Source organism: Cajanus cajan, chromosome 2, assembly GCF_000230855.2.
Source record: "Cajanus cajan strain Asha chromosome 2, NIPB_CcT2T_4, whole genome shotgun sequence".
Taxonomy (NCBI): domain Eukaryota; kingdom Viridiplantae; phylum Streptophyta; class Magnoliopsida; order Fabales; family Fabaceae; genus Cajanus; species Cajanus cajan.
In genome coordinates, this window is record NC_138518.1 from 8,024,868 (window position 1) to 8,096,956 (window position 72,089).

General features: G+C 31.4%; 4 protein-coding genes across 4 annotated transcripts; 2 read left to right on the forward strand and 2 right to left on the reverse strand.

Moving 5' to 3' along the window:
* Positions 1 to 8,890: 8,890 nt before the first annotated feature.
* Positions 8,891 to 19,157, forward strand: LOC109804735 (alpha-1,4 glucan phosphorylase L isozyme, chloroplastic/amyloplastic). Its single transcript, XM_020366568.3, has 15 exons — positions 8,891 to 9,284; positions 11,031 to 11,260; positions 11,345 to 11,446; positions 11,837 to 12,013; positions 12,133 to 12,408; positions 12,765 to 13,036; positions 13,175 to 13,292; positions 13,374 to 13,799; positions 14,186 to 14,338; positions 15,018 to 15,146; positions 16,105 to 16,341; positions 16,824 to 16,900; positions 17,815 to 18,001; positions 18,246 to 18,446; positions 18,798 to 19,157. The coding sequence occupies exons 1-15, from the start codon at positions 9,074 to 9,076 to the stop codon at positions 18,924 to 18,926; spliced, it is 2,925 nt and encodes a 974-aa protein (XP_020222157.2). The 5' UTR covers positions 8,891 to 9,073; the 3' UTR covers positions 18,927 to 19,157.
* Positions 19,158 to 24,834: 5,677 nt separating this feature from the next.
* Positions 24,835 to 27,952, reverse strand: LOC109805126 (UDP-glucose 6-dehydrogenase 1). The gene is made up of 2 exons (XM_020367110.3): positions 27,770 to 27,952; positions 24,835 to 26,510 (listed from the first exon to the last, which is right to left on the reverse strand). The coding sequence occupies exon 2, from the start codon at positions 26,490 to 26,492 to the stop codon at positions 25,050 to 25,052; it is 1,443 nt and encodes a 480-aa protein (XP_020222699.1). The 5' UTR covers positions 26,493 to 26,510; positions 27,770 to 27,952; the 3' UTR covers positions 24,835 to 25,049.
* A 25,929-nt stretch (positions 27,953 to 53,881) lies between these two features.
* On the forward strand, positions 53,882 to 56,999 carry LOC109804904 (microtubule-destabilizing protein 60). The gene is made up of 8 exons (XM_083067877.1): positions 53,882 to 54,947; positions 55,270 to 55,312; positions 55,417 to 55,515; positions 55,612 to 55,731; positions 55,928 to 56,026; positions 56,247 to 56,306; positions 56,415 to 56,509; positions 56,645 to 56,999. The coding sequence occupies exons 1-8, from the start codon at positions 54,070 to 54,072 to the stop codon at positions 56,760 to 56,762; spliced, it is 1,512 nt and encodes a 503-aa protein (XP_082924003.1). The 5' UTR covers positions 53,882 to 54,069; the 3' UTR covers positions 56,763 to 56,999.
* Positions 57,000 to 60,342: 3,343 nt separating this feature from the next.
* LOC109805071 (small ribosomal subunit protein eS19z) lies at positions 60,343 to 62,314 on the reverse strand. Its single transcript, XM_020367020.3, has 4 exons — positions 62,153 to 62,314; positions 61,233 to 61,323; positions 60,910 to 61,093; positions 60,343 to 60,651 (listed from the first exon to the last, which is right to left on the reverse strand). The coding sequence occupies exons 1-4, from the start codon at positions 62,234 to 62,236 to the stop codon at positions 60,579 to 60,581; spliced, it is 432 nt and encodes a 143-aa protein (XP_020222609.1). The 5' UTR covers positions 62,237 to 62,314; the 3' UTR covers positions 60,343 to 60,578.
* Between the last annotated feature and the right edge of the window lie 9,775 nt (positions 62,315 to 72,089).

Consider the following 72,089-nt stretch of genomic DNA (forward strand, 5'->3'; position numbering starts at 1 on the left):
GATTTAGGCGATTTAAGTTATTTTTGGTTTAGATCTAGATCTAAAACTAATCTTCAAATCTGATCCATATCCATTAAAACAAAATTCATAATCATGAAGAATGGAAAATGGATCTAGAACGAAGAAGACAAAGAAAATTCGTTAGGTAAAAAGATCATAAACTCGAATTTTATCGTAGTTCTTGAAACCTAGAATCGATTAATGAACTAGGTGCACATCTTCATCAAGACACTGAAATTCCTTTGTGTATAAAAATGTAAAGAGAAAATCCCAAGAGAAAAAAGAGAGAGAAGAGAAAATTTAGAGAAACTTGTAAAGGAAGCAACTCTAAAATATGAAAAATTAGTGTAAAATATACTTAACAAGTTTCACAATAACTATTAATAGAGAAATATGTCTAATCAGAATATTTATAAGACTCGACCCACTAAATCAATTAATTACATCCTAAACAAATCCTAACATTACATTTAAAAAAAAAAATATTATGCAGGGCTACAACTTTGCAACACACTTTTGGGTCACTTAACATCTGAATTGACCTTTTCTCCCAACAGAGAAGTTGTAGAACCCTCTCTTAACTTTCTAAGGATACCAAGAATGCCTAAATTTGATGCCAGGAGCTCTATATATGGTCTGCACAAGAAATAATGTCAAAATAGAAAAAATTTAAAAATTAACTAGAATTTACAACTAAGACCAAAATGACTCACTAGAATAAATCAAAATTAATATATCATATTATGATATTAATAAAAGTCAAATAAACCAAAAATAATACTTAGAAAGATATACAAAAATTGATCTATCAATGCTCACTTGTCAGTTGTTGAATTATCATTCAAGTTGTTACTAGCTAGTATCATGGGTTAGTCATATTGATAGGATATTTTCTCTTTTTGTGATTGATTCATTATATCCACAACAGATATGTATGTATATATATATATGTGTGTGTGTGTGTGTATATATATATATGTATGTATATATATATGTGTGTGTATATATATATATATATGAATGTTTTATTAAGTTCTATTAACACATTCAAAAGATTACATGTTATATCTGCTGTTGATGTAAGTCAACATTTCTATTGGCAAATAGGGATTTTCCAAGTACATGCCCAAGTATTTATTACTTCTTGGGTTGTAATTTCTTTCTTATTAGTTTCATCCATTTTAGTTATTCAAAATCTGCAAACCATTCCCACTTTTGCAAATAGGCTTCTTAAAATTTGTTATCTTTGGCTTTTAAAATCGGTTATGAATAACTGATTTTAAAAGCTTTGCATCATTCTAACACAAACATGACCCTTCTCGCTCGTTCATTTGCTCCCTCCACCTCCCAACACAAGTTGTCACCTCATGCAATTTAGAGTCCCCATAACATATTGTTTGTTGAGATTTTAGTTTATGGCAGGCAAACATTCAAATAGATTGAGTGGATAACACATACATTAACGATACAAATCATTGTCTAGTTCACATAATTGTCAAGTTACAATATATAACAATCTTAAGAAGAAAATAAACTATGAAACTAAGCTATACTAAACTAAAACAGTCCTAGACAAAGAAGAAAAATGTGGCCAAGAAGTCATACCCAGCAATCCTGTGCATGGAAGCCATATGCACAGGCAGTGAGTGCTTGTGAAAGTGAAAGTATGATTTTTCCAACCCCTTTAAGTGAGATTGGCCTCTTCTATTTATAGATTTTGTTTGAGGAGCGGCTTCATGGTAAAGTCCATCGTGGTCAGCATAACTACTCTCCCACTACGCAGTTTGAGTAACTTCTCCTAATGCTTTTAACTGTGAGTAACCGCTTGTCACACGTTTCTTTGTTCGACTCTCTAAATAGCTCTTCAGGGGCGATCAGTGCTTGTCTATTTGGTAACTACCATGAGACTCTGACGTAACTTCTTAAATGTTCATAGTCATTGGTAACCTCCCCCTCCATCTTCTGATCTTCGAGTAGTTCTCGACTATGTGCATTTCTTCAACTCACTCAAATTTTTTTTTTATATTTTTGGGAGGCGTCTTTTGTCATGGTTACCTTTCTATCTTTGTACTTTTCAAGTGATTCTTATAAATATTAGCTCGAACAATCCCAACACATATATACAAAGGAAGAATTCAATGAAGTATTGTTGAGCCTACCGCATGGGTCTAAGCCCAATAAGGTTAGTATAAATAATGTCAAGTTAGGAGACAGAAGGTACATTTTTAGCATTTATTACAACATTAATTATCTGAAATTGTTTGGAACTAAAGATTGACTTGAGTATCGAAACACTTTTTATAGGTACCTCCTTTTCTCCTTGAATAGATAAGTTCTAGAACCAGCCACCCTAGGAAGAACAAAGACTTTTCGAATAGAGACTCAAAGTGATATGATTATTGATGTGCCCTTGTGCTGGTAGAGTAATGGTTCCAGAATTTGTGTTATCTATTCTTTTAACTAATTGATGTCACTCCTTAGTTCCTCATTACATTATTCTATCTCATCCATGATCCTAGGCAAGGAATGTGTCTTATAAAGATGTCGATGAAACATTTATATATATATATATATAATACTCTTGGTGCATAGAAGACTTCACGAGTATAAAAGAAAAAGAAAAAAGAAACAAAATTTTGGAAAAATTATTTTTGTGTTCAATATTGGAGGCGGTTCCCCTTGTATAGGTACCAGAGGCAATACTCCTTAGGTCATTAAGTGGTTGAAAGTTAGTTTGATGGAATATTCATTCCTCAATAGATAAATAAAGTTTCATTTACCAATAATACATGATATGACCTACATTTTGAAACAATGACCAATCATCTCAAAATAAAATGTGGCTGATAATTATCTAAAAAAGAATTCTCCCCTCAATACATTATGTCTAAAACAAATTTCATATCAAGCGAAATGTGATATCATTTATTTCACTTCTAATTTTGAAATACATCATTTGTTCATAATGGATTATAAGAATTGCATTGTTGCACTTTACATGAGACTCGTAGTTAAACTCTGACAATATTTCACGAGCTTAAAGATCTTCTAAGAAAGCTTCATTTCAGGATTTAAGTTGATTTCTTCTTTTGCTTCATGGACATGTGATTTCAAGTTTGTTGTTTTTTTTTTTTTTTTACACAATTAGACATATCTTTACATGTCTTTATTCCTTCCTTTATCTTTTTGTGATAGTGCACAAAAATCGAATGAAACTTCTTAACATCATATTTTAATTTGTCTCACTCTAACGTCAACTTGTTAATTTCTTTAAAGCATCACTCTTCATTTTGATTTTCCACCATGTACAAGTAAGAGATGTCTTTAGCCAAATTCCACCATTTGTTTGCTTTCAGGTATGTCTTAATTAGGTCTTCTTGCACATGTTCTATTTTTTTTTCTTAAGCAAGATCATTTGTCTCCAAACCCTTTTTTTCTTCATGGATCTTGACCATTTCCCTTCCCTCTCATTGCATCAATTTTGTCTTGCATATCCTTAGAAGGGTTTCTATATCTTTTTCCTACATTTTCATTACTTTTTTTTATATGAACTGAACTTTCATAAGCATCAACACACTCGTCTTTTTGGTGTTTGATTTTCATGTTTTCTTTTGATATTGTCTCTTAAGAATCTCTATTTTGAATTTGCATGCATTTTCTTCTCTTGTTCATTTGGGCATTCATAATTTATAATTGAGAAATCAAAGAAACTTATGTTTGGATGCATTCATAGGATTGGACCTCTTCATGTGTGACTTCTTTACGAGTCAGATTGGGAAATCTTTGACCTTTCTCCATTCTTAATATTCCAAAGAGACTATCACACGAGGCTTTCCAAACTTTGTCTCCCCTTTCCTTCTAACATTTCCTCAAAAAACTTTAACTTCTGCCATAAGTACTCCTAATTCTCCACTCTAAGGCAAGACTCAAGTCCATTAAAGTTGTCTTAGAGCTATAGTCAAGGTGTATGTTACACATCCTCTTGGTCCCGTCAATGGAACATTAAAGAAAATTATACTTCTAGATGGTACCTAGAACATACCTATGGAAAATGTTTTGCTTCAAATATTGAGAAATCCTTTATCCATTTCGCAACTTCTTGTTTCTTCACTATTATACGATGAAAACTTCTTAAAGGATATGACATGTAACCCACATGATTGGATGCATGTAAATGAGTTATGACTCAAACCTTAAACATGCAATAAATGATTACAACATCATAACACCCTATTTTCTTTTCATGGCATACTTCCGTAGAAATGAAATTATCTACTATAATAGTTGGAATGAGATTCACTATGTGTTTCATAGATAAAGAACACGTCTATAGTTTTACTTGATCAATCATACTCAGGTGAATAAGAAAAATATCAACTTATAAATAAGTAGTGTTAGAGTCTAATTAAAGTATTCCCAATTTCTTTTTTTAGCCATAGTTGTCAAGTGATGTTTTAGTAAGTTCTTATTCCACCCTTGATTTGAGTCCTTACTTCAAAATTCTACTTAGTCAAAGTTTGATTGAAGTAGTGTTAGAGTCTGATTGAAGTATTCCCAATTTCTTTTTTTAGCTAAAGTTGTCAAGTGATGTTCTAGTAAGTTCTTATTCCACTCTTGGATTGCTTCCTTACTTCCAAATTTTGCTTAATTTATTAGTAAGATAATCAACCTAATTATCTTCCTTCCTACTATATAGTTCCCTTTATTGAGATAAACCTCAACCTTTTCTTTGATGGGTAACTTTACCATCATATCATATTTCTCTATCGTAGGAACCAAAATCTAAATGAAGCAACTCGAAATGTCTAAGATTTAAATTCCTAAATTGAACTAGACCACTTAGTATCAAGGTTTCCACTAAGATCAACAATAAATCTAAAATAAAATCATATTTCTCTCAAAATTCAAGCAAACTGCCTTGTTCATCTTTCAACAAATCTCACCCACTTTTTGAGATTGCCTTTTAACACAATAATTCTGATACTCTTATTGAACCCTAATGCATTGCTAGTATGATTTTGAATCATCTTCATATTAAACACTAATAAATACTTTCCATTGATAATAAGAAAAAATTACATGAGACATAGTTAATTGAGAATCATGCAATGTAATATGCTTTTAATATGGATGAACCTTTTTTTTCCTTTTTTTTTTCTTTCAAAATGCGTACATTAATTTTTATTTTTATGCCAGAAAGAAAACTTAGGCTCTAAAATGGTATTAGATGCATAAGACAAATGCATAGTGCATAAACATATTAATGTGTTTCTATGGTAAATGTTAGGATGAATATGTACATAAGAAGGGAAAAGAAAGGTATTTTTCCTATGTGACCTATTAAGATAAACTTAGGGTAGAAAATTTCTAAGGTCATAATCCAAATTTTGGAGGTCACTAAGTCCACATATTAGTACAAGTTTTGTAACTGGATTTAGATTCCTAAAGATTTATGGGTCCCTAGGTTTCCTTTATCATATATGTAAAGATCTAGTCCATGAATCAATCATAAGTATGGATAATACCTTTTCGATATGACTAACCCATGATATTAGTAACAACCTAAGTGATAACTCAACATCTGTCAAGTGAGCATTAAACCTCTCAATAATAATCATCAAGACACCTTTTACTATTAAACTCGGGTATAGAACCTAAAGTGTGTGTGAAGTATAAGTGGTAGTGGAGTGTTTGTGGGAAACATACAAACATGTAACCCTAACAACTATCCAAATATGCAAAAGGAACAAATCACATAAATACGCACCAAAAAAACTTCTAATCAATGGCAAAACCAAACAAAATCATATTTGCAATTGAATAACACAAAAAAAATACAGGTAAAATGAATATTTATAAGTTATAATTTTTTGTAATTATTATGTAAGGTGTTACTCTCAAATGTCCTCAATGGAGTTGTCATCTATCACAATCAATTTTAGTTATTGATTTTTCCTCTTAGGCAATCAAGATAGTACTTTATTTTTGCATTTTTAAAGTTCTATTTTTCACTTTCAACTCTATTGTTCGTTAAACCCTAATTTTTCATCCAACCATTATTATCTACATTCAATGCAAGGTATGAATTAATGTTTTAAATTACATTTGTCTTTACAATTTTTTTTTTTGTAATTTATTGAATATTACTTATGCACAATATGAAAAGAATAGCTGGTTGGGTTTTTTTTTGCAAGTTAAATGTGTTAGTAATGTATATAGAATAGTGAGGAAGATAGAGGATAGAGGTATTATATTGAATTTAACTTTTTTTTTCTTCATAATTTCAAAAAAAAAATTCTAGATGTTTGTTTTAGTGTTTCAAAAAGTAATTTTTTGAAACACTAATGTTGTGCCTTTTGAAAGTGTGAAAGAGGAAGAAGTGCTTGGAAAAAAAACACATATCGAACTCAATACCTTCGCCATTATCGAACAACCCCCACACTCCTACAATGTCGTTGCATGCAAGTTCTACAGGTCAAGTGTGTATGAAAATTGAAAGAGGAGAATGAAAGAGTAATAGTGTGAAAGCTTGTGTATGAAAATTGAAAGAGGAGAATGAAAGAGTAATAGTGTGAAAGCTAAAAGGGAAGGGAAAAAAGGTTAATATGAAAATTGAAATAATTAAAACTATCTAGTGAAATGGGTGAGGGTGAAAGTGAGGAGAAGGTAAGAGGGTACATGTGAAAAATGAAGGTGGGAGGGAAAGAGGCGCTTGAAAAAGAAAGAGAAAATGTTAAATTAAATGATTGAGACGAAAATTTTAAAAATTAGAAAAAAATATTAAAGATATTTTAAGAATTTACCTTTTTAAAAAAGATGGCGGCATATTTATATATTAAAAAAAGAGAGTAGAGAGATGTATATATTAATTAGATTAGATACCATAATAGTTGAATCCGATCCAATTACATCCCTAGTAGGTACATGAAATCAAAGACCATCATGAGTAGTAGCATAGTTCGCCTTGAAGGTTTGAAAAAAGGACAATTGTCATAAGTTCATCATTGATAGGACCTTAAAAAAAATACAACTCTAATTTTTCAAACAAAAAAATTACCCTTTTAATGTCAATTTTTTTAATAATGTTTTTTCTCTTGTTCTTTTTTAATTAATCGACTACAAATAATAAATTTTTAACAAATTAAACATTTAGTTTTTTTTTCCAAAAATATTAAAGAAACTTTAATCATTTTCTAATTTTTTTGTGTATTATTTTTTTGGTGTATCATTTTCTAAATTTGTGATAACAAATACAATTTTATATATATATATAAAATATATAATTTAAAAGATGATTATACTTTTTATATATTGAATTATAAGAAACTCTTATGATAAATTGTATCTTTTGTTTTTTTAGGTGATAAACACTATAATAATTTTAGATAACACATTTTATTGTTGATAAAAAATAATATAAGAGTTTATTGAAAAAAAAATCAATGTTTTTAAATATTTATTAAAATCTTGTTTACATTATGTAAAAAAATGTATTATTAATATTAAAAAATTACACATTATTTTTATTAATATAATACATATTTAAATTTAAAAATATTTATATAAGAAATCTCTAAACTTACAAAATGTCATGACCGCCCTGACAGAACATGCAATGATTAAGAAGTGTGTATCTTTTCTTCCGTAGCGAGTCGCAAATTCATGTCCAAGAAAAACCCAACTTCGATTTTTCGATCAAATATAAGTGACCTTTGCTCTAATACAAGATAGAACAATATTAGACCCATCCATTACAATCAAAAATAAAATTACTCAGATTTGTCACACTAATTTAGAAAACATATTTGAGCTAAATTAGAAATAAATCCTTTAAGCTTCAGTACCAAGAAAATTTACGACACTTCAAAGTCCAGCCAAAAAATAAGAATCGATCGAATCCTAAACCAACTTAAAGACGCAAATGGATTTCCTAAATATCTAAAAGAGAAACACATGCCTTTCAAAATAAAAATGAAACACAATTTCATTTTGGAATGGCTTAAAAAGCCAAGCGGTGCATCATCTATATCAAAACCACAAACACTCAATACATGTTTAAACGGTGGATTTGTTAGTCTCTAGTTTTTAGGGATAAGGGGTAGCTTATTATATAATTAAAATCCAATAAAAATTGTAGATAGTTACAAATAAATCAAATTAATATAACTAGACATGCAAACCTTTTTTTACAACAAGAATCAAATGTAGTACAAAATAATTATAAGAAACTAAATTAAAAAAAAAAAAATGGACGGGCCAAATAGACGTTGGATAAAAATAATGATGTGGCAATGTTTGTTTCGTGGAGAGACCCCATGCACGTGAGGCAATTACTTCTTACAAATGGACGATCCAAATTTGGAGACAAGAAGTTCAGAAAATAATAATAATAGAGTTTACCCTTGGATGTGCGATACAAAATATCTACACATTATTATAGTCCCTTGAAACTTAAAAGTGCCGCAATGATGTGACTTCAACGCTCTAACTAAATCCATCCATAACTCCACATTAAAATACTTTCTTATGCATATCTTTTTAAATTAAGTTAATTACTTATAAATTATTATAATAAAATTTTAACAATAACATAATATAATTAAAAGATATAATTAATTGTCAATATAAAAAAATTTTACATTCATAATATATAGATAATTATTTTTTTAAAATTATATTAATAATTATGAAAATTATTAGAAATAAAATTTACGGTCAATTTTTATTGCAATTATCTTTATAATTTTGTTGTGGGTGTAATTAGCAAAATAACATGGAGACGTAGTATGATGACGTGGCAAGTGCAGAGCGCGGCACGCAGCAGTCTGAAGGGGCATTCGGTGAGGTGGAGGACAGAGGATAAAATGGAGATTGAAAGAGCGAAAAGCTCGTGAATCGGTGACACATCCGTATCTAGACACAGTACAGTAAAGCACCATCTCCATTATAGTCTACGACACACACAACGCACACAAAGACCCAACCAAGCTCGTGATCAAGATAAGAAACAACCCTCTCACTCTCACTCTCACTCTCACTCGGAGAAGAGAGAGATTGCGATTACATTCACACAATGCCTTCCACAATGCGCTTCTCTGCCACCTCAACCGCCGCCGGCCCGCTTCCTCGCCGGAGCTCCGTCGCCGGCTTCATCGCCGTCGCCTCCAGATCCTCCGCCAAATCGAGGCTCAGGTTCATCGGGAGGAACGCCAACTTGAGCCTCCGGAGGAGCTCTTTCGCCGCTGTCAAGTGCGTCTTGCAGGATCCCCTCGCTCAACAACAAGGTCTCAACCTTTCCGCTCCCTCTCTCTCTCTCTGCTCTTTCATTGCTACCGTTATGTTCTATTGTTGATTCTTTGGTTTGCTTTCAGCTCTTCGCGCTTCGTTTTCGGCATTGAAATCAACTTCGAATTAGCCACGTTTAATTTCGACGGAATTTTAGCACTGTCAACTTCTTAAAGGTTTAACATGAGAGAATGAGTTTAGGAGTTAAATTGGAGAGTGTTAACCTATAATAGGAAAACTAAATTGTGATCCTCAAAAACCAGGGGCCTTTTTGCAGCATGCACCCCCTCTCCCTCTCTCCATACACAGACACTATAAATAATATATATATATATATACATTTTATTTTATTTTTTTGATCGTTAAGATTAATTTTTTTTATAAATAATGTTGATTATCCACCTGTGATTGGTTGACCAAGATTTACATAAGTGAGAGTGTGGAGGAGCGAGTCTCGATCATATAATTCAAATCGATGGTTAAGATTAAAATTAATTAAAATAATTTTGATCAACCATTTATAATTGTATGACCAACATTAATACATATATATGTGTGTGTAAATTATAACTCTGGACTTGAGAAAATACTATGAAGAATAAATGGAAATAAACTAGTACTCAATCTCATCGGTGCTAATATACACCCACAGAAAATAAGTTTCACTGTATAAGTGTTAAAATACTCACAACTTGGATTTCTTAAATTTCTCCCAAAGATATAGGTTGTTAAAATGCTTTTTTTTTTTCCTAGAAAATAAGTGGAAGTGTGTGTGTATAAACTATAAAGTGGGGAAACTAATTTTACATTTTAAGAGTAAGAGTAACTTGTGACCATTCAATCTTACAGTGGTAGTCAAGACTAAAAGCTATTAAAAGGTCACATGATCAAATTAAAATCTCTAAAATAAAAATTTCCCTCTCATTTGATATTTGTGTGTGGTATAATATGCATACTCCTGCCTTGTGCTTGTTAAAATTGAAAAAGGACTGAGATTCAATATTTTCTTGGTAACATGTCTGTAAAGCACACTTATGATATCTCAATTTTCAACCATCAAAGTTCTTATCAAATGGATGCATTTCAAGTGGTTTTGATTTAACAATTGCAGAAGAAGTTTGTGGGTTTTAGTTATTTATTTTCCCCCCCTTTTTTGTTATAAATATAATGGTTGAAAATCATCCTATTAAGCTGGCTAATTGCTGCTTTGAGTCATGATATGTTATTCAGCAGTTTATGGGTTTCGATCCTTTTTTTGTGCTGACATGGTGACACTAATAAATGGTTTATCTCTGGAGATGTATACTAGGTCAGGAGGAACTCGTTAATCTGTTGTTTGGATGAAATGAAAGAAAATGAAGGAGGGGAGAAAATTTTGAAATTTGAAATGAAGGGAAAGCTTGCAAAGATAATTCTGTTCCTTGAATTTTCTCTGGTTTGCACTTTTTCTTTATTTTCTCTTAAACCAAAGAGGTAGAATTTTCAAATTTCCAAAATTTTCTTTCTCCTTAGTTTCTCTTCCTCCATCCAAACATATAGTAACTAAAAATTATCTGGAGCTAACAATTAATATTTTGTTATCTTCTTTTTGGGAGTAGAATAAGGAAGGGAGCTTTCAACAGAAATTATTCCCCCATCCCACCCCACCCCACCCCACCGGCTTTTTAACAAGTTACTAACAGTTATCCTTGTGCAACAACTTCATTATGACCTAATTAATCATTTTTGTTTATTGCTTGTTTTAGAACCTACAACCTCTCTCACGCCAGATGCTTCGTCTATTGCCTCAAGTATTAAATACCATGCAGAGTTCACTCCATTGTTTTCTCCAGAGAATTTTAATCTACCACAGGCATTTTTTGCAACTGCACAAAGTGTTCGGGATGCTCTCATAATAAACTGGAATGCTACCTATGATTACTATGAAAAGCTGAATGTTAAGCAGGCATATTACCTTTCAATGGAATTTTTGCAGGTTGGGTGCTACCATAATTATTTGAATAGCTTGGAATATCTCTGACATATAATGTTTGTGACCATTTATTATTCTGTCTTGCAGGGTCGAGCATTATTAAATGCAATAGGCAATCTAGAGCTAACTGGTCCCTATGCTGAGGCTTTGAGCAAGCTCGGGTATAAATTAGAAAATGTGGCATGCCAGGTGTGACATTCCCTACTGTATCTCTTTCTCATTTTAATTCTAAAATGTGGCATGTTTCACTGCTCTCTTAGTTTACTGTTTATATAACCAGAAGCCCACAAGTCAACATGGAATGACCTCTTCAAATAAACTAACTGATGCACTTTTCAAAATGAATGTTAGTTAAAAAAGGACCAATTAAGTTTTTATTTTTTGAATATAGCATATTTGCAACGGAGAAAATTAAGTGATGTGCTTCAGATTCTTATCAAGTTCCTTTTTCTACATTTTTTTTTTCCAAATGTTGCTAGTTATTTTACTGAGCACATACAGCAACAAGAGTAATCTAAATCAAAATTTATATTTGGCTGCACTTTCCTAGAGTAATGCATTTTGTTTGGCCAATGATAGGAACCAGATGCTGCACTTGGAAATGGTGGTCTTGGGCGTCTTGCTTCATGTTTCTTGGACTCTTTGGCAACCTTGAACTATCCAGCATGGGGTTATGGATTGAGATATAAGTATGGCTTATTTAAACAGCGAATAACCAAAGATGGGCAGGAGGAAGTTGCTGAAGATTGGCTTGAGGTATGTTTTATTATTTATTGACAAGTGCTAATAGACTTAAAAATCAAAATTATAATGTTTGCACTTGGTCTTTCAGTTCTGTTAATATTTCTTTCTTTGCTTGTGATTTTCTCTAACAGATGGGTAGTCCCTGGGAGATTGTTAGAAATGATGTTTCATATCCTGTAAAGTTCTATGGCAAGGTTGTTTCAGGGTCAGATGGTAAAAAACATTGGATTGGAGGAGAAGATATAAAAGCTGTTGCACATGATGTTCCTATACCAGGATATAAAACTAAAACTACAATCAACTTAAGACTTTGGTCTACAAAAGCGGCATCAGAAGAATTTGATTTATATGCTTTTAATGCTGGAAGGCACACTGAAGCATCTGAGGCTCTAGCAAATGCTGAAAAGGTTTGGATGATATAGCTAATGTAAACTCCTCTATAAATAGTAAAAGATCCTATGAATGGACCAATTGGTAATGGTGTTAGAAAAAGTATATAGAAAATAATTATTACAAAAATCAATCCTCTTCAGACTTTTGAGTGTAATGTGTATGTTTTCATATTTTGTCTTTTAAGTGTCTTTCTATAGTGACCTATGTGAGTTTGTACTTTGGTGTCCATGTCCAGTGTTAATGATGTCGAAAATGTTTGAGTTACTGTTGATAATAAGGAGGCTTTCTGATTAATTTCAATTTTGTCACAAGCAAAATGCAAGTTAATAAAAGGACATATTGCATGGTATTTTTTTTTTCCAAAATGCAGATATGCTATATACTATACCCTGGGGATGAATCAATAGAGGGCAAGATCCTTCGTCTCAAGCAACAATATACTTTATGTTCTGCTTCTCTTCAAGACATCATTGCTCGATTTGAGAGAAGATCAGGAGCAAATGTGAATTGGGAAGAGTTTCCTGAAAAAGTTGCAGTGCAGATGAATGATACTCACCCTACATTGTGCATCCCAGAGCTGATGAGAATCTTATTAGATGTAAAGGGTTTAAGTTGGAAGGATGCCTGGAATATTACACAAAGGTATTCTGTCTTATTTATTTTACTTTTTAAGTTTTTTTTTTTTGTGGGATAGAGAGGTGTCTGGCGATTTCTTTTTATCCGTTAATACATGATCTGAGTTGGTTGATGGAATTTATACTGTCTGCGACTGTGATCTAGGTCTGTAGCATATACAAACCACACTGTTCTTCCAGAGGCATTAGAGAAATGGAGCTTAGATCTTATGCAGAAACTGCTTCCACGGCATATTGAGATAATAGAAATGATTGATGAGGAGGTAATACTAAAATATATGCGCATAAACTCTTTTCTTTCACGGTCCGTGCATTGAGTTGTTGCTGATATTCATGCTTTACAGTTGATTCGGACCATAATCACAGAATATGGCACAGCAGACTCAGACTTGCTGGAGAATAAATTGAAGGAAATGAGAATACTTGAAAATGTTGAATTGCCTGCAGAATTTGCAGATATACTGGTTAAATCCAAAGTGGACACTGATATTCCTAGTGAAGAGCTGCAAAATTCTGAACAAGTAGAAGAACAAGAACAAGAACAAGAAGAAAAAGATGATGATGAATTGGAAGAAGCTATTGCTAAAAAGAATGGAACAGATGAAAGTTCCATTGAGGATAAGAAAGAGAAGTTGCCTGAGCCAGTACCAGAACCACCAAAATTGGTTCGTATGGCCAATCTCTGTGTTGTAGGTGGTCATGCAGTGAATGGGGTTGCCGAGATACATAGTGAAATTGTAAAAGATGAAGTTTTCAATGCATTTTATAAGGTAAATAATTCCTTGGTCAATGTGACGTAATGCTTCAATTTGGTATTCTTTGTAAATACATATCTGCAACGATAGCTTTTTCCCAGTTGAAATCACCAAATAGCACATACCAGTCAACACTTATCTATGACCAATGGGAGGAACAATTTATTCTTGGAAAAAGGGGCATAATAGCCATATAAAATATGGATATTTCTACATTTTTCCTGTTTCAAAGTATTTCCTCCATGCATGCTGCTATTAAAAGTTAAAAAAAAATTCTGAGATTTTTTATGATATGCATGTAGTATATGTGCCTTTGATAGCGCTTCAGGCTTTTCTTTAAATTATGACAAGATCAAGGGAAATTGTTTATAGCATTGACCTCTATGCCACGGTTCTTGTAGTTGTGGCCTGAGAAATTCCAAAACAAAACAAATGGTGTAACACCGAGGAGATGGATCAGTTTCTGTAATCCAGATTTGAGTAAAATAATAACCGAGTGGGTAGGCACAGACGATTGGGTCCTAAATACCGAAAAATTGGCCGAGCTACAGAAGGTAGATACTAGTTACCATTATCTAATTTGTTGTTATCCTAGTCTTAAATTTTTTTGTTCATAAAATTGATAAGGGATTTTCATTATTTTATTTTATTTTATTTTATGTTTATTCCTTTTTTTGAATGTCAAGTTTTTCTGCTCAGCACCAATTATACTACTAGATAGCCTAATGCTTCTCAGAAACAAATGATCTACGATTATGGAATTTTATAATTCTCAATACAAGTTTTCCCAAAGTAACCAACTATAATAAGAATTATAATTGCTTCCATCTATCCTATAAAATGTAACTATCTTGCATTTACTGATCTCCTTCAACAAATGATTTTTCAATGAAATAAATTGTGTCTGGTGATGCAGTATTCAGTAAGTTATGGAATATCTGGTTTGTTTAAATTTCAAATCTGAATTCTATGGATTCCAGGATTAGCTTAATTTCATTCAGCCTCCTTAGAATACATATTAAAACCAAATTGTAAATTCAGTATGCCTGTGCTTCTTTATCTTAAAGGAATCAATATAGTATGTTGGTTACAATTTATGGGAATTTTCTAAACTTGGTAAATTAGCATTCAGTAATCAGCGTGTTATAGACTAAGTCGAATTTCCATTAGCCTCAACCTATTTCCCAAGTCCCTGTAATTAAAGTTGACCATACTAGTATCATTTATTACTAGTTTGTAGACAATGAGGATCTACAAGTGCAGTGGAGGGAAGCAAAAAGGAGAAACAAAGTTAGAGTTGCAGCATTTATCAAAGAAAAAACAGGTTATTCTGTCAGTCCCGATTCAATGTTTGATATCCAGGTAAAATGTTTTCTTTAGATTGGTTATTTTCTTTTTCGTTTACCACCAATTTTGATTGCACTATTAGTTTTAAACATGGAACGAGGGAAATTGAAAAATGTTATAAAAGTCCCACATTGGTCACTGGTCACAGATTTTCTTATTTAAGAGAAGTAATGATTCTTCTTCTGCCTATATAATGTACAACAACGAACATTCTTAAGAAAGTGGATTTGGTGTTTAATTCAACCTTACAAAACCTTAAAAGGTGAGAATTGGACATCTCGAGCGAGAAATTAACAAGACCAGATATTTGCAGATGGTCTAATAATGGTCCGAAAGCAAGTGATCTGATTAGCCCAACAAAAATAATTGCTAGGATAGCTTTTGGTATTATCTTAAAAAAGTAGATTTGAAGCTTAACTATACAAAATCAGCTTATAAAGCGATGAATGTTCTTCACTTACACTATTTTAGTCATATCATTAGTTGATGTAGGAACTCCAAGAAACATGAAAATTGCCTTTCAAATACCTAAGCTTGCTTTGTTTGATATATAGGCTAGGACAACCCAGGCTGTAGGTCATTGATAGGCTACCTATTCGATTCTCACCCCTATTTATAAGTTATTTTTAGTGACAAAAACTTAGGTGCAGTACTATAGGTATTGTGGATGTTGTTCTCCAATCATAATTAGGTTTCCTCTCCATAATACGCATCTACATTTAATGCAGATTTCGGTAATAAATATTTATGTGTATTACTGAAGTGAAATTCCAACTCTGATTTGAAAATAGCACTAATAATACTTATGGTACTACACTTGAGTTTTGTTCAATTTTAAACATCAAATTTTGCACTTTGAAGCTACAATCCTTTCTTCCAACACTTCTGTTATTTGTAAATTCAATTTTTACACACTCCATCAGTTTACCCTATATAGTCTTGGTAAATTGTTGTCTTTATTGTTTTCTTTTAGGTAAAGAGAATCCATGAATATAAGCGACAATTATTGAACATATTGGGAATTGTTTACCGTTACAAGAAGATGAAAGAAATGAGTGCTGCAGAAAGGAAAGCAAATTTTGTTCCTAGAGTTTGTATATTTGGTGGAAAAGCATTTGCTACATATGTGCAAGCCAAAAGAATTGTGAAATTTATTACTGATGTTGGGGCTACAGTAAATCATGATCCTGAAATAGGAGATCTACTTAAGGTACGTGACTTTATTTTACAAGAGTTCTCTTCATTTGTTGATTTATGTGTTGTCCAAGAGTTATTAGGCATATTGTTGAAAAAGATGTAAAGCATTATTCTTGTAATTGGACCTCAGGATCTTTTTTGGGTTTTATATTTGACTTTTATGACCTATAAGCAAGTTGCTCTTATGTTTTTATTTTGAAATCAATGTTCATTTTCTATAGGAAGATTTTTAGTATAATTTTAACATGAAGGCCACATTGGAAATGTAAGTCCTTATGGTATGACATTCTACTATGCAAATATTATGATATGGAGCCAGAGAAAGGAAAAAGCAAGAAACAACTGTATGACTAAGTATTAAATATGGATGGAATTTTGCCTTCTTGGATTGTTTGTTAACTTCCTACCTTTTATTTTGGAAGATCAGATTTTTGCAAATGGATGATGCAAAATATTGTTAATTTGTTGATTATTTCCTTGTTTATATTTAATCAGGTTGTTTTTGTCCCTGATTACAATGTCAGTGTTGCCGAGATGCTTATTCCGGCAAGTGAATTGTCACAACATATCAGGTAGTAATATTATTTGGATTATTATTTGGATTTTACACTTTCACATTAATGGTGATCTGCATGCACTAATTAACATGATTCTGTCATTTGTACAAATGCAACTGTACAAATTTTTACACGAACAGCTTATAAATAGAAAAATGTTGAGTCAATTACATCAAATTATCTATAATATTCTTATGTAGATCAAGATGTAGCTTATACGAACAACCGCTGCTACTTATTTTGTGCATGGAAAATTGGATATCTTATCTTGAAGAAAATCCTTAAAAAATTGTAAAAGTTGTTTTTGTTGCGTCCGAACATTACATATGCAACCTAGGGTTGTTTAGGAAGTATGAAGAAAAGCTTCTGGTATGGATAATATAACCATTTTAGGGAAAACGTTTTAATTTTGGTCTAGAATTTACCCAATATAATATAACCATTCGTGTACTCGCGCCTGACAGCTTAAACTTTTACGGTGATTGGTTCTTGAAATGTAATAAAAGTCTATGGCCAAATGGTCAACAGTATAATTCTCACCTCTCCAACTCTGCTTCATTGAAATAAGTTTCTGCCCAAGATTTCAGTGACCTGTGCATTGTCCACACGCGTCATCCCCGGGTTACAATGAGAATAACTTCTCACCTCAAAATTGTGTTTCCAAACTTTTTGTTGATGAGGCCAGAAAATGGCTACTCTTTGATCAAGTGAATTATATTATTATTATGGTTATATTCTTAAAAAAAATGCATTTTATTCTCCTATGAAACTTTGCCAATTAATGATCTGTTTGGAAATCCATCCAGTCATGCTGAACGCCAATGACATGTAAAGTGAGATTGGTGTTCAACGTGCATCGGGAAGTGGGATAGAGGTAAAACAGACACGCACCCACACACTAATTTGTATTCCCTGTTTCTCTCGTGTAGTACTGCTGGAATGGAGGCAAGTGGAACTAGCAACATGAAATTTGCGATGAATGGCTGCATATTGATTGGAACTTTAGATGGGGCCAATGTTGAAATAAGGGAGGAGGTTGGTGCAGATAACTTCTTCCTCTTCGGTGCCAAGGCTCATGAAATTGCTGGGCTGAGAAAAGAAAGAGCTGAGGGAAAGGTCTGTCGTAATACCCATGTGCATTTTAATTACTATGGAACATTGTTAATGCCATGCTGTTTGGGGCAGCACAGGAACAAATATTCCACTGTTGAAGCTTCAAATGTTAATAATTTGTTAAAAGAAATTCATAATATTATTGATAAGAATTATGAATGAAGTCCATTGTTTGATGAAATCTCAGTCTTGGGTTTCTTAGAAACTTCAATGATTGTAAGTTAACCCAGTAGGTTTTTTGATTCAGTTTGTCCCTGATCCACGATTTGAAGAAGTCAAAGAATTTGTCAGAAGTGGTGTTTTTGGATCTTACAATTACGACGAATTGATTGGATCCTTAGAAGGAAATGAAGGTTTTGGTCGAGCAGATTATTTCCTTGTGGGCAAGGACTTCCCCAGCTACATAGAATGCCAAGAGAAGGTTGATGAAGCATACCGGGACCAAAAAGTGAGTTTATAAACTTTTTCTTATTTGCTAACGAATATTTGTTTCCACGTGCTTGCCTGTTGAAAGCATGCACCAATTCCTTGTTTATTACAAGCATTTTTCATCTGATATTCACTATACTTTTCTGGTCAGAAGTATTTTCTCTCATTTACGTGTTCTATCATATCATACAAGTACAACTTGTTTTTGAATTATATTCAGTTGTGAAATCCTTGGTTGTTCTGTTCCTTCATGCAACTATGGACATTCGAAGTCCTACATGCATCAACTTCTGTTGGCGTTCATGAAGAACAGGCTAGTTTCATGTTATGTTATCTTTGACATTAACATTTGTGAATGATGTGGGTGCAGAAATGGACAAGAATGTCAATATTGAACACGGCAGGGTCGTACAAGTTCAGCAGTGACCGTACGATTCATGAATATGCGGGAGAGATATGGAACATTGAGCCAGTGAAATTGCCGGAGAGGAGTACATAATGAATGAATAGGTACCACGTGGTTGTGATGATGATCACTGCTTAGCTTAATTCCTCGTACCAGAAAATAAAAATAATTTTGTATAGCGACGCGCTTTGCGGCTGCGCTCGCTCTTGGTCAAAATAATAAGCTAAGCTTCTAGTTCTGTAATTTATGCATATATTATGGGTACTACGTCGGTGTAAAGTTAGCAAACCTTTGTCTAATAATGAATGTCAGATTCAATCCCTATGTTGTCTCGGCTTCATTTCTTACGTCTGCCTTCAAATCCAAAGAGTTTGTAATACTCATGCAGTTTAATCAATTTATTTAATTTTTTAAACCACTCCATTTATTATATGTAATTAAAAGGTAACAAAGTGAAATATTCAATAAATACTAAAATCAAAGCGATCAGTCATCAATGGTGGCCCCAAAAAATATATAATAAAATTAAATGGACAAAATATCAAATATCAAATATATATTACTAAATTCAAAGATAAACGACTTATTCGAAATTTTATTGCATTCGAACCAGCATGCATCTATTTCGCTTAACATTCTCAAATATTTAGTGTGATTGGATTGTTACTCTCCAATATGTCCTTAGAAATGCAAATGTTGATGCGCACTGTCTTGCCAATTTTGGGGCCTGACAACATGTTTCTTTTTGTACTTCAGAGAAGCCTTTACCGTATCTTGCTACTAATTGCTTTCTTTAGCATTTCCAATGAAGTAAAAAAATAGGTTTAAATATATTTTTAATTCCTTAAATTTAAGATAAATTTATTTTTTTCTTCAAATTTAAAATTATTATTTTTAGTCTTTTTTAGTTTTTATATTTAAATTTTGTTAAGAAATTTATCAAATATTATTACATAAAATTTACTTATTGGTATTCATGTTAGTAAAAATATTACATTAAATCCGATTGATATTATATAACCGTCTTCATTTGTCATTTTTAGATATGTTATTATAAATCTAAGGGACTAAAACAAGTTTTTTGAAAATTGTAGGAACTAAAAATAATAATTTTAAATTTGAGAGATCAAAAATAATTTTATTTTAAATTTGAGGGACTAAAAACATATTTAAGCCTAGAAACCCTAATGGAATGAATAATAATTAAATTAATTATAATTCAAAATAAATTTATATTAATTAAAAATTGAATAAATTTTAAGTAATTTATATATTGATTATAACGATTAAAATTAATTTATATTGATTAAAATTTAGATAATCCATATAAGCTATGTTGATGAATTCAATCACTTTCTTTTTTGTTTAGTACCACTATAATTAGGATCTTGGACCCTTAGTAGTACATCAAGGTATTTTCGTTTGCGGGGATTAAACTTTGTGTCTTCCACAAACTCAACGTTTATTGTCAACTAAGCTACACACATTGAGTACAATTCAATCAATTCATATGCATTAAAACATTTCAAATGTTTATTTAAAAAAAAACATCGTTAATAACGTTGAATATGATTGTTTATTTATTAAAAACTAAGGGGGGTGTATTGGATTAGGATTTTAAAAGACTTTTTTAGTTAAAAAAAATCATGCGGATTTTAAAAGACTTTGCAGGATTTTCATGACTTTTAAGATTTTACAGGATTCCATAAGACTTAAAATCAGGATTTTAATGGATTCTGCAAGACTTTTAAATCAGGATTTTAATGGATTCTGTGGGATTTTGTGGAGTTTTGACATTTGATAAGATTTAAAAAAAATGCATACATTCAAATTTAAAAAGAGTCAAAGACAAAAATAATATAAAAAAATAATGTCTAGATAAATAATAATGATAATTTTTCATAATATCTTATCCTCTTTTTATAGCATCCACTATCAATTGTAACAATTCATCGGAATCCTCCTTGGTCCAAGCTTCATAGTTTTCTTTCTCTTTTCCTTTTTCTTTATTATTTCCTTGTGAATCTCCCATTTGAATTACTAAAACAATATATGTTGAAAACTAGTTATATAAATAATTATGGATAAGAGACAAAATCAATAAAATTATATTATTATTTTTAGAAGCACACCAATCATACAAGATCGAATATATCTTAACTATCCAAATGGATCAAATACCTCAGTCATTATAAAAAAATATATGTAAAAACGGAAATATAGAAAATATTTAAATATATAATTTTTTTTATATAAACGGAAGTATTTAGATATAGAGAATATATATATATATATATATATATATATATATATATATATATATATATATATATATTATTTTAGTTATATATTATATAATAATTTTAACAATATTTTCTTTTTTAAAAAATAAGCTAATGAAGGCATAAATCTTAAACCTTAAAAAATTAGACACTGTAATGTCTTATGTTAATTTCATTTTTTTAAAATATAAAAAAAACTTAATTTCACAATATAAAAATAAAAAAGAAAAATTCATAGTAAAAAAAAATAATTGTTGAGTCATAAAAGGATGAGGGATAAGAGTAACAAATTCAAGGGAAGGAGAGAGTTCGCAGTTTTTATATTGAGAGGGTTCTTTCCCAACTAAGATCCATTTTCATCTCATTCTACTCACAGAAACCCTAACAAATTCATCTTATAAATATATATATATATATATATATATATATATATATTATAGAGATTATGATATCAATTTCATCTTTCACCTTTTTCTTTTCTTGACGTGTGTTATAAAAAAAATTACCACTTAAAATTTGAAATTTCAAGCATTTTTTTGTGTTATATAAAGGAACAAATTTAATTACATAGAATAAATAAAGCAAGTCAATTAAAAAGAACGAACAGAAAAATAGAGCAAGTCAATGACACTATCATTTACATATCAGAGTTTCACAAAATAAGGGAATTGGATGAGAACAATACTACAATATTATATATGAACAATGAATAATAATGTAATATTATTAGTAGAGAAAAAATGGAGAAGACAGGAGCATAGAAAAAAAAATGAAAAACTCACTTGAAAATTCTTGAAACACTTGAAAAATCACTTCAAACAGTCCTTCAAAATCCGATGGGTTTGGATGGGATTGTTTTATGAATCTGGTATTTATAGATAACACTAGAAAGTCCTTCAAAATCTCTCTCACACAACAATCTTTTAAAATCCTTATATTTTTGAATACCAATGGATTATTTTTAAGTTGTAAAAAATCTCAAATGAATACCAGTGGATTTTAATGGACTCTTTAAAAAATCTTAAAAATCCAGATTGAATACCACTGGATTGTTTTTAAGTGATATAAAATCCTGATTGAATACCAAGGGACTTTTTTACTCAAAAAAAGTCTTTTAAAATCCTACGAAATCCTAAACCAATACACCCCCCTAAATTCAAGCATTGATGGATTAAAAAAATCTAGAGAATAATATGGAAAAGACAACAATACGTGACAAAGTTTTAAAAAAATATACTCACCTAATTATTTAAATTGATCAATGGCTACAAGAATTTTTTCATATATCTGCATACACTTTTAGGACAATCAATAAACTTGTGAATATAAATATCATATATCTACAAATATGGGATACATCGTGGGTGGTATTTTTCATCCTATATTTAAATATTAATATTTTTTTCGTGTTTTCTTTTTTTGATTAAATATTAACATATTTTCATATAATATCTTTTATATGATGTAAGTATGCACTTCTAAGTCTTAATATGTTTTTATATTAGTTTTTAGTCTTTGTATAAAATATATTTGACTCTTTGTATGTTAATAAGTTTTCTTGTATAATATTTGTCTCTAAGAGATATAATTGGTGGGTTGATTTGTGGAGAATTGACAAGGGAGAGTTAATTACTAATGGTTGGTTTTCTAGTAGGTGTAATAAAGTTGTAAGGGATGGGACATATACATTTTTTTAGCAGGAGGCTTGGTGTGGCCCAACAGCTTTTTGTGTAAAATATAAAAAAGTTATTCTCTATTGCGACTAATAAAAGTGCCACCATTGCTTATTTGAGGGTAATAGTGGATGGGGACAAAGTGTGGAACTGGTCCTAGAGGCGAAACCTGTTTCAATGGGAATGAAGGTGAACTATTACAACAATTGAAAACTGACATTGATTTCTTGCACCTGTAATCGGGAGTCAATGATCATTGGGTCTGGTCAGCTTCGAAAGATGGTGAATATTCTGTGAGGTCAGCTTACAATGTCATTGTGAATAAGGATATATTTGGTGAATTTCCTCTATATAATTACCTATGATCCAAGTTTCTTCCTTCAAAAGTGTCTAGCTTTGCTTGGCGATCTATGCTTAATAAATTACCAACAAAACAAAACTTAATTAAAAGAGGGATTCTACAAGATGGAGATGGATACTGTATTTGGTGTGGCCATGATCTGAAGATAGTGTCCCATTTATTTTTTGAATTCCCTTTTGCTTATTGCATATGGATGTTGTGTTTAAATTGGTTTGGTATAACGTCTGTGCTCCATAATTCTTGCCACCTTCACTTAGCACAGTTTGTGGGTTTACCTATTTGCTCTAGTGTGGATTGGTTAAGATGGTCAACTGTGTGGATGACTGTTTTATGGTCTCAATGGATTACTAGGAATGAGGCTATTTTCTCTAATAAGGTCACATTACATTCTGACTTATTGGAGTTGATTCAAATTCATTCTTGGAAGTGGCTTAAGGCTAAGGACCTTTCTTTCCAGTAATCCTTTTCATCTTGGGTTGGCTCTCCCGCTGTCTGTCTAAATTTTTTGGACATATACTCAGTTTCTGAGCATCTGAGTATGTAGGGTGAGATTATACTTAGGGGAGATCACATACTGTCATCATCAAGGGTTCAAACACTATCCTTGTGTGAAATCTGTGGTAAATCACTTAGTAATTGCTTATTAGGTGTCGTATCTTCTTTTACTGTGGCTGTAGAATAGGCACCGTGTTTTTTAGTTGCTACAAGTATTCTTTGATCTATTGTATTTGTATATAGGTTAGAGTATCACTTGTACTCCTTTTTAATAAATCTCTTTAGCTTAGCAAAAAAGAAAAAGAGATATAAATGTCAACACCTTTCATGTAAAACATGTTTTAATAATATAATTATTTAAAATTTCATTCCGTAGTAATATACCAAGAAAAAATGTTAAGCAATTTTTTTGAAAAAAAAATCAATAAAACTATAATTTATTTTTAATGAAATCATTTAATTAACTTTTTATAACAAATAATACAAATTTATATTAAAATGTTCAACTAAAGAGAAATTTTTACTATTCTTATTCTAAAATTTCTTTTAAATTTAATCTTTAGCGATCTTGTGAATTTGTTGATATCCTTATTTACATGTTCATAAAGATTTAAGGAAGAAATTTGAGAAGTGAAACGTTTGTATTGAAACCATAAAAATTGTAATTTAATTTTAAATCATGACAGTAATTTCAATTTCTCAAGGATTCAAATGGGTTCAATCTAATTTCAATTAACAAAGAGTAGGACATGGTTTAATGAAGTACAAGTTTGTATCTTAAGAGAAAATATTGGTTATATTAAGATAAATCACCTTTAAAAGAAATTGAGAAATATGATTGTAATTATGAATACATATAGGTAAAGCCTCAACAATGAGTACACACTACAAGAAAGGAAAGCCATAACACCATCCATAACACATTATTTTACAGTTTACAAATGATCATATTTTAAAAAATCAAAATTCACTCATTTTATAAATACTAAAAAATAATTATTTTAAATTTTAAAGATATGGAAATCAAAGAATATTTTTTTACAAAAACTAGAATCAAAACTCCTTGTTTTATAACAGATTAAAAACATGCCAAAACGTTCTCAAAACATTAGCAACTTTTATGGTTGGAGTAGGTCCAAAATTTTCTCATTCAGAAAAGAACATTCACCAAACTAAAAGTAACACCATACTAATCAAATAAAAAAAATCCTTGTAAACTCATAACAGCCAAACAGTGATGAATTGCAGTACAAAGAAAAGCAAAACATAGCCTCCTACTTTCCCATAACTTATACTCATTTATGCCAACTACTATGGGAAAGTGAAAAATGGCAAAGAAAAAATTGTTCAAAAAAGTATAGTAAATAATTGAACCAAACAGAATGCCTCAATCCTTGCACCCCTTTTATGCCACGGCTGGCATGTCCTTAAGCCATGGATCAAGTGGCTTCCCAATTGAGTACACAATGAAGCCAATCTCACGTAACTTATCAACATCCACAATGTTCCTTCCATCAAACACAAATGCTGGTTTTCTCATGTTGTCATACACCTTCTGATAATCAAGGGTCTTAAACTCATCCCACTCGGTCAAAATGCAAACACCATCTGCATCCTTTGTGGCCTCATATGCATCCCAAACCACACTCACTTTCTTCTCAGTTGTAGGACTAGTTGGCTGCAAGTGAATGGGGTGGTCCCAATCAAACTTGTTCATCCAAAGATCCCTCTGAATTTGGTCCTCAGTTACCTGCGGATCATAGATGCTTAGACGTGCCTTGTCACCAAGTAGTCCCTTGCACACATCAATTGCTGGTGTCTCCCTTGTGTCCCCAGTGTCCTTCTTGAATGCAAACCCCAGAATTGCAATCTTCTTGGTAGCAACCGTGTTGAACATTGACGAAACCACACGGTTCACGAACCGGCTCTTCTGGTAGTCATTGATCTTGATCACTTGTTTCCAGTACTCAGCCACCTCTGGCAAACCATTGCACTCACAAATGTAGACAAGGTTCAGGATGTCCTTCTGGAAGCATGAGCCACCAAAGCCAACACTAGCATTCAAAAACTTTGGTCCAATCCTTGTGTCAGTTCCAACAGCATAGGACACTTGTGTGACATTTGCCCCAGTGGCCTCACAAAGTGCTGACATAGCATTCACAGATGAAATTCTCTGCGCCAAGAAGGCATTAGCAGCAAGCTTTGACAGTTCAGCAGACCACAGATTTGTGGTTAAGATTCTCCCCTCAGGAACCCAATGAGCATAAACATTTTTCAATGTTTGAATGGCTTTTTGGCCTTCTGGGGTTTCCCTTCCTCCAATGAGGACCCTATCTGGATTGAAAAGGTCTTGGATTGCAGTTCCCTCAGCAAGGAACTCAGGGTTTGACAGGATTTGGAACTTGATGCCCTTGCCATTGTGAGTCAAAATTTTCTCTATGGCCTCAGCAGTTTTCACAGGGACAGTGGATTTCTCCACCACAATCTTGTCACTCTTGGAGACGTCAGCAATCATGCGAGCTGCACTCTCCCAGTATGTCAGATCTGCAGCCTTGCCGGCTCCAAGTCCGCGGGTTTTGGTCGGCGTGTTGACAGAGACAAACACAATGTCAGCCTCATAGACATGTTTCTCAACATCTGTGCTGAAGAAGAGGTTCTTGCCACGGCATTGCTTCACCACACCATCAAGGCCTGGCTCATAGATTGGAAGCTGGTCACTGTTCCATGCTGCAATGCGGGATTTGGAGATGTCAACAACAGCCACTTCAATGGAGGGGCACTTCAGTGCAATGACTGCCATTGTAGGACCCCCCACATATCCAGCACCAATGCAGCAAATCTTCACCATTTTCCCTTTCTAAACAACCTATCCAATGAGGGGATTCAAATGCATCAGTAAATAAATACAAGTATACGACAAAAGCCAATTTAACAACTAGGGTCTGATTAAATAAACTTCTCAAGAAGCATTCTAAGAAGAAAAAATAAGGAGAACAAATAAAGTAAGCTTTTCCATAAGTTAAAACTAACTTCAATCACAATTTTTTTTGAGAAGCTATATGAGACTCTTCTACAAATTAACTTATGTATAAGATGATTTTAGATTATAGGAAAACTTATTTTCCTTCTTATTTTTCTCTCCTAAACATGTGTATGCAGAAATTTATCCTTTCCCTATATCAATCATGTTCCTTTTGAGTAAATAGTTCATGCATTAATAATATTGTAAAAAAATTTAACATTGTCATTAGTCATTCAATCATAAATTATTATATATGATAAATTTATTGACTCTTACAATACTTATATTAAAATTCATACATGACATGATTTTTTTATTAGTTAACAGTACATAGAAATCGAACTCCTTTTTGATACGCATAATAAGGGGAAGATCAATTTGCATTATATCCATTTTAGAGGACAATGAGACAAGGCACCATAGCTTGTCTTCAGAAGTTACAGAAAAGAATTCATATATGTTAGTGGAAAAAGTCAATAGCACACATCAATTTTCTGTGAAGATTCATTCTCAAGGCCAACAATGGCACAGCCTCACTAGTAAGACTGGCCAACCGAAGCTACATGTTAATGTGTTCCAGATTTTCTTCTAATCATACAGCAAGTACTCAGAAATAGGATTAAAAGCATCCAGATCTAGTAGATGCATCCAGAGTATGATGACTTTGATGATGAACTTTTAGACTACTAGAAGTTGACCACAGAGAGACCAATCTTAAGAAAGTATTGTCAGTAGATCTAGGACTCGGTAATGAAAAAAAAAATGCTTGATATTTCTATTAATACGTCAACCACTGATTGCAGTAGATCCAATTCCAAAGAGGTTCAAAACAAAATCCATGACAGCATTGAATCAAACATAAAATTGAACAACTTACCACACAAGAAAGAGAAAATGGCTAGAGATCTACACACCTTTACACAAATCAGAATCAAACCCATCAATCAGCAAGAACTAACTATACCCCATCACAATTTTTAAGACCAAATTTACTGCCTAAGCTCATAACATGATACCAGAGTAAAAAATATAAAGCTTTAAAATTCGACAAAATCTTTAACACAGGACACCAAATCAGGAAATGGGTGTCAAGTAAACTTTACCTGCAGAAATGAATCTCCTTGACTGAGAAAGAAAGGAAGAAAACAAGAACAAGGAGAAAGAGAGAAGCTTATGTGGAAGAAGTGCTTACAAAGGTTATATATAATATAAGCAAATCTTGGTTTTGTAGCTGTTATTACCAAAAGGGTCAAGCTTTCATAGTGAGAGGGATGTGTTTGGTGCAGAGAGGCTTTCTATTGCATTCTGGTGGGTCACTCTTCTAGAGTGAAAGTAAGGGCAATATTGGGAACACAAGTTAATTCACACAAGTGCACAATGACATCTTAGCACGTTTCCACTTTTTGTGTGTGTCTCAGTTTCTGTGTCAACTTCAAGCACGTCGATCGGCAATGTCATTAGTCACCATCGCCTTCTTCCTAAGAAGCTCTCTCATTTCCTCACTCATGCAAAATTATTTTGGAAAGTGAATAGCATGAAACTATCTCACGCTCTATATATGTGAAGCATAACTAATTTTGTCAATGAAATTTAGTGAGTATTTTTAGTGGATTGTCCATATCATAAAAAAAAAATTCATTTATAAAACTCAAAATTTAAGATTTCTATTTAGAATGCTGTAAAATATATATATATATTTAGAACAACGAAACATTATATGTAGTGAAATAAGATTATATCGTTAATGTACTATGTAAGGATGGAATTTGTTTTGATTATTCTAATTTATATAGATAAAAAAAATATAAATAAAGTCCATCATATATAATAAATTAGTTGAATGAAACCAATTTATATATATAATAGTTTCATTCAACGAATTCATTATATATAACTGAAATAGTTTATAATACTGTTTATATTACATCGACCTTTGTCATTAAATTGACCTTTAATTTACCACTAAATTGGTTTTAATAATCATGATATTATATTGATTTAATAATTATGATATTATTTTTGTTTGAATGTCATTACAAAATATAATTGTCTTTATACTATTTATTCATATAATAAATGATATTCTATCCTAATGAAATAATAAATGCTCTTATATTAAAGTACTACTATATGATAAAATTAATAATTAATATACATTCAATTTATTGAAAAGTAACGCAATTATCAAAATTATACTCTTTTTTCACAGGAACAAAATTTCACTTTTTTTACACTTTATTCCTCCCCTATTTTTATATCTTTCTAAATCAAATTTTTATCTAAATTTTAGTATGTTAAAATCACAATATACTTAAATTAAAATTAGTAATAAACATTTTTTTACTTAGTCACTTTAAAAGAGCATTTTTCATTCCATCTCATATTTTTAATTTAGATGAATTTTCTTATCATGCTTATGTTAATATGCTTAATATAGTTAAATACAAACCGGCCGATTTCCATTTGTCTAATTTGAGAAAATAACGGTGCTATTTGAATTAACTCTAGTTAATTATTACATCTTCTTCAAAAAGTAATTTACTCCAATCATTACTTCATCTTCTCTGAAAAGGAATTTACTCCAACAATCTCTAAGGTCTATAATTATTGGTGAGGATTATATGAGCAAGACCATCATGTGCACTTATGTAGAACTAGGTTAAAATATTTTACGAGCTTTCATTGAAGCACATTGTGCAAACTTCAAAATTAAGGATGCACTTTGCTTCAAAAGTTAGGAAATGTTGAGTGCATGTGAAGCTAGAAAGAGGAAACAACCAACAACTCAAGTATATATATATATATATATATATATAAGCTGAAAGAAACAAGAATTATGGGATGGTCTATGGTCTTGATGCCTTAAGAAACTATGCAAGGTACAAAATAAAAGCTCGGTTTCTATGGATAAAAATAAAGTAGAAAAGAGAGATGAGAAATAAATATAAATTTCCATTATTTATTTGAGAGGAAGAAGGGATGAGAAAAAAAAAACCAATAAAACATATTTGTTTTTATCAAAACTCAGTTACTTATATCATCAAATTAATTTTATTCAACATTTTTCATGAATTTACTAAAATTTTGACTAATTTTCTTTTACTTATTTTTTCAAATTAATTGAGTATACTTTTCGTACTAAAAACACAGATAAGATATATAAAAACATACAAATACGTGACTATTTTCGAAAACATCTTTAATAGTATAAGTGATAGATCCACATTTAAGTCAGAGTGGACAAATACATCATCTTATTTTAATTTAAACAAGTTACTATTTTTGACAACATCTTTAATAGTACACAGTGATGGATCCACATAAGATTGGACAAATTCATTCCCTTACTTTAATTAAATTATTAGTGTGCGTAAGTGTGTATGTATGTTATTCAATGTTTTTCAAGAATTTACTTAAATTATGTGCATGTTATTCAACATTTTTCATGAATTTACTTCAATTTTGACTAATTATTTATTTATTTATTTATTCAAATTAATGGAGTATATTTTTCTTACAAATTTTAACATTTATATTTTTAAATTTGATCCACTAAATAAAAAATACATATATAATATAGGAAAATATGTAAATAAATTACTATCTTTGGCAACATCTTTAGTGGCACACAACTACACCCCCTCACTTTAATTAAATTATTAATGTATATGTGTGTGTAAAAGTATAGGATTCTACACCCTTAATATTATATAATGACCCTCCCGACCATCGATAAAAGTTAAATTCTTTAGGTTAATTAAAATATCTTTTTAATTCCTATATCTTCATTTACTTTATATTTTAGTTCTTATATATAGTTTAAATTTTACTTTTTGAGTCCACATTAGTCACTTTTAGTAGGGGTATTTATTGGATCAGTTCAATATGATGATCATCCAACAATCTAAACAAAATCAATTAAATTGGTTTGATTTTTTTCGAGTCCAATCCAAACCAAACCAATTAAACTCGATGTTGATTAGTTTAAGTATCGGATTTACACATTTAAAATTCAAACCAACTTGAGTCAAACCAGATGATTTATATAGTATTACTTTTTTTATTTGATTAACAATTAATATATATGTATCATTTTAATTATTTTGAAGATATTTTTTTTATAACAATATGTAAATGTTTTCATTCTTTTTTTCAAATACTTAAAGAAATCAAGAAAAGCTATATTGCAATATATTAAGAGTCATTACACACACTATATGGAATTTGAAATCTTTAAGTAGATTAAGAAAATAAATCAAGAGGAATTATATTGCAAATCTATCAATTTAGTTAATTTTTGATAATATATCGATTGAGTTAATGTTGAAAAATCTATTTATTTTGAGAAAAATATTTTTAATTTATTTTTTATAAAAAAAATTCGTTAAATATTCGATGATCTGAATCGAATCAATCCAATCAACATCGGATTAGTTAGCTTTGGATTAAGCAAAAACAATTATGACATTTGAACCAATCTAAACTAATTAAATTTAATTGGTTTAAATTTAATTTTTATCCAAATCCAAACTAATCTAACTCTTGCACACCCCTAATTTTTAGTCCATATAATTTAAAAATGGACCTTTTTAGCAATGTTTAAAAATCGAACCGATTATCAAATCAATTAGGTTATTAGATCAATAGGTCAGAGGTCAAACTAGTGAGTCACTAATTGAATCACATGACTTGATTTCTATTAAATTTTTTAAAAAAAATATTCATGTTATATGTTTTATACCTATAAATTTCAATAAAATTTATAGTCTCTTAAAAAAAGTCTCTAAAAAAGTTATAGTCAATATAATAATAGAACAACCAAATTATACATTGTTTGAACTGCATAAGTTAATATGATTAAATATATAATTTTAAATTAGAAATATGTTATATAAATTATTTAATTCAATCATTTTTAAATTAAATCATTTAGGAGTTTTATCTTTAAATAAAACATAATTTAATAAAGTATATTAGTACATATATTATATTTGTTACAAATTATATCAAGAAATCAATTGTCTTAGTAGTAAGGCATTCTCACTTATATGAGAATGACTTGTGTTTAAGTCTCACTAATAACATTTTTAAGAATATTTTACTTGGATTTTTTAGTACACCAAAGAATAATCAATATTCGACCAAAAAGTTCACTGGTTTGATCGAAAAATCAGCCAGGTCACACTGGCTCTAAGCGGGATGGCGACATATCCAACCCAATGTGTGACTCAGACCGATTAGGTCATCGATTTTTGATTCAACCAGTCGATCTAGGCCGATTTTCAAAATTATGTTTTTTAGTCCATATACTTGCTTTTTAAAATACTTTTTATCCTTTGTGCCTCTTTTATGTTAAAGTAACGGAGGTCTTCAACCTTGTGCTTCTAATGTTGAATTTATTTTGCTAGAGTTATACTCTTAATGCTTTGTTTGTCTCTTTTACTTTCTCATGTGAAACTTATTGTTGAGACACCCATTGTCTAATTTTTTTTTGCAATTGTCATACTTTGATGACTCGTATTCATATAATGTTGATTGGAAAAAATTGGATAATGGATATCTCAACAATGAGCGTTGTAGATGAAGGTTAAAAAAGACATGAGACATCAAAAAACCTAATTTAGGATAACTCTAGTAAAATAAATTTGAAATCAAAAACAAAAAATTGAAGACCTATGTCATGTTAACACAAAAAGAAAATACAATATTTTAAAAAAATTAACAAGGATTAAAAATGATTAAAAAATAAGTATAAAATCTTTAAAAATCTATTTTAAATTATATATATAAACTAAAACATAAAATAAGTGAAATTATAAAAATTAAAATATATTTTAATCAGTTTTTTTTAATTAAAATATAATAAAATTATTCTTAACATGGATCAAGCCACAATCAGGACGGTTGAAAAGTTAACTTCATCAATGAACCATCCAACTCTATGTGCATATACTTTATAAATATAATACATTACTATTAATCTACCAATCAACCGAGAGTATTGGATCTACCAATACTATCATAGTACTTCTTTAGTAGTCATTGTCACTGGGTTTGTCTTCCCACTAATTCGATCAAATTGAATGTTGATGGAAGCTACAACCTCATGTCCCATATTCGTGGATATTTTAGTTGCTACTAATTATTGGCTTTCCTATGTCATCATTAATGGTCATTTCATTTATTTTAGACATGCTAGATAAACTTTTTCAAAAGTATCTACAAGAGAAAAATATATGATATAAAAATGAAATTAGCTTTATAAATTAAAATTAATTTATATATAAATTTTTAAAAAAATATTAGGAAGGAGATTTTACAAATTAGCTTATACATAAATTAATTATGTTAAAAATTATTAAGTATGATTCTGACATAACTCAACCTTATAAAATTGACTTATAAGGTAAGAATTAATTCTTACTCATATCCTCTTTTGAGCATATCACTAATCGATATAAGATTTACAACACACTTCCTTCATTTGTAAGATTGAACATCTTAACTAGGAAATTTGCAAGATTGGGCATTGCAAGTAGTTTACAACATTTGCTAATATGGTACCATCATAAGAAAAAAAATTATAAGTCTAATTCATCCTTACAAAATTGACTATAAAACAAGGATTACTTCCACTTGTATACTCTATATTAGTCGTCTCATTAGTTGATGTGAGATTCTAACAAAAATAATTTTATTCAATTTGATTATCAAATAGTTCAATTCGATTATATATATATATATATATATATATATATATATATATATAATTCAAGTCAAATTTTTATGAAAATGGATCACTTTTTATAATTTAGTTTGTGACACCCTCTACGCCGACATAATACGCAATAATTGTAAGATAAAATTTGAATGAATAAAAACTTTCTCAATTAGCAAATAGGTAAAGGATTCACATTCACATACATAATGTAACACCCCATTTTTATTTCATTTTTTATTTTATTAACTTGAGGGTATTTTGGTAAATTTTATAAAGGTATAGGGGTGATTTAGTAGCTTGGAACGGGTTGTTCCGGAATTGGAACGGGTCGTTCCAAACTACCAAAATATATGCGAGTTCGTTGCCCAGAACGGGTCGTTCTCAAGTTGGAAGGGGCCGTTCTGGACTATTAAAAACTGCTTTTAACTCTAAGCGGGAACGACCTTGGAACGGGCTTGGAACGGTCTTGGAACGGGCTTGGAACGGGCTATGGCAGTTGTGAGTAATAAATGCAACCAGAACGGGCCGTTCTGGTTTGAGAACGGGCTGTTCTGGGTGTGATTTTTACCCATGTTTTTATGGTCCATAACGGGCCATTCTGAATTTGGAACGGGCCGTTCCGGCGAAGTCTGAGGCCTATAAATTGAGCTCTCTGCCACTCTGAAAAAGCACACCTCTCACTTTCTGACTTATTTTCTTCTGCTCTCTCTTCTTTTCTCTCTACTTTCTGCTTCAGACCGAGGGGAACCCAGCGAGGGAGACCAACCAGATCTCGTATAAATTCAGCTTCTACATATCCAGGTACGGGGGAAAAGGGATTATTTATATGTAGAGTTACATGAGGGAATTTGGTAGAGGAAGAGCCCCTTAAGATTATGAGTAATTTTATAATTATTTCTGTTTGGAGAATTATTGGTCTCATGTGATTCTGTATATAATTAGGACTACGAATATATGATTAATTTGTAAAAATGATGCTCTGAGAGAGAAAACGAAATTATAAAAAAAAGTGCCTGTAGGCTAGATTTTGGAAAAATTGGAATATTTCTGTTTGAGAAATTGATGATCCCATTAGATTCTGTATGTGTTGAGGATTAGAAATACATATTTAATTTGTAAGAATGATGATTTGAGAGGGAGAACAAAACTGTAGAAAAGTGCCTGTGAGTTAAGTTTTGGAATAATTGGGGGTTTTACTGTTTATGTTAAAATTATATTAAATTGATAATTCTATTAATTATTTTATTAATTTATGAATGTTATTGTTATATTATTTTATAAGAATTGATGATCTAGATGTGAATTGCTTGAGGGATGTGTAAACCCTTATTTTGTTAGACTTATATGTTGAGTATGTGATATGGAATTGTGTATGTGATATGGAATCGTGATATGAGATGAGATGTTGTATGGACATGATTAAGAATGTGATTGCAAGGTGTTTCCTCACACTAATGACTAGGGATGGCACGACCCCTGGGTAAGTGGTGCTACAGGGAGGGCGTGACCCTAGCATGGTGTGGGATGAGTAAGACAGTTAACACACACCACTTATGTCGATTGTAATGTTATTGTGGTTCCTCACGCTGATGCTTCAGGGACGAGCGTACTCCTGAATGACCAGGGATGATACGAACCCTGGGTAGGTGATGCTTCAGGGACGAGCGTACTCCTGGATGATCAGGGATGATACGAACCCTGGTATGGTGTGGGTTGAGTGAGGCAATTAACCCATATCACTTGTGTCAGATGTGGCGAGGTCTTGGCATAGTGTTAATTGTAAGATTGGCTTGAATTATGGATGTGGAAATGATATTGTTAATTGTAAGATTTATGTGGATTATGATGGATTGATGTAATTGTGAATTGAGATGTGAAAATGATGAATTATAATATATATATATATAAATGCTTGTAAATATTTTATTAAGTAACAAGTCATGATGAGATTACATTTGTGGTGTGTTTGTATGTGCTTTACATATGAATGTTTTCTTTTCTTACCGTACAAATTGTGGATGTTTTAGGTGAGGAAGATCTGGCTACGAGTGGCATCTAGAATGCCAACGGTTGAATTGTGGGAATGCTCTGATATTGTGACATCGGGGCTAGGGATGGCAAATATACCCGTACCCGCGGGTAATACCCGAACCCGTCCTGACTTTGACGGGGAATACCCTGTTTGACCGGGTACGTGTACGGGTACGGGTAAAACCCGATATATTAAATCGGTACGGGTACGGGTACGGGTACGGGTACGGGTATGTACTTACCCGCCCCGTACCCGTACCCGTACCCGTCCCCGTTCCCATTTTTAATTTAATACCACTTTCAATTTAATTATATTAAAGAATTTTAATATTTTTTTATGTATAATTATTTATTATAATATGAGATAAAAAATAACTTAATTATAATTATAAAAAATAAAAATTTTGACGGGTACGGGTACGGGTATGGGTATACCCGATACCCGACGGGGACGGGGATGGGGATGAAAATCACATACCCGACGGGTACGGGTACGGGGATGGGGATGAGTTTAGCTCGCGGGGACGGGGACGGGTATCATGAAACCCGTACCCGCCCCGCCCCGTTGCCATCCCTAATCGGGGCAGAGGATTTTTAGAACATAGTTTTTATATGGATTTGGAATTGTAAATGTTATTTTTGAAAATAATTTGTAAACTCTTGCGTTTCATTTTTATTATTTTGGTTATTGAAGAATAATTTTGAAGATCCTCATGTGAACCCTTTTATCAAAATTGAAAAATTTATTTGTAAGTTTTCATTATTACAATATATGTGTTGGGGTAGTAAAGGTGTCACACATAATCATAGTTCACTTGCGGAAATTACAAAATAAATAAAGTTAAAGGTTTTCCAAACAAAGAAAGAAACTAAAGTCCTAAACTAGTCCTAACTATGCCCTGATGTCACATATCCTATCAGAGCACTCCCAATTGAAACCTAAGCCTCATCACCAACATCCTCATACTGATGATCACCTACAACACAATAAAAATACACATAGGGCAAATAGGGGAGTGAGAAATATCTCACTCAGTTTCAGGTGTAAAAATAACAGTTAGGCAACACACACACAAGTCATAACGAGCATAACCATAGCTACAAAATAATCAGATGCAAATTCAAATTATACATATAACAATAACGCATACACGGTCATTCATCATGCAATGCTGTCATGGACTCGACTCATAAATAAATGCATGTGGCGTCAGTCACGTGTCTCATAATCACATATCACGTGATATGTTGCCGAAGCAACATACCTGGAGTAATCTAGGAGTACATGTTAGCTCAATCGTGCACTCTCAACTAGAAAAATGTACTGCTAGGGTCTCGTCAGGATAGATAAGCCGCGCAAGATACGTCCCATTCACACAAACGGGCAGAACTGGGCCTTCCAAACCACATTATCCCCTAGGACTCTCCAAGATGTTTCACACTTGGAGGGCTTTCCCTAACGATGTACTCCATATCGTACCCCGTCACATAAATGCATATGATGCATGTCACACATTCACAAACTCATGGACTCATCACTTTACTTGTCATGGAATTTCATGTCTTATCTCATTTCATCACGTTTCACATTCTCATAGTCATAGTGTTCACAATAGCATGTCATTCACATCATGTCTCATTTGTTCATATTTCACATAGTCATACTCAGAATTGTTCCTCATAGGATTTCGCACAGGAACCCACAAAGCACTCTAATTCATATCAAAACTTATCTAATTTTGAAATCAAACACATATTTACACTTGTTGAGCATCGAGGGGGTTACCACACATATACACATGTCTCCACATTGGTGAGACATTGTTCGTTTTGGGCCCAAGCCCTCACAGTTTTACTTTTGGACATCACCCAAAAGGACCACGGTTTACCCCCTCCCCTGCAGTAGAAACTACGAGTATTATCCGATGGTGGCCTACAGAGCTCACTCACGCTTTGAGTGCTTGCATCGTCGCTCCATCATGACCTCCCTCATGACAGCGGGACACGCCTCCTAACCCTCCATGTTAATAGGAAGCCTCTCTTCCACATGGACCCACCGTTAGGAAGGCTTTTGACACAAGGGATCCCAAACTTGGATCCACCTGCCAACCATCATACTCGTCGAACCGGTCACTTGATCAGACCATCGGCTCTGATACCACTTGTTAAGCATAAGGGGGTTACCACACATATACACATGTTTCCACGTTGGTGAGATATTGTCCGCTTTGGGCCCAAGCTCTCACAGTTTTGCTTTTGGACATCACCCAAAAGGCCTCTCAACCAATTAATGGAGACAATTGTGTGTATATTTAAACCCATGTCCATCCTTTTGTTTGAACGATGTGGGACTTTGCTTGCATCCCAACAACACTCAACATCACACAAGGAACACAACAGAACATTCAGAAAGCAAAAAAGAAAACTTTCATATTTTTCCTGTTCCTAGAAGCATGCATCAGTAAGGGATTGGGGGGTCAATCCTATTACCGAGCAATTATTCCCACACCCCGAGCGAAGTTTCTCACTCCCCCCTTACCTGGATACGCAGAAGATGAAGCTAAAGTAGAATCTGGTTGATCTCCTTATCTTGGTTCTCCTTGGTCTTCAGAGAGTGTGTCAAGGAGCAGTACCTGAGTATGCTATTTATAGACATTAGAAGTGGCCAGAACGGCCCGTTCTAGATTCATTCGTCATGTGTTAAATTCGCATCTAGAATGGCCCGTTCTGGAGTTGAGTTTTAACTCACAACGACCATGTTTGGAACGACCCATTCCCAACTAGAGTTTATAGGCCTTTTTAGTAGTTTGGAACGGCCCTTTCCAGTTTGGGAACGACCCGTTCTGGGCTACTAAATCACCCTTATTGGCCTTTGAGCCTTCGTATAATTTATAAAAATCGAGGTGTTACATAGTTTAATTGAATTCACTATCAGTTTAGTTATGTTCTACTTTTTTTTATAACCTTACTTAAAACTTTTTGCTTAAAAATGCATTACATGGTCATTTAGCGCTAAATTGCTAATTATTTGACACTTTTGCATAGACTAGAAAAAGATATCAAGCAAATTATTAATTATTGGGTTGTGGCATAACTTTCAAGCTAATAATTATTGGGTTGAAAAGATGTACTACACAGTCATTTAATTAAGTTTGCATAAAATAAAGTAGTTCCTTTGAGTGACACTAATCTAGAGTCATTTTAACCTGTGGCCAATAATTTGATTCTTAATTAGTTTTGTTCAAGCATTAAGTACAAATCAAGACAATAAATTGTAACTTAATTTGATAAGATAACACCTTAGAAAAAAGACATTGTAAGCACTCCAACATCCAAGTCATTAGGTATTTTGATAAAGTAACAATAAAGAAATGAAAGAGCATCAACATGCCATAAGGGTAGTTTTTTTAGGGGTTTGAGAATGATGCAAAATGTGTAGAGTTATTTAGGTCGCATAGAAAATTTGTTAGGATATTTAAATGTGACAGTATCGGTCACACCCTAGAATACATTATCTATGTGTATGGGTTGATTTAAATGAGGGTCGATTTAAATGATGGTCTCAAATACCTTTTCGAATTTATCTTCAACATATATGTCATTCATGAGATCTAAATGATTAAACACATATGCTATAGGAAAAGATTAGTGATGAGTATTCTAACTAAAGTCAAGTTAGTTGTACCCTCAAATGGATGTAAAACTAAAGCTTTATATCTTTTTGTGCAAATTTAACTTTAATGTATTTACCCATAAAAAGTGTGTATGGAAACAACTTTATTAGTAGGAAGCAGCAATGACAAACTATCATACTCCTCTACAATCATATGTGGCAAAAATATACAAACTTGCATAAATGAATTATTTCTTTAGTTTAACATATCAAATTTACTTTAAAAATATTATGATTAAAAATAAACTATTTAATTTATTCAAACAAATTAAACTCATGAAACCAAAGTTAAAAATATTATCTTGAATTTAGAATTATCCAGTTTAAACCAAATCAAATCAATAAAAAATAATTTATAATGGTTAAATTTCCGACTACTTAGCATAGGAAAAAGATTAATTCCCACCACTTAAATTGTGACACCCTCTACCCCAACATACATATACAGTAATTATAAAAAATATAAAAATTTTCATCATAAAAAAATCAAATTTCCAGCCACGTAAGGGTAAAGAGTTCACATTCATAAACTTAATCCAAATAACATGCCGGTAAAATTACAAAGAAATAAAATTGAATTTTCCAAAATACTTTAATAAGAACATCTTTAAACTAATTCTATCTATGTCCCGATGTCACATGTCCTATCAGAGCAAAACCCAACATAGAAGCCTAAGCTTCATCACCAACATCCTCAGCCTCACGCTGATGATCACCTGTATATCAAACAAGAGAAACAACACAAAAGAAGGGAGTGAGAAATATCTCACTCTAGCTCACGGTGTAGGAACGCACACTGGATAGCCAAACACAAACAATACAGTTACCTCATAGATCAATCAACAACAATAGTTTATTCAATCATCCAAGTCATACAAATAGTAATTTATCATCATTTAATAATAAGGATGCACATGCATGGACACGGACTTCACATTATCATGCATGTGGCGACAGTAAAACATCACATGGCATATTGCTGCTAGCAATACACGAAGAGTAGTCTAGAGTACATGCCGGGTCACACCCTCTGCGCATTCTCACTAGAAGGATATACTACCAGAGTCTCGTCGGGATAGCTAAGCCGCGCAAGATACATCCCATGCACACAATGGGCGAGACTGGGACTTCCAAACCGAGCTATCCCCAAGGACTAATCTCCAAAGCTTTTACACTAGGGGGCCTTCTCTGGCGGTGTATTCTATATCGTACCCTTAAAACACTTATGCAAATGATGCATGTCAATCAAGACTATATGCATTCTCATATCACATTATCATTTCCCATGGTCATATCACATCATCACATTATCTCATCATATTTCATTATCACATTTCATATCTCATGTCTCAATCACATTTCACATTATCACATTATCTCATCATATTCACCAAGCCTTCACAGAGCACTTTAATTTATATCAAAACTCATTTATTTATAAAATTAAATACATATTTTTACATCTCATCAAACAAGGAATATAACAGAAAAATCAGAAATCAAAACAGAAAATATTTCATATTTTGCCTATTTCTCATAGGGTTTCCAGCAGGAACCCACAGAGCACTCTAGATCATATTAAAACATATTTATTTTCAAAATTAACCACATACTCATGCATCACATCCAACAAGGAACACAACAAAGTAATCATAAGGCAAAATAGAAAACATTCATATTTTGCACGTTTTCTCATAGGGTTTCCCATAGAAACCCATAGAGATCTCAAGTCATACAATTAATTGCATATAAGAAAAATAATAAGCAAAACAGATATAATTGGGAGAAACCCCTCATACATGAGCATACATAAAAATACAGCAAACACAGGATTGGGGGCCAATTCCACTACCCAGCATACAATCTCACACCCAGAGCGAGGTTTCTCACTCCCCCCCTTACCTGGATGATGATGGAGGTGAGTAGAAGAAATGAAACACAAACTCCTCCTAAGCTCCTCCTAGGCTCGGATCCTCTTCAATGGAGATTGAAATGCACTTGGAGAACTTATGAAGATGAAACACAATTGCGGAAATGGAAGAAGGAAGTATCCAAGCTCAAGAACTCAAAGGATTGCACACTTCAAAGTGAAGGAAAAACTAGGGTTTCCTAAGGTGTTTGAAGGCATTCTCTTAAGGTTCTCTCTTGGAATATTTTCGGTGACTCTTGAGGGAATAAGCTGAAATCAAAGTTCAGAAATTCTCATATATTCAAAAGTGTGTTACAAGGTGAGAAAGGTTACACTTATAGGAAAAATTAGGGTAACTTGGCGGCACCTTTAGTGAACCAAAGTGGCGCCAAGTTTGAATTTCAAATTTGAATTTGAAATTCAAACTTTGGCCACCTCACCTAGTCACACGGATGCTACCTTCATTTGATTGTCATTTGGAAGTGATTTGAGATGAATTTGGAGCTCACATGGCCGGATCCACTCCATGCCATCCATGTGACTCAAATTCAATTCAAATTACTTCTAAATGATAATTAAATGAAACCTAATTTTCCTATTAATGTATACTTCCTATAATCCTATGCTAATGACCGAAATACATTGGTCCAATGAATACAATGAATAGAAAAAAAAATATAAGAAGAAGAATGAGCCCAATATTTGGTATCAAAAGCCCAAAGCTCAAGAAGCCCAAAATTAAGCCCAAGACACCTAAACCCTAATCTATGGTCAAAATACAAGACCAACAACAAAGTAAATTCCTATACTAAGAAAATACAACTAAACATGGTGTTCAATCAATTAAAGCCCAAGTGAGAAGCACCCTAGGCCCACCAAGCCCATTGGGCCCACTAAGCTCTGAAGCAGTCAAATCTTCAAGTAACCTCCTGGCCATAGCTCTAGTGGTTGGGCCTTTAGCCCATGCTCTTCCATCATTCCCTCCCTCTTGAGAAGGATTCGACCTCGAATCTGAAGGCTCCTCCTCATCATCACTAGCACCTACAAAAGGTTTAAGATCACTCACATTAAAAGTAATGTTGACTCCATAATCAGAGGGTAAATCAAGTCTATAAGCGTTATCATTGATACGCTGTAAGACCTGAAAGGGACCATCTCCTCTAGGACTGAGTTTGGACTTCCTTTGTTGTGGAAAACGTTCTTTTCTTAGATGAAGCCAAACCCAATCTCCTTCCTCGAAGATCATAGCTTTCTTGCCTTTATTTCCTTGTTTTGCATACTTCTCATTTTGATTTTGAATATGAATTTTAATCCTTTCATGTAATTTCTTGATAAAGTCAGCCCTTGAAGCCCCTTCCTTATGAATGAAATGCTCAACATTAGGAAGAGGTATCAAGTCTAGAGGGGTCAAAGGATTAAACCCATACACAGCCTCAAAAGGAGAAATATTGGTAGTTTTATGAACTATCCTATTGTAGGCAAATTCAATATGGGGTAAAAACTCATCCCAAGATTTGTGATTACCCTTTAGGACTGCTCTAAGCATAGTAGACAGAGATCTATTCACTACCTCAGTTTGGCCATCTGTTTGAGGATGACAAGTAGTTGACAAGAGGAGTTTAGTTCCTAGTCTTGACCATAAGACACGCCAAAAGTGGCTTAGGAACTTTGTATCTCTATCTGAAACTATAGTCCTAGGAAGTCCATGAAGTTTAACCACATCTCTAAAGAAGAGTTTTGCAATGTTTCTTGCATCATCTACTTTGTGGCATGGAATAAAATGAGCCATTTTACTGAAACGGTCCACTACCACAAAAATAGAATCCATTCCCCTTTGGGTTCTAGGTAAACCTAGCACAAAATCCATGCTAATATCTACCCAAGGGGAAGAAGCAACAGGCAAAGGTGTGTATGTTCCATGAGGCATTACTTTAGACTTAGCTTGTAAACAAGCTAAACATCTAAAACAATGCCTTTGGACATCCTTTCGCATATGGGGCCAATAGAATTTTTCTTTTAGTAAACTAAGGGTTTTATCAACTCCAAAGTGCCCCATAAGCCCACCTTCATGACTTTCTTTAATTAACAGTTTTCTAATGGATCCTTGGGGTATACACAATCTTCCTTCTTTGTATAAATACCCCTCAGCCATATAAAAACCATCAAAAGCTTTTTGTTGACATTTTTTATAATTATCACCAAGTTCAAGATCTTCTTCATACAATTCCCTAATATTATCAAATCCAAGAATTTGAGTTCCTAGGGACACAAGCAAGGTATGTCTCCTAGATAAAGCATCAGCTACAACATTGGATTTTCCTTTCTTGAATTTAATAATATATGGAAATTGTTCAAGAAACTCTAACCACTTGGCATGTCTCTTATTTAATTTACCTTGACCTCTTAAATATTTAAGTAACTCATGGTCACTATGGATGACAAACTCTTTGGACACAAGATAGTGCTCCCAAGTTTGTAAAGCTCTAACCAAAGCATACAACTCCTTATCATAGGTAGGGTAATTGAGGGAGGCACCTTTTAGTTTTTCACTAAAATATGCAATGGGATGTCCTCCTTGCAATAACACTGCTCCTATGCCAACTCCTGATGCATCACACTCTAGCTCAAAAGTCTTTTCAAAATTAGGTAGAGCTAAAATGGGTGCATTAGTAAGTTGATCTTTAAGTAATTGAAATGCTTGGTCATGCTTTGAAGTCCATTCAAATAAAATGTCTTTTTTGACAAGATCATTCAAGGGTGAAGCAATGCTAGAGAAGTTAGGCACAAATCTTCTATAAAAACTTGCTAAACCATGAAAACTCCTAACTTCACTAACATTTTTAGGCTTGGGCCACTCTTGAATGGCTTTAATTTTCTCGGGATCCACTTGGACCCCATTTTTGCTTACAATGAACCCTAGGAAAACCACATGATCCACACAAAAAGTACATTTTTCAAGATTTGCAAATAATTGGTTTTCCCTAAGGATCATCATAACTTCTCTAAGATGTCCTATGTGATCATCTTGAGACCTACTATAGATTAATATGTCATCAAAATAAACAACAACAAATTTTCCTATACATTCTCTCAAGACATGATTCATAAGCCTCATGAATGTACTTGGTGCATTAGTTAAACCAAAAGGCATAACTAACCATTCATACAATCCAAATTTGGTCTTAAAAGCAGTTTTCCATTCATCACCCTTTTTAATTCTTATTTGATGATAACCACTTTTAAGATCAATTTTAGAAAATATGGAAGCACCATGTAACTCATCAAGCATATCATCAAGTCTAGGGATTGGGTGCCTGTACTTGATTGTGATATTGTTAATAGCCCTACAATCACAACACATTCTCCATTTTCCATCTTTCTTGGGCACTAACAATACAGGCACAGCACAGGGACTCAAACTCTTTTGAACCCACCCCTTATTCAATAATTCATGAACTTGATTCTCTATCTCCTTAGTTTCTTGGGGATTTGTCCTATAGGCTGGTCTATTGGGTAGACTAGCCCCAGGCAAAAAATCAATTTGATGTTCTATACCCCTAAAAGGAGGAAGGCCTTTTGGACCTTCACTAGGGAATATATCATCAAATTCTTTTAATAATTGAGAAACTAGAGGAGGTAAAGAACTAAGCTCAATGCTTAAATTATGAAACTGAAGCACACTTTTACAAAGAAGAAGGTAAGAAGGCTTTTCAACATTTAGAGTTTGTTTTAGAGTTTCTTGTTGAATTCCTTCTAAAGATTTCTCTTCCTTCTTCTTTGAAGAATTATGCTTCTTTTCCTTTTTGTTGTTTTTTTTTTTAATCAAGTTTTTTTTTTCTTCTTCTCTTTTCTTTTTCATTTGTACTTGATCCTCTATCACTTGTGAAGGAGACAAAGGATGAAGTACAAACTTCTTTTCTTTATGAGTGAAAGTAATTTCATTGGTAAGGCCATTGTGCATGGTTTTCTTGTCAAATTGCCATGGCCTTCCCAACAAAATATGACAAGCTTCCATTGGAACTATGTCACAAACCACTTGGTCTTCATAGTTACCAATAGAGAACTTGACTTTCACTTGTTGATTAACATTAATATCCCCATCTTCATTAATCCAATGAAGTTGATATGGTTTCGGATGGGGAATAATAGTAAGACCAAGCTTCTCTACCAACCTTGTGCTACAACAATTGCAACAAGACCCACTATCCACAATGAGAGAACAAGCATTGTTTAAAACTTTACACCTTGTGTGAAATATGTTCTCCCTTTGTGAAAGATGGGACTCATGAGGTTGGCTTCCTAGAAGCCTTCTAACCATGAGAAGTTGACCATCATAAGGATATGCACTTTCAATGTGATGGTCTTCTTCACTAGTTTCACTATCACTTGAAGTGGTAGTACTAGTTTCATCAACACTACTATAAACGTCTTCCCCTTTCAAAATCATCACCTTTTTAGTGGGGCATTGAGAAGCTATATGGCCTCTCCCAAGACATTTAAAGCATTTGATGTCACTAGTCTTACTACTAGAAGTGACACTATTTTTATTTTTCTCTTTTTCAAGACCTTTGCCAAATTTCTTAGAGGAATCAAATTGACCCTCCCTCTTGTAGTCTTTCTTAACATAAGAACTAGATTGAGTTTTTCCTTTAAAAGAAGATTTTCTCAAATTTTGTTGTTCCACCCTTATACAAAGTTGGACCAAATCATCAAGGTCCCTATAAGGGAGTAACTGAACTCTATCTCTTATGTCAAAATTAAGACCACTTAGAAATCTAGCAATGGTCAATCTTTCTTCTTCCCTTATCCCAGCCCTCATGAGATATAACTCCATCTTTTGCCTATACTCCTCAACACTCATACCCTTTTGTTGGAGCCTTTGGAGCTTATCCATAAGCTCCCTACTATAATAAGAAGGTATGTGCCTTCTTCTCATAGCACTCCTCAACTCATTCCAATAAGTGATGGGAGGATCATTGTGAAGTCTTCTCTCTCTTTCCAAGGATGTCCACCAATACATGGCTTGTCCTTGAAAAGCTAGGGTGGCCAAAGGAACTTTTCTTTCCTCACCTACTTGATGACAAGTGAAGATTTGCTCCACTTTCATCTCCCAATCCAAGTAGGTGTCCACATTATCTTTTCCATGAAAGTAAGGGAGATCAACCCTTGATTCCCTCACTTTGTGTTCTTTAATGACTCTCCTAGGTGTGGGTTGATAGTAAGCATCCATTTGGATACTACCATCATTATTTAGACTTTGAGAATCATGGGAGCTCTTGGTTGAGCTCCTTGAGGAATTTTTTTGACTTTTTGGTTTATTCAATTTTTTTAAAAGTTTTTCTTCCCTTTGCTTAATCTTTTGGATCTCTTGTTCCAAAGCCATGATTTGTACTTCCTTTTCAAGTTTTTCTTTTTGTTTTTGAAGTATCTCATCATCTTTCCAAAGTTTTAGTGCTTCAACCTCCTTAACAATTCTTTCAAAACTTTTAGGAGTATTAAAGTCACTACTACTTTGAGAATGATGACTCATGGTTAAGCAAAAGAAAATTATATGCTATGCAAAAAGATATAAAATATTTTTGAGATTTTCTAGGAATGAAAATAGCACTTGGAAGTCTAAGTGTACAAGTTGCACTATCAAGGGAGGTGAGCTACAAAGAGCCACTTAATAACCAAGCCTTTTCAAGTGGAAATCACTAAACTCCTTTGTGGTATTTCCAAACCCCAAAACTTTTCACAAAATTTTTTTGAATGTTTTTCACAAATTTGTTTGTTTTTGACACCTAACTAAGCGTGAGCAATTGAACTACACAATTCTAGACGAAATAGGGCAGCAAAGTAAACACAAATATGAACAAGAAAACTTAAAGAAAGCAAGATAAGCAACTAGTCGGATATCCTAAGTGGAAGCTTGAAACATATGAAATTTCCAAGCCACTTCCACTAGTACTACACGTGAGAATCTATTAAGGATGTAGATATACCTGACCAGCTTCTTAATACTCCCTCCAAGCTTTACAAATTGGTTTAAAAATACTAGAGAATTGACAAAAATTAAACTAGCCTAGAAAGCAATAAAGTGGCGGCTTTGGTGACCAATTAGTGGCGGTTTTGTGTTCAACTTTTCTAACACTTGTTTAAGTGTCTTAATCCGCCACTAATCCTTCAAATGGATGCTACTGGACCTGCAAAAGAAACACAACAAAGAGGTTAATGGTGGCTGCCTCACAAGGTGAAGGAAAAGGTCACTCAAGTGAAGAAAGTTTAGGAGAAGTTTTGGTCACTAAATTAGGTCAAATTTTTAGGTCTTAGTGTCCAAACTTTTCCTACTCTTTGTTGAGCAATGTTTGATCCTTGAGCAAGGATTTGAGGCCACTTCCAGCACAGGAAATTATTGAAAGAAAACTAGACAAGCAATAAAAGCACAATTTGGAAAGCTTATACCAAAAGTTAAGATTGATATATGTATATGACAAGACTCAAAGAGGTTCAACAAGTAAAACTGAAAATTAAGACTCCAAATAAAGGCTAGCACTCAGAGAGAATAGTTCCTAGATAGGTACTAGAATAGATGAACAAAACAAAAAAAAAATTGAAGACAATTGGATAAGTATAGCAAAAGTAATAGCCAAAACAATAACAAGGAATCAAGTAGGTTTTCAACTTGTATACCTCTCGGCTTTTTCCTTTTAATTTTCTTTCTCTATTTTTTTTTATAATTCTTTCTTTTTCTATCTTCAAGTTAAGAGTCCAGAGAGTATATTTGCCTTTTGTTTCAAATTTTTATATGATTCCAAGCTATAGAAAATGAGAAAACAAAACAGCCAAAAATTAGGTCAAATTCCAAGTGAAAATGAGAAACTAGTGCACTAGTTTTAGGTTTTTGTTTTGGATTCTTTTTGTACTCTTTTCTTTTGAACTTTAGGTCTTTTTCTTTTGTTTTAGGCTCTGTTTTATCTCTGTTTTCAGCCTCTAAAATTTTTTTTAAAATTGAATCCACAAGAAGAGTGCACTAGAAGTAGGTTTACACTTGAAATTTAAGTCACAAAAAATTTTTAGAAGATTTTCAATGGAAATGTGATTTGAAAACTTAAGACACAATGGAAACCTAACTCTAAAGAAACTTACTAGAACTAATAGCAAGTTATGAACACAATAAGGTAAAAGAAAAAGCACATATAGGAGGCAAGAACAAAAGCAATCCGAGAGCAACAAATTGATGAACAAGATACTAAGGAAATTTTAGGTCAACATGCTATTCAAGGAATTTTAAGACATATAAGAACTACACAAACATACTAAGACAAAACATGGATTAAAAACCAAAATCTAAATGCAATGCATGCAGTCCAATCACGGACACATATTAGGAATGGAGAGACTCAAAAATTAAAATCAAAAACAAGCACAAGCTAATAGGTCCTAAACATGTTGATTGTGGAAGAAATTCAAAAGCAATCAACAAAGGATCTATGAACAACAATTATGCAACAATATAGATCCGGAAATTGAAACTCAAATGAGACAATAAGAACACAAAAACAACACAAGAACACAAGAAGAACACGGATACAAAAATTTGAGCACACTTATCTCCTTGAAGAAACCTTGCTCTTGATACCAAAATTGATGGAGGTGAGTAGAAGAAATGAAACACAAACTCCTCCTAAGCTCCTCCTAGGCTCGGATCCTCTTCAATGGAGATTGAAATGCACTTGGAGAACTTATGAAGATGAAACACAATTGCGGAAATGGAAGAAGGAAGTATCCAAGCTCAAGAACTCAAAGGATTGCACACTTCAAAGTGAAGGAAAAACTAGGGTTTCCTAAGGTGTTTGAAGGCATTCTCTTAAGGTTCTCTCTTGGAAGATTTTCGGTGACTCTTGAGGGAATAAGCTGAAATCAAAGTTCAGAAATTCTCATATATTCAAAAGTGTGTTACAAGGTGAGAAAGGTTACACTTATAGGAAAAATTAGGGTAACTTGGCGGCACCTTTAGTGAACCAAAGTGGCGCCAAGTTTGAATTTCAAATTTGAATTTGAAATTCAAACTTTGGCCACCTCACCTAGTCACACGGATGCTACCTTCATTTGATTGTCATTTGGAAGTGATTTGAGATGAATTTGGAGCTCACATGGCCGGATCCACTCCATGCCATCCATGTGACTCAAATTCAATTCAAATTACTTCTAAATGATAATTAAATGAAACCTAATTTTCCTATTAATGTATACTTCCTATAATCCTATGCTAATGACCGAAATACATTGGTCCAATGAATACAATGAATAGAAAAAAATATAAGAAGAAGAATGAGCCCAATATTGGGTATCAAAAGCCCAAAGCTCAAGAAGCCCAAAATTAAGCCCAAGACACCTAAACCCTAATCTATGGTCAAAATACAAGACCAACAACAAAGTAAATTCCTATACTAAGAAAATACAACTAAACATGGTGTTCAATCAATTAAAGCCCAAGTGAGAAGCACCCTAGGCCCACCAAGCCCATTGGGCCCACTAAGCTCTGAAGCAGTCAAATCTTCAAGTAACCTCCTGGCCATAGCTCTAGTGGTTGGGCCTTTAGCCCATGCTCTTCCATCAGATGAGCAGAAGACAAAGGTGTGATCTAAGGTCGTTCCTGAGTACTCTTCCTTAGAGCTCTTTGTTTCTCCTTTTTTTTCCTAACCCTTCAGAACGCAAATGAGGTAATAGGGTTAACGCTACCTAACTCCTTAAAATTAATCCATTGGGCTGGGTCAACCCAACCCATTTTCTTTCTCTTTTAACCCACTTCTCTTTTTCCTCAAAATAATTAAATAAAATAAATACATGTATATTATAAAATATTTTTCCTCTATAATAATAATATATTTCTGACCCAAAATATAATAATATAATTTCAATAACAAAATATCATATAAAATCAACCTTCTCTTAAAACATATAAATATTTATTTAAATATGCTAATAAAAAATACTTATTTAATACGTACAAAATAATTGTCCAAAACAATAATTATTTAAAACGTACAAAATTATATTCTTTTATAATTATTAAAATAATTATGACCAAATACCATATAATAATTATTATTATTATTATAATAATAATAATAACTTTATTGAAAATTGGGATGTTACATAAATGGTTTTTTTTAGAAAGAAAAAAATATTTGTAATAAAAATATATTTTTTTATAGACTATAAATATCTTTTATTAAAGACAATCTTCTTGCAAGAAGATAGGATCATTATTGATTGTAAAAAATTCAAACTTGAAACTATTGATTATATTGAAACAGCTTCATACTAGATGATCTATGTATTCGGTGATAAAAACAAAAATTTAAATTGTAAGTTTGAGAAAACTACTGAAATTTGTAAACAACTTTTTTAAAATACATTGTTTACATGAATTTGAAATTTTCAAGCTTATAATTATTGTTTAACAACTTTCATTCCCCTAAAAGTTGATTTACTATTTAAAAGCATTTTTTTATCCAACTAAAATTAAATATTTTAAAATCACTTTTCAACAAACTTATTGAAACAAAATTTATTTTGATCATATTTGATTATTAAAATATTATATATATATATATATATAATCAGTTATAGAAATAATATAATTTTTACAACATTTTTAAACAAAAGTGTCTAATAATCCTATGATATTTATTTTTTGGTTTTTTATCCATTTTTTCATTTTTTTTTCTCTTTCTTAATTCTATTTCCATATGATAAACATAATAAAGATTACTTTCACCTGGAAAAAAGAGGTTAAATTATTCTTTTAATCCTTTATTTTATTTAATTGGTTCAATTTAGTCTCTTTATTATTAAAAAAATTAATTTAATATTTTAATTTTAAAGTAATTAAATATTATTTTTTTATCCAATTAAAACTAACAATTTATACTTTTGTACATGTGAGGATTGATGCTTATCATTTTTAATTTTATCATATATGCAAAATGTTAATTGATGCGTATCATTTTTAATTTATCATATATATAAAATTTTATTGTTGTTAAACTTAATTAGACAAAAATGATTATATTGTATTATTTTTAAAAACTAAGGAGCCTTTTTAATAATAAACTAAATTAAACAGATTAAAAAATTAGAGAGTGAGAGGAAAAAAAAGTATTTTTGAGAAGAAAACATATCTTTCAAAAATAAAACTCACTACACTAATCACTAACTTCGGGGAGGAAAAAAAAAAAAAAACCTCCTTCCCTCCACAAAATATTGCATCAAATTCATCTGATTAAATTTAAGTATTTTTAAAAAAGTAACGTGTAATCAAAGGAGTTATGTTTTAGTCTAGTGGTTGAGTGGGGAGGGATTGGGGTAGTTAGAAGTATGAGGACCTAGGTTCAATCCTCATTACGTAAGATTTCACAAGACTTTCAATCAGGATAGGATTGTAATGGATTCTGCGAGACTTTGTAAACTTCGTAGAATTTCATAAATTTTTTACATAGGATAAGAATTCAAGATTTTTTTTTTCATACATTCAAATTTAAAAGGAGTCAAATATAAAAATAATAAAAATAATAATAATGTCTGGATAAATAATAATAATAATTTTTTGTAATATCATGTCGTTCTAAATAGAATTAACCCACATATTCATAGCTATATTAGTCCTCCAAATATTAGTATCTTTTCGCTCTTGCTCCCGTGTTTTAATAATAGACTCAAAATTATGATTTTCATTAACTAGTAATGTTGAAGATGAAGATTCATTCATCACTTCAATTGGAAATTCATCGTAATGACATTCTTTACGAAAAAAGTTATGTAGTCTCACACATGCTAAAAATTATTCTAAACAACATTTCAATTTTTTTTATAATTTGTGATTTAAAATATTTTATGTATAATTTTATAAATGATTAAAAAAAATAGTGGGACAACTACCCTACTCTCTTATAACTAAACATGTCCCTTCATTTTATATCGGTATTAAAGTAGAAATTTACAAACATCAATTGGGAGAAAAAAAATATATCTGAAATTTGTTACAAGTACAAAATAATTTTTTAAATTTTTAATTGCTTTCAATTATTCACTCGTGAAGAAATATTTTTAGTATTAAATTATAAGATACTGCAATGTCTTATGTTAATTTTCTTTTTTAAAATATAAAAATCCTAATTTCATAATATAAAAATTAATAATAAAAAAATTCATAGTAAAAAAAAGAAATAAAATAATTGTTGAGTCATAAAAGGGGAAGGATAACAATAACAAATTCAAGCAAGGGAGAGAGATGCAGTTTTTGTGCTGAGAGGGTTCTTCTCCCAACTAAGATTCATTATTATCTCATTCTACTTACATAAACCCTAACTCAAATTCATCTTTTACATATATATATATATATATATATATATATATATATATATATATATATATATATATATATATATATATATATATATATATTGTTCTAATAAATCTAAATTGATTACAAGGTCTTGAAGATCTATAGTTGATTATAAAGATCATGATATCAATTTTACCTTTCACCTTTCCCTTTTCTTGATGCGTGGTATAAAAAAAATTATTACTTAAAAGTTAAAATTTCAAGTATTTTTTGTGTTATATAACTGAGGAACAATTTCAATTAAATAGAGCAAAATCGAGCAAGTCAATTAAAGAGAACGGAGAGAAAAATTGAGCAAGTTAATGACACTATTATTTACGTGTAGAAGTTTCACCAAATAGGGGAATAGAATGAGAACAGTAGTACAGTATTATATATAAGTAGTAGTGCAATATTATTAATAAGAGAAAAAAAATGGAGAAGATGAGCATAGAAAAAAAAATGAAAAACTCACTTGAACATTCTTGAAGCACTTGAAAAGTCATTTCAAACAATCCTCTAAAATCTTATGGGTTTGGATGAGATTGTTTTATGAATTTGATATTTATAGATACCACTAAAAAGTCCATCAAAATCCCTCTAATACAACAATCCTTTAAAATTCCTATATTTTTGAATACCAATGAATTGTTTTTAAGTTGTAAAAAGTCTCAAATGAATACCAATAAATTTTAATGCACTCTTTAAAAAATCTTGAAAATCCTGATTGAATACCACTGAATTATTTTTAAGTGACATAAAATCCTGATTGAATACCAATGGACTTTTTTATTCAAAAAAAGTCTTTTAAAATCCTATGAAATCATAAACCAATACACCCCCTTAGTATTTGTTTGCAACTATTTAATGAAAAAAATCCTTATTTAATCTCATATTTATTGAATTTTCATTTATCCATCAAAATTATATTCCTCAATATCTAATACTGATCACCGATCATAATATCATTATAAAAAAATATTATCAATACATTTTGGAATATATTCTTTATCATATACAATTTTAATATATATAAATTGCATATTTTAATAACTAAAAAAGTAAAAAAGTAATAAATATGTTAAGAGGTTATTTCATTTAATCAAGTCTTTCGTAACTTAGATTTTGATAATCAGAATTTTCTATTTTTTTATTTCACACGTCATTTTTTTTACAGCATTTAACACGATAATGTAAACTTAAAAATTATTAATTAAGTTAAAATAATTTCATATAAATTCACTCATGTGTTCGTAATTAGAAATTTTCATTTGGTATGTCGTATGTAAATTCACTGTAAATCATCTCTGGAGTTAATGGTCTATCTCGTAAGTAATTAATTGCCTTCTCCTAATTTTCCTAATTTAAACTTTTATTAAAATGTTGTAAAAAAAAAATTATTCTTCGTTATTATAATATAACGGTCGACACCAAAAACCAAAATGAAAACAGAATTTTAAATTTATTTATTAATTCATTTATTTTACACACATATAAAAACGCAACTCACGCGAAAAAACTAGCCGTTACAACAAACAGCGCCTCTCTTTCTCTTTCTCTCTTTCTCTGCAAGAACAAACCAGGTTCCTATTTTTCCTTCATTCTGTTTCATTTTCACCACGCCAAAGTCCAAAATCACTTCATTTCTCTGTTTTCATCTCTACCCATTTGTTTCTCACAACAAATTCCGAATCCAAAATGGAACTATCAAGCACCACTGACCAACCATTATCAACTCCTTCAAAGAAACCCTCAAAAAACACCGAAAATCTGAACCCTAACGTGCCTCATCACCACCATAGCCCTTTCAAAAGCCCCAATTCAAAGTCCCCTGCTTTGAGACCCTCCAAGTCCAATAATAGCAACCCAGTTGCGCGATCGCCGCAAAACAGGATCCGGCAGAGGAAGTTCGTGGTGGCCAAGAAGAAGAATCAAAAGGGTTCCCAAAACGACGCTGTTTTGTGCAAGTGCATGCACAACGGCGGCGCCAAGTGCGTTTGCGTGGCGTACAAGACTCTTAGGGCTTCTCAGGAAGAGTTTTTCCTCAAAGATAAGGGTTATGGTGGTGATGAAGGAGAAGAAGAAGCAAAAGATGAGAGTGAGAGTGCTATAGAAATTGAGGGAACAAAAGTTGAAGAAGATGAAGAAGAAGGTTGTGAAATGGAAGGAAGTTCCACTGTGAAACGAAGGAGGGAGAGGGATAGGTTGTTGGAAGAAGCGAGGAATAGTGTTCCTGAAAATGGGTTTGGGAGGGTTTTGCATTTGGTTAAGGCCTTTGAGAGACTTCTCACTATACCCAAAAGCTCAAAGGAGAAAGATCACAAGGATCATCATGATCATGATGAGCATGAGAATGATCATGATCATGGAGAGAAAGAGAAGAAGAACAAGGTGATGAAATGGGCTTTACCAGGGTTGCAATTTGAACAACATAATAAGGCACTTGAAGCTACTGATGATGCTTCTGTTTCTGGTTCTTCTTCGTCATGCTACCCATCTGGGCTGGTTTTGACATCCAAGGACCTTGGCTTGGATCAAGGGATTTTAGTTTCTTCTTGGGATAGTAGCCGAGCAAGGTTTGACTTTTGGTTCTATTTGATTTGATTAAAGACAAAACTTAGACGAAGTTGCTTAGGTGCTTTTAGAGTTGTTCTCCCATCACAGTTGGAGTTTCAGTTTGGTATATCTGTAATTAAAGTTTGCATTTGAAGGTCAACATAGATTCTTAAGATAAAATTTTGATTATGATTGAAGAGCAACACCAAAAGTTTTTGTGGACTGTAGCTAAGTTTTGTCCTTGGATTAATGTCTCTACTCACATTTCTTAAACTGTGTGTCATTTGTTTTGGAGTTGGTTTTTGTTGATTTGTATGTTGTTGGCTTTTTTTGGTGATGCAGTGTGTCTAGCAGGACTTCTGGGGGTAGAAGGAGCAGGAGAAATGTGAGACTTTAGATGTTGTTTTTGATGTATAGATTATGTGCTAATGAAGAATGGTTATTGATTCACTGATGGGATTTTGAATTATAATGATTGGTTTTCTTCAGAGCTTGGAATCTTCCTCTGGGACGTTAGGAGGGAGGAGGTGGAATAGGAAGGAGAAGCTAAAAGTCACCAGAGCAAAACCATTTAAGTTAAGGACTGAGGTAAATTATGAGGAATGGTTGATTTTTCTATGTAGTTTTTGTTTTTAATTTTTCACTTTGAGTTTGGAGTACTACTTTTGTAATCATACCGTGTAGCAAAGGGGAAAGTTGAAAGAGGAAGAATTTATGAAGAAAGTGCAAGAGATGATGTCTGAAGAAGAGAAGATGAGGATACCAATTGCACAAGGTCTTCCATGGACAACAGATGAACCAGAGGTGAGGTCATTTTTTTCATGCAAGTTCTTAGAGGTCCATATGATAAATTTGGCCTCATGTTTACTTGTTAGCTATAATGGATTACTCAGCTTAGCATTACTCTTTTGATGTCACTTGTTATAATTGTCATGTTTACTTGCTAACTCTAATGGATTACTTGTTTACTTGCTAACTCTTTTGGTGTCACTTGTTACAGTGCTTGTTGAAACCTTCAGTTAAAGAAAGCACAAGGCCTATTGACCTAAAGCTTCATAGTGATATTCGAGCAATTGATCGCGCTGAATTTGACCAACAGGTGCCTCTTTCATCCATCTCTTCCTTTTTCTTTCTCATTGTTACCTTGTATTTTCTTCATTTATTGTGATTTTTTGTGGGTGAAAATGCTACTACTTGTCATAATAATTTTAACTGCCAAATTCAATTGAGCTACTGATATATATTTCATTTGAGGAAATAATATTTTATTGTAGAAAACACAACAAAATATGAATCATTTGTTGGATGTTTTTATGTAGGTAGCAGAAAAAATGAACTTTATAGAACAACTCAAATTGGAAAGGGAAAGACAACAGAAGGTATTCCATCTACGATATTTCTATCGCTAATCTGTGAAACATTACTGAGTTACCATGTTTCCTTTTATCTAAAAAATGCTGATTTTTGTACTTCAATCCCATGTATAGTTGGAAGAAGAGGAAGAGATCAAAAGGTTGAGGAAGGAACTCATTCCAAAAGCTCAACCAATGCCTTATTTTGATAGACCTTTTGTCCCAAGGAGGTATTGGTTGATAAATTTAATAATCCTTAAAGTTTAAACAAACTGTTTCTTTTGCATGGTCTGTTTCATTTTTTCCATTGTTCTCTTTAGAACATGTCTCACTATTGTATTATTATTATTCTTTCTTTATGCTAGGTCAATGAAGCATCCAACTATACCTAGAGAACCCAAGTTTCACATGCCCCAACATAAGAAGGTTAAGTGCTTGTTATCATGGAATGACATGGACCCCTACTCCTCCTATCTCAACTAAGCTTCCAAGGGTCATTTGATGATATAAAGTGAATGAATGTTCTTTCATTTTCCCATCATTCTCTCCACTCAATGTTCAATTTTGTACATGGGCAACTCAATATATAGTTGCAAATTCTTTTATGGCAAGTATATTATAGTGCAATGATCTTTGTACCATGACTCATGGCATCGTAGTTGGATAGATGGTAGCTTCTTTTTATCGAAATGAAATGAATTTACATTTTTTTTGTGTGTGTGTGAGGATATGTCATTTATTCAATGAGTTTAATAGTTGTTCATTGTCAACCAATTAAAATAGAGATTTGTAATTGGATGACAATATGAAATTATTGTACACTATCATTATAAAAATGTTACTCACCTAATTATATCATTATAAAAATGCAAATTAATGGTAGTATATTATGATCATAAAAAAAATTTAATGTGTTCAACTTCAAATTAATAATATTAAGTTTTATGTTTAGATTGCTTTCTTTTTAGGTTATAATTACCTTCTCGATTTCTAGTGTCATGAAATTTATTTTTTAGTCCATATAATTAAGAGTATTTCATTTTAGTTTTTATACATACCATTTTTGTTTTCTTTTTCAATAATTTTTCATAAATTTTATAGTTTTTTGAAGGGCTAAAATTTTATATTTTAGTCCTCATAACAATGATGAAAACTAAAAAGAAACAAAAAATAGAACATTTTTAATTATTGAGACTAAATGGGTAATTAGATATTTTTTTTCAAATGTATACTTTTAATTTGTCTTTTAGTTCTTATAATTAAAATATTTTCTTTTAATCCTTATAGTTTTCATGAATTTTACTTTTTAATCCTTATAACAATAAATGATAGGAACTAAAAAGAAATAAAAAATGATATGTATAAAAATTAAAAGGGTAATTAATTTTTTTTAGAAATGTATGCTTTTAATTTGTCTTATAGTTTCTATAATTCAAACATTTCACTTTAGTCTCTGTATATACCATTTTTGTTTCCTTTTGATTTTTATAGTTTAGTATATTAAATTTTAATTGACTACTTTTATTTTTTTGGACATTTATAACAATAACAATTTAGGAAAAATATCATGGGATTAATAAAACTGAATATAGTTAGTTAATTGATTCTTAATAGATGTGAAATCAATTTTTTTTTTCCTTGTGATAAAGAACATAAGGAGATGAGATATTTTGTAAACATATATTTTTATTAGAGGAGCATGATCTAATTTTATCATAAGCTCTCTAATAGAGAAAAAATATGATACAAGAATCAAATATTGATAGTATCATATCATAAAAATAAGGAAACAAATTACATCTAAATATTTGAAACATAAATAAAATATTTCTATTAAAACTAATTTATTCTCTTAAAAATATTTTAGGCATATCTTCGATAGAAGTAACATATTATCCTTTGACAATAGGTACAACTAATTAAAAATAGAGAAAGAAAGTTATGCATCGAGAATCTAACACAATTTTATACCACCATCTAATCACATTATGTTTGATAACTATATTAACTCTTATAATAATTAACTTAAAGTTATATCAACTAATTTTTTATCGATCAAATGTACAAGTTTTTACACGGATACATCTTGAAAATAAAACAATTTTCTAACATAAAAGAATATAAGCATTGTAGGATCTACATGGAGGGTAGTGGGGGCAATTGCTCCCACTACCATTTGATACATACATATTTTTTTTATCCAAAAAATAAAAGTTATATTCTAATAAAATAAACATATATGTTTAAATTATCGTATGTATAAAATATAAATTCGGAGAAGATGTTCATTTATTTGATGTCTGTTAAACTTTTGAAAGAAATTAATTCTCATATGTGATAAAGAATATCCCTTAATAACCAATTATTTTTTAAAAAAGTTTAAATATAATATATATATATATATATATATATATATATATATATATTAATGCTCACATATGTAATGTAATATATTAAAAAAAATTAATTTTTGATTGAATAAAATTTGCACCATACATGTTTATCTTTTATGTTTTTTATTTATTGTATACGTTAATTAACAAAGTCAAAATAGGAAATATCAAAAGATCTATGTTTTATTTAGAATTTTTATTATAAAATATATTTTAAAATAAATTATCATATAAAAATTTATATTAAATATTAAAAAATATTTATATCATAAATAAATTAAACTTGATTTTTATAAAATTTAACATTTTTTTTATATTTTTATTAGTGATAAATTATTATAAAATAGGTCTTTAGGATTGCAATTCTAACCAAACATTTAAAAATGTCTATGACAGATCAGTAAGTCATACTTAAGATATATATTTTTAAAGAAAGTTAGGTTCAAATCTACTAAATTATAATATAATTTAGTCTGACTTATCATCTTTAATTGTAATTTAGATATAAAAGCTTGTAAAAAATAATTATGATATATATTTATACTTTTTAAAAATCATATGTAAAATTTTTAATACTACAAATATATAAATAAATATTATTTTCACTATCTAAAGTTTATGAATCCATCAATGAATATAAATAACTCATTATATCATTTCATTCATAAAAATAGCATTAATACAGTTTGTGATGTGCCATGGTAACAAATATGATGGGAAATAATGGTGCTTGTATCATAGTTGGCAAAGATTCGGCAAATTAAGATGGTTGATGGTTCATAGACATGGTGACTAAAATAAAATCAAGACGTCCTAACAAGAATATTAATGCCTTAATTTTCTTGTTTCCGAATAAAACTAATTTTAAGAGTTTTGAATAGACCGAATTGCGTCAATACAATTTTGTAGAATGAATGCAAATTCTGAATCAATTGAGCAGCTGTTGTAGAATGGATCCAAACTCATATGGAGCCCTAAGTAGCATCCATGAGATGGCCTCTAGAAGATATAAGATTCTGCTTCATGCACCAGCATCCAATAACCGAATTGATCATTATCAGTAAAAATAGCAGCGTCAAGATTACACCATTAAGTAACCAGCATTTGGCTTCAGTATTGAAGTAATCAGTACAAATTCACCATATCTATATTCACAACGCTTTCTTTTGCTATTACCTATTATTTGGAATAATCCTTAGTTTCATTAGTAAGGACTAGTTTTCACAAATTTCACTATTCTCCACCAAATAATGCAATGTTTCCCCACCAAATAATAAAATTATTCTTAAATCAAACAATTGATAAACTACCATGTAACCAAGTGAAAAATTTAAAACTATATCCTCATTTTTCTTTAATATGAATATTGCCTTGTACTTGTCAATTTATTTTGGTAGTTCCATTTGTTTTAACCACACCTTTAAACGGTATCAAGAGATTCAAGAACACAAAACCTGTCTTAGAAACTCGAGCAATGCCAATTCACTTGGGACCTTAATGAAAGGATACCCACATGCAGTCTTTTGTATTTGGGGTTCATTATCTACAAATACCTCCCATCCAAGAAAGGACAAATTCTCTCGAGAGTTAGAGATGCAATTCTTTTCGGCATTATTTTCTTAATTGTTTTGCGCTATTTGTTTAGTGCAGTTGAGAGAAAGAAAAACAGGTTAATAAGAATTACTTCAGTTCATATCGTTCAATATAATGTGAAGATAATGCATTGCGAACTCGAAACCTTAAAAGACCAAAACTCCAAACTAGAATAAAAGTTAAACATTTGACAAAAAAAAAACAAATTGTAAAATTCTCAACAAACAATACATAATTTTTCCTTGATGCCATCTACTAATAAGCAACCATAAATCCTAGAATATGCATTATCAGTTCTCAATGACATGTTCGATCAAGCGGCAACCACAATTCGCCCAGCAACTTGGTCCAGATCCCTTCGACCACTAGAAGTGATTTTCCTACCTCTGCAATTAAAATAAAAGGAACAACAAAAAACTTTAAATGCTGTAGAATAAGCTGCAGCATACAACGTGGTAAAAACATTTGAAAGAAATAGGATTGAAATAATCAATAGGAGTCTCAATCAATATCTCAAAGTAAAGACATTGGGTCTAGCAAAAGATTGAAATACAAGTATGACCTCGTCCTAAAGTTGAAACACCAAACAATTGTTCCATAAGCACTTTTTAGAATTCAAGAATTAAGAGCAAAACACGACATACCCTTTTGTATCAATCTCAACAATGTTCATGTTTTGCAATTGTATCAGAATGTGTCTGGCAATAGCACCGCTGCTCTTGCAGAAATGTGGGGGACGGCTTCCATTTCTCTTGCTTCCACCATAGATCCTCTGGAAAGCACCAACACCAAGACCGCCTCTCAAATAGATCTTCCTTGCCATGGAGGCTGTAACCAAGGTTTAAATCCCATTAGTCTAACAGAAAAATATCACAAAACACCATTTACCAAGAAAATAACCAAAGTGTGAGTGCAAGCATTCATGCTAGAACATGCCAAACTTGCAGTTAGTCAAGTGTATACTCACCAGCTCTAACATAATACCAGTCAGGATCATATGGAGCCAGCTCCTTAAATTTTGCAGTTTTCACAATATCTGTCCACTCAGGAAGCTCCATCTGTTGAACAACCAAATACAAATCAACTATTAGAAGGGAAACAATATCCTTTAAGGTTCAAATGCCACTAAATTACCACTTAAAGTGAACACAAAAATCCAAAATATGCAACATTAATAGACATTCGCAGAAACAACAGCAAGCACCATCATAATTCAACTCCAAATTAGGAAGCCAAGATAAATAAATAAATAAATGAATAAAAAATAGCAGCCAACATTCTGAACCTGAAAATTAAAGCCATCAAATATCTTCCATACACCAAATAATTTTTAAACTTCCATGATCCCCAAGTATAAAACTCCCACTTTCTGACCCACAACAACACACATTGATTAATATTCAAGATTTTATTAAACAGTCCATGACCAAAATTGTACCCACACCATCAAGGTTTTGAGATCTACGCTATTGCAATTGTGGACTCATTTGTCCACAATATCAAGGATTATGACAAATCGCACTCATGACCACAACTGAAAACCCTAATATATTACATCAAAATAAATAAATAACCATCTACTTACCAACATAAAAGAATATTAATTCGTCAGAATGTCTGCACAACAATGAATTCACTCAACACAGCCGGGTATTAACTAGTAACTACAATTTTTCGGACATCATAAACATAAGCAAAACAAAAACAAATTATTGTCATCACTACTAATTCGAAGCACATGTAACCTAAACCAAAAAAAAAAAAAACATAAAGCAATACAAACTGCAACAACGACCCAGATGAACAAGTGCATTGAAAAGTTAATAGAAAGAGGAAATTCGAGAGACCCAGAAAGGGAAAACGATCAGAGAGATAGAAAAATTAAACCTTTCCAGAACGCTTGAGGTGGGATGCGTAAGCCTTCACGAAATCGTGAGGCGAAACATCCTTCACGGTCCTCGCTGTTGCCATGGATGAATCAAAGAGAAAAGTGGTTTTCTCAGAACTCAATTTCTCTCTGCTTAGGGCTAAAGGGCATTGTCAACTTTTTCGTAGTTCTTATAAATTCATCTCAAATTAGGGTTTTCGCTTCTTTTCGGACCATGCCCGACCCGGTTCTAATGGGCTTTACTTACGTATGCACCACCAAGTCCATTTTTTAGCTCAATGTTTATTTTAATATTTTTTTTAATAAGATTAGATGTATTTTTATATGAGACAATTTTGTTCAAAAATAAAAACAATAAATTATTTTTTCTAAATATTAATATACACGAAAGGATGACGGGTCTTGTTCAAAAATAAAAATAAAAATTATTTTTTCTAAAAATTAATATACACAATTTTGTATGTATTTCTAATTATTTTTAGTTTCATGTTTGTGATTTATACAATGATGATTCTTGGAACTTCAATATCTTGGCTATTAAGATTCTTAATGAAGCAAAAAAAAAACTCATGAACCGTGTATTGAATGAAGACATGGAGGATATCATCATTTAGAGTCATTTTTTGAATGATATTTACTCATCAAACTCTACCTTCAATTGACTTTTTGTCGAGAAGTCTTCACTCATCTCTCCTTTAACAAGTTGGTTTTGGGTTTGGAAATTTAAATTACCAAGGAGTATCCTTCACTTTTTATGGCTTACCTTGTGTGGTAATCGACCCACTGATGGAAGAGCATGGACCAAGAGTCCAACCACTAGAGCTACGGCCAGAAAACTACTTGAAGATTTGACTGCTTCAGAGCTTAGTGAGCTCAATGGGCTTGGTGGGCCTAGAGTTCTCTTCACTTGGGTCTTACATGGATGACCACCTTTATTGCATGTTGAGTAGTGTAGGATTTCATATTGTTTGATCTTGTATCAAGGATCTTAGTATAGGACTTTTTGGGCTTTAGGCTTATTGGGCCTAGTTTTGGGAATAATGGACCTTTGGGCTTTTGGTACCCAATATTGGGCTCATTTTAATCCTTGTAATTTTTCCTTTTCATTGTATTTGATTGACCATTGTATTTAGGCCATTATATTAGGAATATAGAATGATTTCAATATTAGGTCTTGTAGGCTAAATCTAAGTTTCATTAAGGTGTCATTTGGCATGAATTTGGATCACATGTTTTAAGCATGGATGAGCTGAACATGTGCGGCCTAAATTCATCTCAAATGAGTCTCAAATGAAACTTAAGATGATGCTAGTTGCCATAATTCTCGGATAAGCACATGGCACACCAAAATTTGAATTTCAAATTCTATTTGAAATTCAAATCTTGGCGCCAAGCTTGTCATTTGAATTAGGCGCCAACTAGCTAGCTTATCGGGTCCTATATATTGATGCCTTCACTCTTATGTAATCACTTTGAACCTAATAGAGAATTCTGATCAGATTTGATTCAGCCTTATTCTCTCATCAAAGTCACCTTTTCACGCCTAGCTTAGAGCCTTGAAAAATTCTAGGTTTAGTCCCATTTGTGAGCAATTCATTGCTCACTTTGCTTTGGTGCTTCCTTCCACTTCAAGTTCATTCATCTTCTTCTCTTTTTGTTGGACTTGAACGTCTAGAATTTGGATCAAGGAAGAACTCCAAGGCCGTGCAACTCAAGAGTGAAGATCATCAATCTTCTTCACTAGGAGTTGCCATCATTTTTTGTATCATGAGCATGGCTAACTTCTTTTAGGTTAAGTAACTCTTTTCACCGATTGAATTCTGTTCTACTGTTCTAAAATTATCACAAATTGAGTTTCCTTTGTGGATTTATAATTTTGAAATCAATTCCTTATAGATCCAAGTGTTGATTGCCTTTTGTTTCAAATCCGCAATCAATAGTGTTCTAGGATTCAACTTGTGCCAATTTTCTTTTGATTGAGTCAATTTTTATGTTAATCTCTTGATTCGGTCATTTTGAGTCATATGCATCTGATCCTTTTTAAATTTATGAATCTAAGTTTGTCTAAGTCATGTTTAGTTCTTGAAAATGTCAAAAACATTCAAGGTATGCTTGTAAACTTGTGCTAATACAATTTTGAGTCATTTTTTAGTTTGGCTGAGACTGACCTTCACCATATGTGCTTTGCTTTTGTACTTTTCTCTTTGCATATTTGAGTTCATATTCATCATTAGACCATTGATGAATTCCTAGAGTTAGGCTTCTATTGTGTTTGAAAAGTTTTCAAAATTCAAATTCCATCTCAAAAATTTTATTCATCAATTTTCTTCGATTGATAAGTGATACATCTACTTCTAGTGCATTGTTTTGGTTTGGATTCAAATTCTGGAAAATTGTTTGCTGGAAAACAGAACAATATAGAGGAAAAGTGAATTAAAATGCTTTAGTAAAAGAAGAAAAAAGATACAAAAAGAATCCAAAACAAATTTTCAATTCTAGTGTACTAGAAATTGAGTTTTCACTTGAAATTGCTTCTTCTAGTAGATCCGGTTTTGTGAATCATTGCTATGTGATTTTCTTTGGTGTAAAAGGCAATTACCTTCTCTGGAATTGAGTCTTAAAATTAGAAAAGCAAAAGATAAGAAGAAAAAAAAAAGCAAGACAAAAAGGAAAAGTCGAGAAGAAGACAAAAGATAAAACCAAAGTTCACTAAGTGATGGATATGCTAATTTGACTCAAAACTTTTGGTGATTACTTCTTCTTCTTTTGGTTTTGTTAATCTACTCTAATGCCTATCTAGGAACATTCCTTTTTGTGTACTATCTTTCATTGGAGTCTTAATTTTTAGCTTTGTTTGATTGGCTATCTTTGAGTCTTGTCAACATAAACTTAATCCTTTGTTTGGTATAAGCTTTGCTAATTGTGCTTTTTGTTTTTGTCAAGTTTTCTTTCAAAATTCCAGTGCTGGAAGTGGCCTCAAATCCTTGCAAGAGAATCAAACATTGACTCAACAAGATTAGGAGGAGGAGTATTGCTAGTTCTAAGACCTAAGGACTTAAAATTTAACAAAATTTGGTGACCTAAACCTCTAAATTTCCAATCATAAGAGTGAACCTTCCTAATCATTGTGAGGAGCCATTGTTTTTGTTGTGTTTTGTTGTCAAACTGTGTAGGTTGCAAAGAGGATCAAGGACTTCAAGATTAGGGACGGATTAGTGAAAGAAATTGGTGGTTGGAAAATCTGTCTCTAAATCCGTTGCTAATTCCATTGCAAATCCGTCACTAAATTCTATTTTTTTGTGTTAGTTGTATTTTCTTGTAATTTTCTTTGATTCAATCAAATTGTAATAGCTTGGAGGGAGTATTAAGAAGCTGGTCAGGTATATCTAAATCCCAATAGCTTGCTTACATGTAGATCTAGTGGTAGTGGCTTGAAAATTTCATATGATTTCAAGCTTCCACTCAGGGAAAATCGACTAGTTTGTTAATCTTTACTCCTTGTTCTTGTTTTAATTTCTTGTTTGCTTTAATTGTAACTTCGACTAGCTTGTGTAGAATTTTAATTGCTCATGTTTAGATTGAAGTCAAGAAAATATTTGAAAATCATAAAGCATCAAAGATTTTTGTGAAAAGTTTTGTGGAATTGAGATTACCATAAGGGGGTTTAGTAATTTCCACTTGAAAAGGTTTGGTTATTAAGTGGCTCTTAGTAGCTCACCTCCCTTGATAGTGCAATTTGTATACTTAGACCTCCAAGTGTTAGTCTTGTTCCTAGAAAAATCTCAAAAACATTTTCTTTTTGCATTGCATATAAAATCTTCTTGAACTTAACCATGAGTAATCATTCTCAAAGTGGTAGTGATTTGGACTCCCCAAAAAGTTTTTCTCACCTTGTTAAGGAGATAAAATCACTAAAACTTTAGAGGAAACAAGAGGTACTTGCCAAAGAAAAAGAAAGAATTGAAAGAGAAGTACAACTTGATTTGCTTGAAGAAGAGATACAAAAGGTTAAGCAACAAGAAGCAAAACTTTTAGAAAAATTAAAACAAAAAAAAAAGTCATAAAAGTTCCCATAGCTCCACAAGCAAGAGGAAGTAGGAAGTTTAAATCTAGATGAATATTACCAAACTACTCCTAGGAGAATCATTAGAGAGCCAAAGGTTAGGGAATCAAGAATTGATCTCTCTTCTTTCCATGGAAAAGAGGATGTGGATGCCTACTTGGATTGGGAAATGAAAGTGGAGCAAATTTTCACTTGTCACCAAGTAGGGGAAGAAAGAAAGGTTCCCTTAGCCACGTTAGCTTTCCAAGGACAAGCTATGTATTGGTCGACAGCCTTAGTTAAGGAATGTGATAAGTGGAAGACTACTTTTAAGACTAAGTTTGAACTATATGAGTGGTTAGTGATGCATTTTGGGCTAAATAATGCACCAAGTACATTCATGAGATTAATGAATAATGTCTTGAGGGATTGCATAAGAATGTTTGTAGTAGTCTATTTTAATGATATTTTAGTCTTTAGTAGGAGCCTAAGTGATCATTTAGGACACACTTAAGACAAGTTTTGTTAGTTCTTAGGAATAATAATCGTTTTACAAATGTAGATAAATGTACTTTTTTGTGTAGATAATGTAGTTTTCTTAGGTTTTGTAGTTAGTGTTAAAGGGATCCATGTTGATCTAAAGAAAATCAAGGTCATCCAAGAGTAGCCCACCCCTAAAAGTATTAGAGATATTAAGAGTTTTCATGGTTTGACTAGTTTATATAGACACTTTGTTCCTAATTTTTTCACACTTGCTTCACTGCTCTATTAATATCTTATTATCACATTTTTCCCCTCAAATTCATGGTATAATTCAATTCAAATTAATCAGTTGATTTTTATTTTTGCTTAAGTGATATTTATTTTCTATAATTGCATTGAAGTGTAGAAAATGGCATTTAATATTACGTTCTAACAAGTAATTACTACTAAATATTAATTTCATAAAAATTAGTTTTGTAATATTTATTTAAATAATTCAATCCAAACTTTTGATAGTATAAATGTTATTAACGATTCAAACAAATTACTTTTAGTTTTTTATATATAATTTTTTATAAAAATATAAATTATTTTATTTTTAAAGAAGATAAACAATATAAATTATATTGAAACTAAAATAAAAATAAACACCACAAATAATTACGAATAATTTTAATAAGAATCAATATTAAAATGACTATCAAACTATATAAAATGATTATGAAATTATTACATAAAAACGAATGTTAATTTAAATGTCGATAATTGGGAGACATTATATTGAAAATAATTAGAGAAGATTATTTGTGTATATAATTGGTATAATTAAATTTATTAAATGCTAATAAATTTGATTTACAATTAATAAGAAAGGTTTTAATTTTAAAAGGCAAAAGAATTTTTTAAAATAAACAGTGATTTTGAACTATGTAATTTTCAATAGAAAAATCTTCAAGGTATATAATAAAATATAATTAGAGTTATTCAGATGTATGTATATATATATTTTTATACATTTTTTTCACTCATTCATAAAGATTGGTGAAATTTTTATTTTTATAAATTAATTTTCTTAGTGGCCCTTTTAAATTTATAATGTTAAGAATTAAAAAAATATAAATATATAAGTGGAAAAAAAAACATCTAGAAAACCAATATTTAATGATAAAGAAAATTACATGACGTACATAGAAGTTCAAATTAAACTGAAGTTTGAATCACAAGAAACAAAAAGCAAAATATTATAGGAATATAATGATTTGATTTTCATTTAGGTAGTTCAATCTTCTGCCAGTTGGCCATAATAAATAAAAAAAATAAAAAGAAATTACTAAAATAAATTAAATAAAAACTATTTACCAAAATAAATAATTTTGGGCACGTCAGATATTTAGAAGATGTCATTGCAATTGACGTTTTGCATGTATGGTGGTTTGGACGAAAAATGTCACCCTAAATGACGTCTTATTCAATTTTTGAAAGCAAAAAAAGTCACCTAAGGTGATGCCATGTTCTATTTTTTCAAGCTAAAAAACATCACCTTGGGTGACGACTTCTTCAATTTTTGGTGCAAATATGTTGGTACTAAAAAACGTCACCTACGATAACGTCTTCTTGATGCTCAATTCCCAAGCACCTACATTTTTAAACTATCAACAAAATAATTATAAAAAAAACTTACATTTTTAAACTTCAATTTAATTAACAAAATAATTAATCTCATATAAATTAAATTCTATAACACAAAACAAAATTATTTCCAAAAATAAAAACTATAACTAATCACTCTTCTATCCTATCCCTCAATATCAAAATCAAAATTAAAATCATAAACCACAATTATTCATTATTCTATTTCTAAATACTATAAAAAATCTAAACTCCTAGAAATTTAAATCATCAATAATATCAACAATTCACATACACAAATTTATAACCTAAAAATATAAATGCAAATAATAAATATTTCACATATTATTATTATTATTATTATAAAATTACATTTTTAAATATACATCAAAATAACAATATCAACAAATAATAAAACTTACCTTATCTTTCTTCACACAACTTTCCTTCACACTCGGCATCTTCTCTTCTTTTTTTCTCTTTCTCTTCTTCTTCACTCACTTACTCTCTTTGAATTTAAAGAGTCGGGGTAACTAAGTTACCTGGGAATCCACACTACACGAAGCTTTGCCCCTCTGCATCAACGTGGCCTAGAGTGCATGCAAGACGTCAACATGCATGACGATTTTGCTTCACAACGCAAAACGTCAATATGCATGACGTTTTCCTCTGCATGCATGTTGCTTCCGGTTGAAGTGACCGCACACTGCACTGTGCAGTAGGTGCAGGTGAAGTAGTGACAAGTGCAATAGGTGCAAGGAAGCCAATGAAGAAAAAAATAGTGAAGGAAACATGTAAGTAAAGAAAAACGTCAATATACTTGACGTTTTGCTAGTAAATTCTAACTCGTCAAACCACTTGACGTTTTCCTATCATTCATCCATGTGGTCGAAATAATTTATTTCAGTAAATTGTTTTTTAAACTTTTTATTTATGAAAATATTTTATTTTTTTAATTTATTCAGGCCAAATTGCCTCAATCTTCACACATGTCTTCTTTGCAGCTTTGTTTCAAAATGTTTGACTATCATCCAAATCAATGATTTCAATGATTTCAAATGCATCCTGATATCTTGTGCTTCAATAGAATCTATTAGATATGAAATACTCATCCTTTGAGCTTGCATGAAGTCATCAAACAATGATAAAATAAGTTGTTTGATATTTGACTAATAACTTGACTAAGCTCAATTTGTTTTGCATCCATGTTCTGACATTGATTACAAATTGTAAATATTATTAATTAATATTAATCTATTAAGTTATGAATTATAAATATATTAATAATAATAATAAAATAATTTAAATTTCCCTACTTTTTCATGTATTTCATTAATCGAAGAATTTCAAGACTAAAAAAGAACTTCATTCCAAAATAAGCGTTAGAGATTCCCATGACATGTACATGAAATTAAGAGACTATCATATTAATAATAATATTTAAAATTAAGAGAAAATATAAAATTAAAATTTTTATATATTCAGTAAAATTAAATACCTAAATTTTTCTTTAATTTTCACATTTGTAAAATCAAATCACATGTCCAGCTGAGTCATGCTTTTTTATATGAATTTGCATTTGCTCTGAATATTCCCCCACAATGTGCAACAAATAGAATTGTACCTAGATTTTGAATAAAAATTGAATTCGAGACTTTATTAAAAAAAATGGTGAATTAACATAACATAGATATATGATTTAATAAATAACTATAAATCTTGTAGAATAATATCAATAAGTTTAGTGCGTTACCAGTTTTTCACAATCTTTTTGTTGTTATCCTTCTTTACTACATGACCAATGCGATCTACAACACAAAAAATTAATTGAAAAAAAATCAATGTCTTTAACTATAAATCAAGGTTTTTTTATAAAAAAAAAAAACGTTAGAAAAAATTGTTGGATTGAATGCTTACTATTAAGCCAAAAAAATATAGTCGTTAGTCAAGGCGCAACTCTTTCTACTCAATTATAGGCCCAAACACCACATGTTGTTTGTGACTTGACTCACACAGGCCTTTGCGACGAAATAATTGATGCAATATGGCAAACAATCCTCCCCTCAACAACTGCTTCTGTTGGGTTGAACATGAGACCTTGGCTCTGATTCCAATTTGTTGATCAAACGCTTACCACTAGGTTAAAATTTATAATTGTTAGTCAAGACACAACTTTTTCTACCTAACTATAACAACCCAAGTGTCACATGTTGATTGTGACTTGACCCACTTAAGCTTTTGCCACGGGACAATTAATGTCTCAACAAAAAAAAGTTATTATAGTATTAATAATCAAATCTCTCCCTTTACATGCAATAATGTCTTTAAACGATATGAAATCAAAAATGGTATTTTGGTATTTGCTCAACATCAATTTTAGTGACATTTGTAATCTTGAAGAAACCAAGTTTGTGTTTGTGGATTGTAGTTTTGAATATGGAATTATTTGGGCTACTGATAAATTTTGTATCAAATAAGTATCATCCTCTTTCGATGGCTTTTCATATTATTCGCTAAAGATTTTTCATTGATGCACCTATCTTTCTAGACTCGAAAAAGAGAATAAAATTAAAGCATAATTAGTATAACAACTTTCAAATCATAATTAATTTTTTACAAAAAAAAATGGCATATTAAATAACCTCTTCATCTAGCAAAATCATTATTAAGCTAATAGTTTCACTTGGATTTTTATATTTAGGAATACTCCATAAACGAATTAGACAGATCTTCAATGTCCAATGAGTTCTACCAGTAACTATGTTTAATATCATAGTAGTTTTAGGAGCCATCACTAATCACTGATAGGATATTTTAGCATCTCAGTCTTAGTGAGGAATAAAAAAGTTATTTTTATTTGTAGAAGACGAAAAGTATATATAGAAAAATAGTCAAAGTAGTCTACTCTAAAAATCAATAAAAAAAATTATTTCTATTTTGATATCTCTATCTTAGTATTTTTATTTATTTTATTATTGTTTAATTTTGTATTTATTATTTAAAGTCCATAATCAAGAGACTATTATATTACAAATAATTAGGAAATATTATTTGTGTGTTTAATGGATGTAATTAAATTAATTAAATGCTAATAAATTTTATTTACAATTAATAGAAAAGATTTGTACTCTAAAAGGTAGAAAAGTTTTAGGAAAAAATTGGGCTCGAGTTATGTATATTTAAGCAGGAAAATTTTCAAGGAACTTATCATACGTTTAGTATATATATATATGAGTTAATCATCTATACACTGTCAGTGTAAAGTTTTTTACACTGGCAGTCAATCAGAGCCGTTAATAGTGTCTTTTTTATTTTAATTTAATTAAATGAACAGATGAAAAGGAACTATTAACGGCTCTTATTGACTGCTAGTGTAAAAAAACTTTACACTGACAGTGTATAGGTAATTAACTCTATATATATAGACTAAACTATTGGGCCTAACAGTTTTTTTTAAGCCAAAGTTCAACATTTTAAAATAAATAAATTTTTTAAAATTTTTAAATTTAACATTTTTATTAAATATGTCAAGTTAGATCAGACTTTAAGCAGGTTAAGTTATAAACTCTTGATTCGTGTAATAACATGTACTATATAGGTATTAAATTTATAAATTTTATATTTATGATAAATGCATATTTTAATTATTTTTAATTTTACATGGATATATATTAGTGTATATATTTAAAATTATAAATTAATTATGAATATTAATATATAATTTTATATTTACATATGTTTTTATAACATTTAAACTTATATAAATGTTTATTTTGAAAAAT

Excerpts from the sequence above, each read along its gene's own strand:
- LOC109804735 (XM_020366568.3), top strand. The coding sequence starts at position 9,074 with ATGCCTTCCACAATGCGCTTCTCTGCCACCTCAACCGCCGCCGGCCCG. Across the intron at positions 9,285-11,030 it reads TCCCCTCGCTCAACAACAAG|AACCTACAACCTCTCTCACG; the intron begins GTCTCAACCTTT and ends TGCTTGTTTTAG. Across the intron at positions 14,339-15,017 it reads AATTGGCCGAGCTACAGAAG|TTTGTAGACAATGAGGATCT; the intron begins GTAGATACTAGT and ends ATTTATTACTAG.
- LOC109805126 (XM_020367110.3), bottom strand. The coding sequence starts at position 26,492 with ATGGTGAAGATTTGCTGCATTGGTGCTGGATATGTGGGGGGTCCTACA.
- LOC109804904 (XM_083067877.1), top strand. The coding sequence starts at position 54,070 with ATGGAACTATCAAGCACCACTGACCAACCATTATCAACTCCTTCAAAG. Across the intron at positions 55,732-55,927 it reads GGACAACAGATGAACCAGAG|TGCTTGTTGAAACCTTCAGT; the intron begins GTGAGGTCATTT and ends CACTTGTTACAG. Across the intron at positions 56,027-56,246 it reads GCGCTGAATTTGACCAACAG|GTAGCAGAAAAAATGAACTT; the intron begins GTGCCTCTTTCA and ends GTTTTTATGTAG.
- LOC109805071 (XM_020367020.3), bottom strand. The coding sequence starts at position 62,236 with ATGGCAACAGCGAGGACCGTGAAGGATGTTTCGCCTCACGATTTCGTG. Across the intron at positions 61,094-61,232 it reads CTGGTATTATGTTAGAGCTG|CCTCCATGGCAAGGAAGATC; the intron begins GTGAGTATACAC and ends CCTTGGTTACAG. Across the intron at positions 60,652-60,909 it reads GTTGAGATTGATACAAAAGG|AGGTAGGAAAATCACTTCTA; the intron begins GTATGTCGTGTT and ends TTTTAATTGCAG.